Source organism: Oncorhynchus kisutch, linkage group LG2, assembly GCF_002021735.2.
Source record: "Oncorhynchus kisutch isolate 150728-3 linkage group LG2, Okis_V2, whole genome shotgun sequence".
In the NCBI taxonomy this organism is placed as follows: Eukaryota; Metazoa; Chordata; class Actinopteri; order Salmoniformes; family Salmonidae; genus Oncorhynchus; species Oncorhynchus kisutch.
Window position 1 is genome coordinate 18300003 of NC_034175.2, and position 59776 is coordinate 18359778.

Genomic DNA, 59776 nt, shown 5'->3' on the forward strand with positions numbered 1-59776 from the left:
TGATACTCCTTCCATTTCAATATTATCGCTTGCACAGTGCTCCTTGGGATGTTTAAAGCTTGGGAAATCTTTTTGTATCCAAATCCAGCTTTAAACTTCTTCCTTGTTCTTCATGATGCTCTCTGCGCTTTTAACGGACCTCTGAGACTATCACAGTGCAGGTGCATTTATACGGAGACTTGATTACACACAGGTGGATTGTATTTATCATCATTAGTCATTTAGGTCAACATTGGATCATTCAGAGATCCTCACTGAACTTCTGGAGAGAGTTTGCTGCACTGAAAGTAAAGGGGCTGAATAATTTAGCACGCCCAATTTTTCAGTTTTTGATTTGTTAAAAAAGTTTGAAATATCCAATAAATGTCGTTCCACTTCATGATTGTGTTCCACTTGTTGTTGATTCTTCACAAAAAAATACAGTTTTATATCTTTATGTTTGAAGCCTGAAATGTGGCAAAAGGTCGCAAAGTTCAAGGGGGCCGAATACTTTCGCAAGGCACTGTAATGTTTTAAACTGTAGCTACACTGCCTTCGGAAAGTATTCAGACCCCTTGACTTTTTCCACATTTTGTTACGTTACAGCCTTATTCTAAAATGTATTAAATTGTTTTTTTTCTTCTCATCAATCTACACACAATACCCCATAATGACAAAGCAAAAACAAGTTTTCAGAAATGTTTGCTAAGTCAAATTTTTTATCAAAAATGAAATATCACATTTATATACGTTTTCAGACCCTTTACTCAGTACTTTGTTGAAGCACCTTTGGCAGCGATTACAGCCTCGAGTCTGTACACACCTGTATTTAGGGATTTTCTCCCATTCTTCTACGCAGATTCTCTCAAGCTCTGTCAGGTTAGATGGGGAGTCTGGCTGGGCACTCAAGAACATTCAGAGACTTGTCCCGAAGCCCTTCCTGCATTGTCTTGGCTGTGTGCTTTGGGTTGTTCTCCTGATGGAGAACCTTTGTCCCAGTTTGAGGTCTTGAGCACTCCGGAGCAAGTTTTCATCAAAGATCTCTCTGTACTTTGCTCCGTTCATCTTTGCCTCAATCCTGACTAGTCTCCCAATCCCTGCCGCTGAAAAACATCCCCACAGCTTCCACCACCATGCAGGGATGGTGCCAGGTTTCCCCCAGACGTGACAGTTGGCATTCAGGCAAAGTGTTCCATCTTGGTTTCATCAGACCAGAGAATCTTATTTCTCATGGTCTGAGAGACTTTAGGGGCCTTTTGGCAAACTCCAAGTGGCTGTCATGTGCCTTTTACTGAGTGGCTTCCGTCTGGCCATTCTACCATAAAGGCCTGATAGGTGGAGTGCTGCAGAGATGGTTGTCCTTCTGGAAGGTTCTCCCATCTCCACAGAGGAACTCTAGATCTCTGTCAGGGTGATGATCGGCTTCTTGGTCACCTCCCTGACCAAGGCCCTTCTCCCCGATTGCTCAGTTTGGCGGGCGGCCAGCTCTAGGAAGAGTCTTAGTGGTTCCAAACTTCTTTCATTTAAGAATGATATAGGCCACTGTGTTCTTGGGGATCTTCAATGCTGCAGACATTTTTTGGTACCCCTGCCCAGATCTGTGCCTCGACACAGTCCTTTTTCAGAGCTCTACGGACAATTCCTTCGGCCTCATGGCTTGGTTTTTGCTCTGGCATGCACTGTTAACTGTGGACCATATATAGACAGTTGTGTGCCTTTCCAAATCCAAATCATGTCCAATCAATTGAATTTACCACAGGTGGAATCCAATCAAGTTGTAGAAACATCTCAAGGATGATCAATGGAAACAGGATGGACTTGAGCTCAATTTCAAGTCTCATGGCAAAGGGTCTGAATACTTATGTGAATAAGATATTTCAGTTTTAAATATCCTGAGTGTTGGTGTTAATAAGTGTGTAAGTGTGTGATTGCGTCATTTTTACTCTGTGTAGAGTAAAATACTCAAAACCATTGTCACGCCATTACCTTAGAGATCCTTATTATTCTCTATGTTTGGTTAGGTCAGGGTGTGACTCGGGTGGGAAAGTCTATGTTTTCTATTTCTTTGTGTTTGGCCGCGTGTGGTTCCCAATCAGAGGCAGCTGTCTATCGTTGTCTCTGATTGGGGACCACATATAAGTTGTCATTTTCCTTTTGGGTTTTGTGGGATCTTGTTTTCTGTTTAGTGTCTGTACCTGACAGAACTGTGCGCTTTCTTTTTCACGTTTGTTATTTTGTTTGAGTGTTTTTTGAAAATAAAAATCATGAACACTTTCCACGCTGCGCTTTGGTCCACTCTTCCTTCTACCAACGAGAGCCGTTACAACCATTCCCATCATTATCATATTTTCTAGCATGCGCTATTGCAGGTTGATTTTTAGAATTGTTTGTTTCTGTTTGTATCTGTGTTTTTGCATGTACATTGATTGATTGATTGATCTTATGCTACACAAAGATAAATAAGATACATTTTTCTAAACTAATCAAATCCGATTAGGATTTAATGCACCCATTACTGAGATGGCTGTTCCAGTTGAGATGATTTCATTAGTCTCTTTTATCAATCTCCCCTACCTTGGCAGTCATTCTGAATGCATGTTGCCGGTGATTAAAAGTTCAAATTGTTGGATATTTGCACTCTGGCTGGATTCTAATAGGAATTAGACATCACTTTGCAAGCCAGCACAATGGTCCTGTGTGGCTCAGTTGGTAGAGCATGGTACTTGAAAAACAGACTTGTGGGTTCAATACCTATGGGGGACCAGCGTGAAATGTTTTTTTTTAAGTATGAAAATGTATGCACTCGCTACTGTGAGTCTCTCTGGATAATAGCGTCTGCAAAATTACTAAAATGTAAAAAATGTAGTGATGTGGCATGTAAACCATTAGTTTCATAACACCACCGTGTTAGGGTATAATGAGTCCCTCAATGAAAAGCCTTGATATATGATATATGTAAGGTATTGTCATAAAAAGTTAAATTTGAAAGGCTAATAAGAAAGGTGGAACCGTTCATAGAGGGTTCTACCTAAAACTAACCAAGATGGCGTAGCAGTAAGACGTGTTTGTTTTAGTCCCGTGTAAATATTCATAAAAAAAAAATATATATATTTCAATCTATTTTTAAAATTTTCAGATTAAATATACCTTCCTGCAACCCGCCTCACCCAATGAGGTACAGAACGGCTATTTTTCAGACCTTATAACTGGAACCTCCATCAGAAGCTAGCCATCAGAAGCTAGACAGCAAATAGCTACTAGCTATTTAGTCATTGTTAGCCACTGTTAGCGGTCTTTACCTCTAGCTCAGACACCAGCCACTTTAGCCCGGATAATACCTGCCGGTCTGCACAGCACGATATCAGCCCTGAGCATATCGGACTGCTTTTTTCCACTACATACCAGACTACATTACCGGATTCTTGCCGCAAGCTCTGGACCATTACACCGGATCATCACAGCTAGCTAGCTGCTACTTAGTGGCTATTGTGGCTAATGCCCTTGTCCAGAAGCAAGCACCAGTTAGCCTCGAGCTAGGCCCATCTCCCGGCTAGCAAACGAAGTACACCAACTACAATACCACCCGTGCCAATTGGCCTGGACCCTTTGTTGACACGGAGCCCTGCCGATCCATCACGACTGGTCTGCTGATGTAATTCAGCCGATATGCTCTCAACCGGCCTCTGCGTCGTGGATGTCGGTGAAGATCCATCTGCTAGCCCCGGCCCTCTAGCTTTCTGAACGCCGTGTCTCCCGCTCGCCAAGCGTAGTAACAGCTACCGAACGGCTCCCTGTTTCATCTATTGCTGCTCATTGGACCCTATGATCACTCCGCTAGACAGCTGATGCCTGCTGGTCTGTTCATTATCACGGTACTTCATTTTGTTAACTGACCCTCTCTGCCCATTCATCACCTTTTACCCGTTGTTGTTGTCTTAGCTGTTTACCCGTTGTTGTCTTACCTGTTGTTGTCTTAACTCTTCCAATCAACATCTGTGTTTTATTTATGCCTCTCTCTAATGTCAATATGCCTTGTATACTGTTGTTTAGGGTAGCTCTCATTGTTTTATTTTACTGCGGAGCCCCTAGTCCCGCTCAACATGCCTCAGATAGCCCCCTTGTCCCACCCCCCACACATGCAGGGACCGCACCTAGCTTAACTGGCACCTCCAGAGATGCAATCTCTCTCATCGTCACTCAATGCCTAGGTCTACCTCCACTGTACTCGCACCCTACCATACTCTTGTCTGTACATTATGCCCTGAATCTATCCTACCACGCCCAGAAATCTGCTCCTTTTATTCTTGCACTAGAGGACCAGTTCTTATAGCCTTTAGCCGTACCCTCATCCTACTCCTCCTCTGTTCCTCTGGTGATGTAGAGGTTAACCCAGGCCCTGTGTGTCCCCAGACACTCTCATTTGTTGACTTCTGTACCCGTAAAAGCCTTGGGTTCATGCATGTTAACATCAGAAGCCTCCTTCCTAAGTCTGCTTTATTCACTGCTTTAACACTCCGCAATCCCTGATGTCCTAGCCATGTTTGAATCCTGGCTTGGGAAGGCCACCAAAAATTCTGAAATTTCCATCCCCAATTACAACATTTCCCATCAAGATAGAACTGCTAAAGGGGGCGGAGTTGCAATCTACTGTAGAGGTAGCCTGCAGAGTTCTGTCATACTATCCAGGTCTATGCCCAAACAGTTTGAGCTTCTACTTTTAAAAATCCATCTCTCCAGAAATAAGTCCATCACTGTTGCCGCTTTTTATAGACCCCCCTCAGCTCCCAGCTGTGCGCTAGACACCATATGTGAATTGATTGCCCCCATCTATTGTCAGAGTTCGTACTGTTAGGTGACCTAAACTGGGATATGCTTACCACCCCGTCCGTCCTGCAATCTAAGCTAGATTCCCTAAATCTCATACAAATGATCAAGGAACCTACCAGGTACAACCCTAAATCCGTAACCATGGGCACCCTCATAGATATCATCCTGACCAACTTGCCCTCTAAATACACCTCTGCTGTTTCCAACCCAACAAATCAGCTGGGCTAGACAATCTGGACATACTTTTCCTAAAATTATCCGCTGCCATTGTTGCAACCCCTATCAAACTCTCTTTCGTATCGTCTGAGATTCCCAAAGATTGGAAAGCGGCCGCAGTCATCCTCCTCTTCAAAGGGGGAGACACTCTAGACCCAAACTATTACAGACCTATATCCATCCTGCCCTGCCTTTCTAAAGTCTTCGAAAGCCAAGGGAACAAGCAGATCACCGACCATTTCGAATCTCACCGTACCTTCTCCGCTATGCAATCCGGTTTCCTAGCTCGTCACGAGTGCTCCTCAGCCACGCTCAAGGTCCTAAACGATATCATAACCGCCATCGATAAAAGACAGTACTGTGACAGGCTTTCGACTTTGTCAATCAACGCATTCTTATCGACAGAATCAACAGCCTTGGTTTTTCTAATAACTGCCTCGCCTGGTTCACTAACTACTTCTCAGATAGAATTCAGTGTGTCAAATTGGGGGGCCTGTTGTCCAGACATTTGGCAGTCTCTATGGGGGTGCCATAGGGTTCAATTCTCGGGCTGACTCTTCTCTCTGTATATATCAATGATGTCGCTCTTGCTGCGGGGGATTCTTTGATCCACCTCTACGCAGGCGACACCATTCTGTATACATCTGGCCCTTCTTTGGACACTGTGTTAACAAACCTCCAAACAAGCTTCAATGCCATACAACACTCCTTCTGTGGCCTCCAACTGCTCTTAAACCCTAGTAAAATTAAATGCACGCTCTTCAACCGATCACTGCACGCACCCGTCCGCCCGACTAGCATCACTACTCTTGACGGTTCTGACTTAGAATATGTGGACAACTATGCATACCTAGGCGTCTGGCTAGACTATAAACTCTCCTTCCAGACTCATATTAAGCATCTCCAATCCAAAATTAAATCTAGAATCGGCTTCCTATTTTGCAACAAAGCCTCCTTCACTCATGCTGCCAAACATACCCTCAAAAAACTGACTATCATTTACAAAATAGCCTCCAACACTCAAATTGGATGCAGTCTATCACAGTGCCATCCGTTTTGTCACCAAAGCCCCATATACTACCCACCACTGTGACCTGTATGCTCTCGTTGGCTGGTCCTCGCTACATATTCATCCTCAAACCCACTGGCTCCAGGTCATCTATAAGTCTTTGTTCAGTAAACCTCCGCCTTATCTCAGCTCACTGGTCACCATAGCAACACCCACCCATAGCACGTGCTCTAGCAGTTATATTTTACTAGTCATCCCCAAAGCCAACACCTCTTTTGGCCGCCTTTCCTTCCAGTTCTCTGCTGCCAATGAACGAATTGCAAGAATCACTGAAGTTGGAGACTTATATCTCTCTCACTAACTTTAAGCATCAGGTGTCAGAGCAGCTTACCGCTCGCTGCAGCTGTAAATAGCCCATCCAACCAACTACCTACCTCATCCCATATTTGTTTTTGTTTTTCTGTTATTTTGCCCACCAGTATTTCTACTTGCACATCCTCATCTGCACATCTATCACTCCAGTGTTAATTGCTCAATTGTAATTATGGCCTATTTATTGCCTTACCTCCTTACTTCATTTGCACACACTGTATACAGATGTTTCTATTGTGTTATTGACTGTACATTTGTTCATCCCATGTGTAACTCTGTGGTGTTGTTTTTGTCGCACTGCTTTGCTTTATCTTGGCCAGGTTGTAGTTGTAAAGGAGAACTTGTTCTCAACTGGCCTACCTGGTTAAATAAAGGTGAAATAAAAAAAACAGAGGGTTCTGTGAAGAACCCTACATAGAGGGTTATAAGTAGAACCATCTGCAAAGGGTTCTACCTAGGACCAAAAAGGGTTCCCCTCTGGGGACAAACCGAAGAACCCTAAATGGTTCTACTTAGCTCCTTTTTTTCTAAGATATGGCTTTGCCACAAAGGTTCTGTCTAGACAATATATGGGGCATACAGTCCAATCTAACCATTACAATTGACCCCATAACATGTGGCACAACTACAACTAAATTGTGGCTGAATTATTGATACAATAGTATACACAGCATTAAGAGGGGGCATGAAAGGAACCAACATGGGAATGGTCAGCTAATTTCATATGGGAGCCTGAGGGCGCATTCCACCCAGTGAAGACCAAACATATTGACATCTCTGTGTGGGGAGAGACTGTATATATATCAGGTTGGTACTGGACAAGAAAAAATAAGCAGCACCAGTCCACTTACAAACTTACAAACCACCGACAGCCCGCTTCTATGCATTCTATGTTCCCTTTTTTTGTTGTAAACATTGACATCCATAACCTACTTTGACTGACTACATGACATGCTGGAAGTAAAATAGGCCATATTGTTTTACTATATTTTTCAAAACCTAATACCATATCTGTCTGTTTATTAGCAGCCTCACACTGAATGAAACTGACACTACAATAATAATTCCCCCCCCCATATCAATAGGTAATGAAAAAATGTTGGTTTGGAGACCAGATGAATTGTGAAACAGTACAAGCCTATAGTGTATTGGTAAGGACAAGGTGCTTTTATTGAAGGTGGTTGACCATCACCAAGCTCATTGGCTAACATTTCTAGAAGTGTCCAAAAGCCTTTGTCCACTCTGCACTTCCATTTCCACCTATCTAGGAATTGTGATGACCGTGCCTCGGGGCGACAGAGACACCTTGAGGAGCGCCCACCTTTAAATCCGATGCTCCATGACTTCAACCATGACCCCTGGCTGGGGGGATCCCTCAGGCAGGATTTAAACGAGCTCCCCCAGGTCCGCTGCGGCTCCTCTCACACCATTATGTTTACAAGAGATGAATAGACTTTTATTTAGCAGTTGGTTAAATATACTCATTCGACTATAGAGAGACGATTTGGGTAAATGGCTACAAATTTGGGTGAATGCACCCTGACTGTAGGCTATGCGTAAATATTGAGACTAAAGGAAATGGGTGATTATGGAGTGGCTGTGACAGAATGTTGAGGGCTGTGCGAACATTATTCTGCCCCCGAAAACATACACATTTTTGGATAAAATGCATTTCAATGCTCGTTTTAATGTACATTAAAGCATTTCAGTTGATCATTAGAGTTTTCTAGAAATAGTATCTCTGACATTGTCCAGTTATTTGTTCTATCTTTTGCTATTATGGAGGACGGAAGGCGAGAAAAGCATACAATATTGGGATATTGATCCACGCCCATCACTGCAGAAAAAAAGTCGGTTCAGAGGGCTACACAATTCAGACTGGACACCCAATCGATAAGATACTCTATCAGCCGTTTCCATGGAAACTCGCAGAGCAAGGACAGAGACTGCCATGTATTTATTTACACCTGCCTATTTCATATACCTATGGTGATAATGAAAGTGTCCGGGAAATTAATGCAACGATGTTGGAATTGATATATATTCCACTTTTAAATAAATGATACAATGTGTAATAACTTTGAGTAGGCCGAAATAAAAAAAATAGTAATGGGACAGATATTTAACGATAGGGGTTTCATGTGGTAATAGAAAAAAACTAAAATACATGTTATTATTTCAGAAAAGCTAATAATGCACATAGTACTGTTGAAATCAGCAGTTGTTTCCTGACATTGGAGAGGGCTTCTTTCGTTGTTGACCTCAATTTGGAGGTCGAGCAAGCATGATCAATGTGCTGGCCATTAGCTCACCATGAGCAAAAATAGGCGCAAGGCCAGAGAGCAGAGAGAAATAGGATGAGAGAGAGAGGGAGTGGTTGAGGGATTGCCTACGCTTTCCTCTTGGTCAGCAGTGAAGATCAAAACGCTGCACCAGAGCCAGACAGAATGTCAAGAGAACTTGACACCAGACATACTCTTGTCTGTCTGTAGTGTGCTTTGAACTTATCACACTTTAAACAAGGGACTCATTGGCTCCTGGTGCTCCACTGGTCCGCCCTAAGTGAGGGGATGGATATCATGATCTGGCCTGTGTTGATCATGTGTTGTTGTATTGATTGGCAATCGAAGCTACTGCTGAAAATGCAGGAGGAGAAGGGAATTGGTTGTGGGGACTTGCTACAGTGGATCTGGTGTACAATGCTGCGGTCATGGACATTGAGTCGGAGGAAACAGTGGTGGAAAACCATGTACTGTATTTTGAGGGCCTTTTTTAAAAGATTTTTCCTTCAATCTAGTTTGGTTTAAGTTCATGCAGCTTTCTGTTAACGAAAATTGTATCAAATTAAATCACATGCAAATTCCTAAATGATTATGTATTTCCTGACACTATTACATGATCTATTTCAGTGAAAACAACTACAATGTAACCTTATATGCTACATTTGTATTGTACAGTGCCAGGTAGTCAAGTAGTGGGTCAGAGTGCACCATTGCATTGTATTGCTGAGATGGAAGGAGGGAGCAGGGTAGGAGAGGCTGTTCCTGTTTTGTAAGCTGTGACATGGTGGTGTTGATGGGCACGTGGCTCTGCAGAGTTGTTCAGGGGCTACTGGCCACTGCCTTGACCTTTGACCCAGGCCTTCATTGTGGGGGTCGGGTTCTCGACTCCTCGTACCTCCCATCCCAACACCTCGGTTCAGCCCCTCAAGCCTTCTCTCCTCCGCTACACCTTATTCCGATCAATGACAGTTTCATGTGGCTTCTCAGGCCTGCAGTGACGTGTGTCCTATTGATTTATCGACATTACTCCAGGCAACCAAACCCAAAAGCTTTCTCTCAGTAGGCAGCCAGGCTCCAGCTCAGTAGAGCTACCACCCCCTGTACAGGATGGGCCCATGCCAAGTCATCGAACTAGAAACAGCACTGGTCGTAAGAGCATCACATTAGCAGCAGACACATCCAAATGGAATGTGTCGCTTAGCCAATGCCTTTTCCAGAGCTCCTCCATCCATTCTGTATCATCCACCATTCTATCCTCAACTGGACATTGAACAGGGACAATGGGAGCCGCACTCTCACACAAACACATACTGTCTCACCAGTTTCCAGAGGCGTCTCCTCAGTTTTATGGTTTAAAGGTTATTTTCTCTTCTCTTGTCATGCCCATGCTTCATCCTTGTGGCTGTTGCTCTCATCTGCCTCTCCTGTGGGACCCCACCCCCTCAGGCTCTATGGTGTCCAGTGAAAGGCCGGGGAGTGGGGTGCAGCTGGACACTCCCTGTGGCCTGGCCTCTGAGGGGGAGGGGTTCACCATTAGCATGGCCCGCTGGCAGCTGGCTCAAAAGGAAGGGATTGGAGATCAGTGACCTGTCCACAGTGTCCAGCTGGGGGGTCATTTCACGGCCCACCTCCGGCCACGCGCTGGACAGCCATCTGTGTGTATGCGGCATCCTCTTATCGGGATGACCAACAAAAGTTACGAAATCTGTTTGCCTAATCTGTGGAGAACCTCCAAAAGATGGCTACTGCCACAGCTGCCTCAGTGTGTGCATCTGCAGTCTAATACAATACTTTGTTGCTTTCAGCATTATAACTATTACTGTGCTCCATCTGCACTTAATGACTGTGAATACTCTGTCCTATGAAGATTCTGTTTGTCTCACATGTATTCCACATGTGAGACATAGATATGATCAGAACCATATTAAAATGTTCAACATCGGCTGCAGTGATTTTAGGGTGAAATCTCTGAATCGTGAAATCATTTGTACAGGGATGGGAAAAATGGTGTTCCTCTTTTTAGTGTGGAAGACAATGGAGGTAAATCAACACAGATGGACTACCATATCTACTTTACTCTCCCCATTCAGTTTGATGGCTCTGATCAGGGAACAGATTAGCACTGGTTTGTTACCCCTCCTCCCTTCTCCTCCTCCTACTCCTCTGCCCTCCCCCCAACCTTTCATCATCCTCTCCTTCTCTGCCCTTCTGTCTTAAACTGTTTAAGGTGATCGAATTTTGCCCATCCTCCCAGTATGGTCGGAGGGGATCAAAGGTGACTGACCCTTGCCTGAATATAAAGGTTGGGGACCTTCATAATAAATAGGGATCCTGCAAAACAGATCTGGATTGCTAGATAGCACTAGCTACAGTATATACCTAAACCTCAGCTTCACCTTTATTTCCGAATCCAACATCCTATTAGTATTTATTCATTCTGCTTTATTGGTGTGTTCATATCAGAGAGTTGTTTAATACGATTTCATGAATCGAACAGAAAAAAAATGTGAAAAAAATTTGCTTTCTTTGTCCCTTGGATGAAGGGACAGATACATAGATAAGCATCCTCGTTGAAGGCCGTTGGCAAGCAGAGCCATTTCTTGTCCTGTAACAGGATATCCTCACAAATAGAGGTGTAGAAAAGTGAGAACTGCCTCGTCTCATTTGGCCATAATAAGGGGGGGAAGGGGATGAGCTGAGTTTGGCTGAGGAGTATCGATTAATTTCCCAATAGCCTCTGGTCCATGAGCCGCGAACCCTGGCCTCCGTTGCTAGGTGACCACACCATCCAAGATGGAGCACAAGATGATGAAGGGTGACAGCAGAGCTGAGGGTCACTGGGGCCAGTGGTCATTCTGAGCCCCTGTGGGAGGCTTCGGACATGCAGATAATGCAATGAAACAGGATTTAGGCTATATGGGCTATAGAGGTATCCTGCAAAGCATGAATATGTGTTATAAGGCGTTTAATGCCTTAGATGTGGAATCTCCCAGTGATATTCACAGCTTGCTGTACATTAGGCTCAAATCAATTGAATACGCATTGCAGTGTTTATGCAGCATAGGTTTTCCACCCTGGTCTAATACCTTTGCAGAATGGGTTAGGGTACATCAATACAACATGGACTCCCCCCTCTCAAGTAGATGCTTCCAGTTTTCTGAATCAGACATGAATGTGCAGGTTGTTTGTAAGCAAGGATATTGCATAAACATGGCTGAGGCAGGTTTGATACCTACCCATTGCCTGGATTCTGTTGATCAGCCATTTACCTGGAAACTGTTGATATAAGAACAATTCCCCAAATGTACACGCAACCAGAAGGTAGCTATTTACTGGACATTTAGTAATGTTCTCTTCAGCCTTTTAAGGTTTCAAACATGCATGTTTCAAATATAATGTAAGTGCATTTCTATCCAGACTAAACAGTGGCCACTGTTTATTAGAAATGAACGTAAAATGTATAAACATTATGGGGACATTATTATGCTTCAGTTTCCTTTGTGGTGTTTCTAAACCAATGTAATAACAATCACCCTCCATCCACATAACACCACAATCTGAAGTGGGAATTTAAAATACCTCAATTCTGTTCTAAAAAGGTCAAAAAAACGAATAAGACGAGACCCTTAGGACAGGTTATTTAATCATTTAAAACTCTCAGCTCTAAAATACATTGTACGGTATAAATATATGTTACCACAACTAAAAATATAGTTATTATCTTGACTCAATGACAATACAAATATTTACAATAGATTCAGAACACATTGTCAGTTATAATTCATACAATAGGTACCATTGCAGCCTTGTTCTTATTGATTGCACACCGTGAGAGGGTCAAATGATACGGAGGGGGGGGGGGAAAGGGAAACATTTCAACTCACAGACAGATGTAAAAGGATCTACACCATTCTGGCCTCGGCAGTGAAGTTACCAGAAGGCAAAACCACATTGGGTTAAGGTCAGAGGGAGAAGCCCATACTGTCAGCCATAAAAGGCCACCTTGTATTGTAGAGTTGCCAATGTAGCATTGCCTCCTCCCTGCATGAATCCTTTCCCTTTATCTTCTGCCATGTCTCTCATGTGAGCCTCAGTAGTTGCAGAGACATGTTTTATTTCTGTGTTTGAGTCCATATCCTGAGGACGGTTTTGGAAGTTTTTCTTTCTATTAATAATAGTGGGGGGTGGGAATGTGGTTATGCATTTGCTTTGGTACAAGGCAGGATGTTCTTTCCTCTTTTTTAAAAGCCCTGAGCTGTATGAGTAGATTTTCTCTTAAACATTTGTATCCCTTCTGAGACCAACCTTTTTCTGCCCTGAGGATTCTGTAGGCCTCCCTGCCCGAATAACTGAAACAACACTAAAGTACCAGCCTACAGAAAAAGGAAGAATATGGGCAGTTAAGAGCTCCAGTACGGACATCCAAATGTGAAGTTTACTGATAGGGAAGAGAAAAAAGAAACAGTGAGAAAGAAAAGTCAGCCTTTCACTCTGTGTAATTAGATTGATGTGACAAATTTGCCCCAAACATTTGGAAAATGATCATTTATTACAATTACCACAGAGAGCCCCTGTTGCAAGAGTGCTTGAACTCTTGTGTGTTTGTGTGTGTGTGTTTGTCTGGGGAGAGTGAGGGGGGTGTTTGAGATAGTATCAATCGCCAGGCCATTGTATGTATTGATTAGTTACCTTTCTTATTAACATGCTGATTAAAGAGAGAAGGGAGAGAACCGGTAGGCAGGAGAGAGAGACGCACATATGCAGCTGGGACACAGAAGAGCCCTGCCGCAAGCAGGGAGACAGAGCTCAGGCAGAGGATGCAGAATGGATTAAAAAAACAGGACAAGGAACGGAAAGCAGGGGATAATTTGAGGAGAGGAGAGCTCCGGAGCAGGCTGCGGCTGCGGAACGGAGGATGGGAGAGGAGGGGAAAATGGATGCAGGTGCTGACCTGACAGGCAAACAGACAAGAGAGACGCTGATGGCTTGAAACTCTAAACAGCACAGACTGGACGACACTGAGCTAACCTGCAAAGACTCATACACTCTTGGCTGTAAGAGACACAACCTCTCATGCTGACAGGCCAAGGCAAGCATCATCATGGTAGAAAATAGAACAGTACGTATGATGTTAATCTACATGTAAATGTTTCATAAGTGGTATCTCTAATGCACAGTGGCAAATGGTCATACATTGTTAAGCAGTTATGATTAGGGAATTCATAAGATGGTTATGAATGTTTCTGAGAAATGGGTTTTTATTCCAAGCGGGACTGAAAGTTGTGGAGAGCATGCAAGGAGGGAGATGATAGAACGGCAGGGTTTGTTTGTGTGAATGTGTGTGTGTGTGTGTGTGTGTGGGGGGGGGGGGGGGGGGATAGAGCATGAGAGAGAGACAGAGAGAGAAGAGAGAGGGATAGAGAGAGAAGAGAGAGGGATAGAGAGAGAAGATAAGCGAGAGAAGGAGGGGGGTCAGGAAGAAAGAGTGGGAGGGGGGGTGGTCATGTGAGTTTGCTTTGGAATCAAATCTGTTTAACTATAGGTAGAATAGAAAATAAAATAGAATATGCAAGATCCAAACGATATCGCATCATCATAGTCATAGGTATCAAAGGACAATCAAAAGGCATTAGCCGCAATACGTTGCAATAAAACGTGTGGTGTTGCGCAATCATAATATTTTCTGATATTCTATTAGATTTGTTGTAGAAGAATCATAAATAGTTGTTTTATTTGTATAATTTCAGTAGGTACCATGCATGGATTCTTTAAAACTATATTCTGGGATTTGAAAAAGAAACCAAATGGGGTCCCTGACACTTGTTTTGGTATACAGCTGAGGGATGGGGCTAGGGAAATGTAACCCCTCTCAAAATCAAACAGCCCTCAAGACACAAGAACTGTGACAGAGTGGGATTATGGGCTTTCCATGGTGATGTCATACATTGGTTTACAGACAAATAATAATAGATAATAGACAAATAAGAAAGAGAGTTCCAAACCTCTCTGCCAATAACAGCTAGTTTTCAGTTTTCCCCTCCCCACTCAGACCACTCCCAGACAGACCTAGCAAAATTCTTGCTTGAGAAATATTATTTTGCTAAAAAAGCTTTGCCCATTTTAATATATTACAGTAAGGTACTTAATTGTTAATCAGATTTTTTGAGATTGATATGAAAACGGCTGCATTGGGCCTTTAAGCTCTTTAAATGACTGGTGAACAGCTTCCCAAATCCCAGACTCTGGCTTTAAAGTTATGCAACAAAAAGATGCCTCTAAATATTTTATTGACCAGGAGGAATACGGTGAGATTGTAACCATGACCTAAAGGCAATATTTATATCACATTACCTTTGACAAGAGACATTTTTCTTCATACAACTTTGGGGTTTTAGTTACACAAGACCAATTTGACTGTGTTTAATGCTACTGCACTCATTTGTTCCTGTAGGCCTATGTTGCCAGCTGCAGAAACTGCACAAGGAAAGTCAGTTGTTGAGTAGCCTAATGCTATTGTTCAAACTTTACAGAACTCCTACAAAGTTAGTTTAAGATGTGTACCAGAGCCTATGGAGTAAAACAAACTATATCGACCCTTCTAACCCGTCGAGTAGAATGTTGCATATTAAAACGTTTTTCCCTCTTTCGGGAAGCAAACATTAGCAATAAGATAATGTCATTAACATAAAGAATGGATGCCTGTAATTATTCTAACTATAATAGCGTTGTGATTTTAAGGTCTACATTTATAAATATGCAAGACTCCTATATTGATTAGGCTAAACATCAACAAATATGCACACACGCACGAACACACACACACACGCACGCACGCACGCGCACACGCACACACACACACACACACACACACACACACACACACACACACACACACTGAACTAAGCTAAATGAACTAAGCTAAAACAACTCCAAAATGTTGTTTTATCGAAGACCCTTATGTTGATAACATTTATGCCATAACTTTAGCCAACAGCTGCACCTGGCTGCACACGTGTGTTTTAATCTGAAAATTCGATGCATCGAAAAGTCGATACTCTTCAATTGTTAGCCTAGGCTAGGGCAAAATCTATCTGCGATGTATTATAATATATTGCTTTAATTGAATTGAGACCAGTGTGAACAGAAGTACAGTAATTTAGGCTAATTGTTTATGTTATTGGGCGTTTGAATCTAAATGTTTTTTAATTGTTTGACTGGTTACAAATAGCCTACGTGCAACATATTCTATTGCCTATAGGCCGTCCAAGTGTAATATTAAACTGTCAAATAATTCAAAACTAAAGTCAAATGACTAGAAAATTGTGTAAGCCATAAAAGCATAAGTGCACAAAGTTGTTCTGACCCTGACATTTAGGATGTCATTACTTGCATTCGTAGGCTAATGACTGAATAAAGTTAATGTAAGATATGCTGCTATACTTTTAGAATAAAATACAAAATATTAGGACACAAAAAGATTCATTTCTAAATGGGGAAGTATCTTATATACGCGCTCTTTTGGCACCTAAGTGAACCCCTGGGCTACATGTTGAGCCTCTGTTGATGTCAACCTGTCATTCAACGCAGTCGATATGTCTTTTGGACCTCATCAAAATATTGGATCAAAATTGGATCGCAAATATGAGTTTGCTTTCCAAAATGACACATTTGTTAGGGTAGTATGGGTTTTATTGACACGACTTCAGCAAACATAGGCCCAATGCGCGGTTAATGACGTTTCAAACACAATGCGTTTGATTGAATTCTAAAGTATGCGTTATCCACAACTAAAAGTACATCCACAATTGATTATCAAGTTATATGACTATCGGATTTATTGGCTCGCTCATGTATTGACTCACTAAAAACACCTGTACTGTCTTAAGTTGTAAGTTACATGAATATGATCCAGACTTTTCATTGATGAATAGATCAATAGCCTAGAATTTTATTTTCTGAAGTTAGAAATCTAATCCAGTCAAATTAATTAAATTATTTATTATTCTCTTGCATCAAGCGTCATGGTAGTAATTTATTTATTGATTGGCTGATGGGTGTGTTTTCATTTTAAGAATTAATATATAGGCCTAATGAAATAAAAACAATCAAATGAAACATCATACAGTTTCGGGGAGAAAAAGACCAAGAAAATATATATTTTTTAGAGACAAATTAGTAATTTCTTAGTATTACTTTTAAAAATGTTGCTTGAGGTAGGCCTAATCATTTGATAAATAATTTGAATAGATAATTGCTTTCAAATTATTCTGCGGTTAAAAAAACACTCAGCACCATGGTTACAATGAAGGCTATTTCGTAATACCTTTTTAGTCAGCTATCTTTATTTACATTTTCTCTTGAAACTGACAAACAAATTGCACACCGATACAAATAAATATCTCCAATTTACAAGTTGGCCTGTCACCTCTATAGCCTAACATTTGTCTATTTATGGCATTAGGCGTTTATACTTTTCCAATAGGCCTATAGTCTACCATTTATAGGCCAAATGCACCACCATATGTGACCAAATATAATATCATTTATAATATAGTTGGAATAAACACATTGTGAAAGGAACAGATAGCTTACAATATGTTACGCAAATCCCAAACTCATCCCCAAATGCCATCCATACACCTCAATGTCACCGCACAATGCCTAAACAGACCAACAAACTGGCCACATTTTCTTCATTTAAAGCCAACTATTGAAACTATTTCATCTTTTGACATGCTCTGTACGCCTATTTCATGTAACAGACATGTTAATGACCTTATATAAAGTGGAAATGCTGAAGTTCGCGTAACTGGGATTGGTGTAATGAAAATGATATTTCAGTAAGAGAATAGACAAAAGGAAAAATATTGTTTTGTGCCTATCAAAATATATATCCAATGGACTGAACAATGAACGTTTAGAATAGCTTTTACAATGCAAAAATGTCAAGATCTTTCAGTATATTAGCATATGGTTTGTTAACTCATTAAAATAAAAGTTAGTGTGTCCTATGCATATGGTGAGATAGGCCGACATAAACCTATACTGACACAACGAAATTGGAAAGTAACTTCTGGTTGCAAGGTTTTGTTACAGGAGAGCAAGCTGTTACAGGAGAGCACGCTGTTACAGGAGAGCACGCTGTTACAGGAGAGCACGCTGTTACAGGAGAGCACGCTGTTACAGGAGAGCACGTGACGTTTGTATGGTTTGGTTACATTTACGAATAAACATAAAGTAGGCATGCATAAATAATGAGGAAATAAATACAGTTCATAATACAGAGTAAAACGTTAATAAATGTAATAATCTCGAATGTGTTCGTTTTTATGTTTCTCTTACAGGAATAGGCCTAACCCGAGTGTTTAGTGATCGGCAGAAGCATAGGGCAAGGTCTTGTGTTTTATTCTTGTTTTATGATTTGCCTGTAAGTTATTGGACTTAACTAATCTATTCAGTACATAAATATGGTCAATTATGTTTTCTCAATTAAGAAACAAAGGGAATCTGATAACTCTGAGACAATATGCCTACAGATCACATGTTAAGCGTTAACATATTCCACATAACATCTTCACTGTCTGTGTAGGAAACTTGAGGTTAGCTTAAAGGTAGATGTGAAAATGCAAGCCGTGTGTGTGTGTACATGTGTGTGTGTTTGTGTGTGTGAGATTTCATTTTCATGCACTTGCCTATAGCTTACTAGGAAAAGTTAGTCTGGTAAGGAGCCTTGGACTATATGCTTAATGGCTAAAGCAGAGGAAACATACATGGTCTCAAAGCCCTGTCGCTTATGGGCTAGAAGGTTAACAACCAAGGCACTGGACACGGTTTCGCTTTCAGGTTTCACGTGTTCCATCATTTGCGCAGAGAAATGCCTCTGTTTTCAAGTGAAATCATGCCGGATTTAATAATGCATGAGGGTTCTCAAGATGAAATCACCATCAAATCAGATCATAATGCTACAATCCCCAAAACTCATCTCAAACTCAGTAGGCTATTGTGTAACATATAAGTATATAGTCCTCTGCTTCAAACAATTATTTGAAAACACTTGCCGGATATGTTGACTGGCCTACATTAGGAAATAGAAATGAATATAACAGAAACTCTCCCTGGGTAGGCGTATGTCTTTTCGTGATGGCTATGCATCATATAGTCCTTACTAAAAATAACATGTAAAGCAAAAACTGATTTGTATGAAGGTCTAGAGCGATTTGAAGATAGTATTAAGATTGAAAATGAATTTACAGATATAGATTACCAAGGGAGTTGTGGCCTACTTTTCCTTCCTCGTAGATTTCATGCGTCCATTGAGGTCAACTTGAAATCTCTGATACAATGGCAATGTATAGGCTTATGATAAGAGTAAACTTTAGTTTTTTAAATTATGTATCTGTGCCTCAATATAGCCTGATTAAACTCATCAGATCTTTGCGTCAGGTATGATATTTGATATTTTAATGTTCTACAAATATAATACAGTGACATATTTTCCTCACGTTTATTCTCGTCATCATTATGGTTGTCATTGTTGGTATTATAATGGAAATAGGCATATGTAGCCGGGAATAGGCCCGTGTAGCCTACAATAGGCCTATAACATAATATATTGTCTTAGATAAATGGCTAAATGTTGTATGATTGTGTGCTATTTGAGGTGAAAGTGGCATCCAGTTTGGTAGGCCTTCAAAGCTAGAGCTCAGTCCGTGAAACCTATCGGCTTTGTGATTATTATGCTAATAAAATGTAGGTAAGGACAGTGGGTAGATTTGGATAAAAATCTATATATTAAGCATTTTATGTGAGCAGTAGCCTTTACAGACTAAAATCATTAAAGAAGATGACATTAGGCTGGTGTTTTAGTCCTATAGCAGCGTAGGTCAAAAACAAAACAATGTCCACATGACGATATATAGGCTATTGATTTGCATCTTGGCAAAGAGAGAAATAACCGGACAGTCTCTTTTTCGAGTCGAGAATAGCCTGGTGTTGTTTTGTAGTACCTTAATCAACGTGCGGATTTGACAACAATGAAAACAGTAGCCTACTGTTTGTCTTTCTGTCAATTACATATATTGTTATACGGATATGAAGCGAAGTTGAGGGCCACATACTCCAGGCCAGCGTCTGTGTGCTGAAGCTCGGGTGTCAGCATGCCTACTCGAGTTTTCCAGCCACAGAAGGTGATCTTTCACCCCGACCTCCTAAAATACCTTTTAATTTTCGTTATGTAGCTGCTGACCATTTTACCTCCAGCTACTTGCTATCCATACATGTATCTCACCATCCAGGCTTTCTCGGCGCGGATCGATAGGGCAGCATCTGCTCCAGGAAGGCATTGGTCCCACCGCACACGGAATTTTTTCAACGCCAGAATTGCTCATCTCTGAAAATTAAACTGACAGTTAGATATGATTAGTATGCCTAGTATCAACCACATCTCCTTCTCTCAACTCCCAAATCTCTCGATCTGACACACACACACACACACACACACACACGCACACGCGCGCACACACACACACGGACAGACTGACACACAGTGGACTCACCAAATATGTGCTGTGTTAAATGAAAAGCCAGAGCAATATCTGCTATAGGTCGAGTATCTTATGTAAAAAGGTCGCATTTAAACGAATGGCCTCATTGATTTTGTTTAGAACTACAGATTGAAGTGTGCAGTCTGGTGTCAATGGGCCTGCTCAACCGTGGTTTGAGTGCTGATTAAGAGGTTCCCTAAATGAATCAGCTACAAGCGTGTCACTTGACAACGTTTAGGTGTAAGAGGTTGGATTTACATTTCCCTCAAATCTCCAAAATAAGAAAAAAAGAAGCTTTAAAGCAGGAGGACATTATAATATAATTCAGATGAGCTCTATGGAGAGATACCGATTTAAGTATTCCAAAATGGGTGGTGAGAGTCTACACCGTGTAGTCAATATAAATCGTTTTTCAATAGTCAATAAGACAGTAATGCGATTCTTATAATTGCATATGCATGACTAATAACATTTGTTATTATTAATAGACCACTGTGACTAATAATAATAGTAACAGGGTAATATTATAATAATCACACAATAATAAGAATACAACCACCACTACTACTACTACTGCTACTACTACTGCTACCACCACTACTACTACTACTACTACTGCTACTTCTATTAGTAATAATAATAATACAAATAAAGGAAAATATGGACAAAAACAATTGTTTACAGTTAAATCTGCAGTCCGGCATCAGGTTAAAGATAATAATATGGTTGTGTAGCATGGATGGACACAAAAGCACAACACAGTAGGTTATCTCAGTGAGCTACAGTAGACAAACCGTTGCAGTCCAGGATCAGGTGAATTAAATAGCTGAACCATGGTCAGGATGTTCGCATAACTCATAAACTCTGCATGCTATTAGATAAAAAGGCTTAACTTTGGGGTTGTGAGAAAGGGTTCGTCTTCACCTATTTGGTAAAACCCTGTCCCCTCCCTGGAGACGTTGGCCGAAGCGAAAGGGTTAATTGGAGTTGGAATTTCATTGCACATCTGTCAGATTTTTAAGACTGTGACGTAGCCTACTGAAAGGAGCGAGTGTGAGCGGGGGAGGAAGAGAAGCGAAAGAGTTGGTGGGGCTGAAATCGATGAAGTAGCAGGCTGAGGGAAGAGGAGGAGGAAAATCTCACGAGATAATGAAAGAAAAAGAGGAGAGCTGCTAGGTAGAGAAGAGCAAGGCTACATATGGACGTTTGACTTTAAAAAAGACCAAAAGGACAGGGAAAGGACGTATACCTAACCGCCAATTGTTTGGCCTCTGTTTTATTGTATGTAGCATCCCTCGGTGCATCTGACCAATTGTGTGAATCTGCGCGGACAGGCTGGAAGACAAGAGGCAAGCGACACAATCGGAGAGATGCAGAGGACCGACAACATACACGGATGCGCTCATATAACAGAATAAGGTAGGAATAATACAATTGAGGTCACATATCTGTTAATTTTGGGTGTCGTTATATCTCAAAACAACTTAAATGCTCAGACATTTCCTAAACAGAACATATGACCACCATTCGTTGTCCGAATTGTGTTGAGAAATATGCAAGAATGACGCACGTTAATGTCCAAAGAATCGTGTGCGCGCTCATCGAGTATTTAGAACTTTGCTTGAGAGGCAATAATGTAAGAGTGGATTTGCCTGTGAAGACATCGCGATGTCATTTATTTGTGTTACACATGCATTGATCGGCTCTCGTAGGAATGAAAAAAATTACACTTAATGTTTGAAATGCTTGTGACTGTGGTTATAGTCTACAATAGCCTAGACGTCACTATTGCATGAGCAGGCTATAACTAAAATACAGACAAGTAAACATTTGATCTCCCGCAGGCAAAAGAGCGACGATTCTGCGGTGGAACACAGTTGAAGCCCAAAGAAAGGATAAGAAGAGTGTTGTAGCACAAATCCAAATAATGTGATAGTTAATCTTACTGAAGCTGCTTCACACTTGATTTCCTGGAGTTTGAAGGAGTTTAAAGAGATTACTTAAGTTGTTATCAGATAATTAATTGGACAGTATAGAAGCACATAAATCAATTCATTCAGAAATCAATAAATCCATAGTATTGTGCAACAGGAGAAGGGCCATCCAGACTGTTAGTCTACTGTTAAACAACAGCTAGGCTACTGAAACAACACCATAAAGATAGAAAAAAAGGGAAATTCACTAAATTCAAAATGGATGGAAGTCTAGGGGAGATGTCTGTCCAAATCCACTCTGAGCTCCATAGTCAGGATGGCAGAGCGATGCTGCATTCACGGGACCTTTCAGCTGCTTTCCCCAGGCCCTCCCTTGGGGGGCACTCCATGTCCCTGGAGCCTGAGCACCGACCTCCAGGTTTCGACCACTCAATGTCAGCACTGGGCTATGGAGGAGATGCTCCATCTAGCTGTGGCAGCACGTACACCACACTAACCCCCCTGCAGCCTTTCGATGACAAATTTCACCACCACCATCACCACCACCATCCCTGCCTGCCGGTCAGCAATGTCATCGGGAGCTTTACTCTCATGCGCGAGGACAGAGGCCTGGGTGGCAACTTCTACAACCCTTACGGCAAAGATCTGGGGATGACACAGAGCCTTTCACCACCTTCTACAGGCTCTGGCTTGGGGACACCCATGCATGGTTACGGGACACTGGGAAACAGCCCCAACGGCAATGGTGGCCAGATGCTTCCAAGTGGTTACGAGGTCCACGGGGGCAACATCTTCTGCAGGACGGCAGACTTCGGCAGGGAGATGTCCCCTCCAGGGCTGGGCGGCGACTCGTCGGTCAGCCATCAGCTGAACAAGATGGAGGCTCACCAACACGCGCCCAGCCACCATCCTCACATCTACAGTCAGCACTACCAACACCACCACCCCAGCCAACAGTCCTCAAAGGCCGGGGAGCTCCCCCACTCCTCGTCCTCTTTGCCCAGCAGTGAGGGCATGCTGCCCAGCTCCCAGGGTGGTGGAGGTGGAGGGGCTGGAGAGGAGATCGACACCAGGGACGTGGCCCAGAGGATCATCACTGAGCTGAAGAGGTACAGCATTCCCCAGGCCATATTTGCAGAGAGGGTGCTGTGTAGGTCACAGGGCACTCTGTCTGACCTCCTGAGAAACCCCAAGCCCTGGGGCAAGCTCAAGTCTGGCCGCGAGACCTTCAAGAGGATGTCCCGCTGGCTGCAGGAGCCCGAGTTTCAAAGGATGGCCTCACTGCGGCTGGAGGGTAAGGTTTCTTTCCATTTCTCTCCACATCTGTCTTTCTCTCCATGTTTTTCTCAAAAAATCCAACAAGATCTGTATGCTGATCAGAGGAATGAAAAACGAGTTGTACCTTTCCTATGTTCCTAAAGGATATATTTGAATGATAGGACCATAGTTTGTACGGTTACAGAGTATTCAAGGAGCAGGGTACACAATGTATTGTGATCTAGATAAACCATTAGAGTGGACATTTTTCCTTCATAAATGAACCATGGAGATCATAATTACAAGGACTATTGTTGGTGAAACCACCATAAAATACGATTTGTTTGTGCATGCCTGACGTTAAGAGTTGGGGAGATAGTTAGGAAATGTTGTTTCTTTTGTGGAAAGATACACTTGTTTTTTTTCTCCCACACTTCATATGCAATCCCCATATCTAATAAATAATATCGGTGAAATGGGAGTACAAGATAAAACAACATTATGAAAAAAATAGATTTTTAAAAGGCAGTACATGATTTGTTGGTTGACATCGGATATTCTTTAGGGATATGCACTGAAGAAGATAGCACACTATACAGTGCAGTGTTACTGCGTTGTCACTCCATAGGGACTGAGAACCCATCTGAAACACGAAGCACAGAAAGAGATCCAAGTGAACACAGTAATATGATATGGGCTGAGAGGAGTGTGCATATGTCGGCAGGGGTCTGTGAGCTGTGCAAGCAAGCACAGTTGATCACAGCTTTTCGCTATCTGTCAGCAGCACAACTGATTAAGCCCAAAAGCACAATAGGGCTCATAAGTAATGATTGTGCACTCTTGCAATCCTCTCACAACTATTGATCTTTGATTGTGTAGCTCTCTGAACACATGTGTACATCCTCAGTTCGACAACATTTTACAATTATCATACTCAACACAGTTACAGGTGATTCTCTTTTAGATTTCCAGAGTTTCTGTTATGTGACAGCTTTGTTGTCTACAGTATATATTCAATGCATCCAATCTTGACTTGAAGCAGTGTTATTGTGCAAGGAAGGAAACGTTGTTCCCCTGCCGCTGAGGTGTTGTGCCATCTGTAAACTCTAGCATTTTTTGCATTTTGAGAAAACACCACCTTTTTATCATAGATGACACAACCATTTGGATTGTCTTGCAGTATTCTTGTCATTTTACCTCAATGCTCATAGATCTTTTTTTCTTCACAACTCACTGCTCAAAATTCAAGGAGCAGATCAATTCTAGTCATAAAAAATGAAGGAGCTTACATGGGGGATGTATTGCAAGCGTACTAACATTTGACAATGCTTCTCCCCCGCACAATCTAAACTTGCATATTTAGTTATTGGCAAAGGCACAATTTGGACAGCTTTGCACTTTTCTACATAACCTACTTTCTGAGGGGGTTGTTTTTCCCTTCCCAGCCAACCCCCTTTTGTTTAATTACAAGCCTCTATTGATTTCCATGGGAAAGAGCAGCACGCCATGCCCACACACACCTCGACCGCATCAGCAGATCGAGACAGGAATTAGAATGCACAGTGCCCTGTGCTCCCTAGTCTGAAGATAGCTCAAGTGTTCTTTGCTTCACGCCTCAAGTTTTAAGATGATCCACCTTAATGCAGCACTCCCTTTAAATTACCCACCAGCTCCTTCAGCATCTCAGTGTCTCAGCCAGCTCTCCATGTTTATTGTTATCATGCCAGTTATCTTCCCTCGACATCATGTGTTATTATGCAAAGCTTTAGGATAAATGGTGGACCTGATTATGTAATGTCATCGTCTTTTAATATTCCTCTTTATGTGGAGACATTCTGAAGCGCTTACATGGAGAAGGTTATTTGACTTTCTCCTGTTTAGTGGTTATATGCTCTCTGGATTACTGCACTGCATATTAGATGCATCTTCAGGCCAACCTCAGGCTGTGGAGGAGGCAATCAGGCTTTAGTCAGAGAAGAAGGCAGGGTGTAGCTAAAGACCACGCAGTGGTGCTTGAACACTTTAAGTCGCGAGGGATCAGGGAACCTAACTTTAAAGATGATGGCTGAAGCCCTTGACTGAAGGTCTAAATGAATAAGAAAGGTCAATGCGGTTTATGTCTCAGGTCCAGTGGCTGCGCCATCCCCTAGTAATGAAAGCCATGAAGCCAATCCACTGTATGTACGCTACTATATTCAGTTCAGTTATCCTAGCTCAAAGGTCACAAGGGAAACATTTGCATATCAAAAATGAGTAACATTCCAGTATGGTTTTAACAGCCCAGTCTCCCAAACAAACAATGTTGTTTTTATTGGGTTGTTGCAGCTCCCCATTCTGGTGCTGAAGGGGTTAACTAGCCTCTATGGGTCGAGGAGTCTGAGCTGCACAGATTTAATCAATAATTTCTATCAGCCCCTGGCCCAAGAAATCAGCAGGGGGTGGGCTGGGGCTGGAGGGGGGACAGGGAGGGGGTCGGCTAGGAGGGGGTGGAGGTTCAGACGCCGGGGGGTAGGGAAAGGGCTTTCGATCACGTTTCAGCAACACGAGACAAGGGCATACATCATGATCAGGGGCTGTTCCCACGATCATAAGAAGCCTATAGGGGAATATTTATGTCTCCAGGAGTAGCCCCAGTGCCAGGGATTTATAACATGGTAATTGCAAGCCTTTTACACATGATTACAGCATAAGGAAGCATTTACTTAATGGTCGGCGTTATGATCGCCAGCCAGGGAGGGAGAAAAGGATAGGATGGAGGGGCAGAGGAAAAAAGGAGCTGTAGGACACCCTGACTCCTCCAACAACCCATAATTCCACAGTACAAGCAAGCTAACCACTACTTTCATGTCATTGCTTTCATTACCATGCGTTTCTGAACACAGGGCAGTATGGGTTCTATAGCTGCAGTCTTCGTATTGACACGGTAGGAATATATAATGCCAGTAAAACATGTAGCAGTTGGGAAAACCTATTTCTTTTAGTTGTGGTAATATTGAAATGCTTCAGGAATTTCAGGCCGTTCAGATTTTAATGAGAAATGGTTCGATATCTCTCAGAAATGTAAATGAGCTGTAGATGCCTAAAAGGTAACAGGCCCAGTAATCTCAAGTTGACAAGAGGTTAGACATCCCAGAGTCTAACATTTCCTTTGGATAATGATTCAGAGTAAATATACAGTGGGAATTACAGCACAATGTATTAAGGCACAACATTCACATTTGCTAAACTAGACCTCAGCTATAGGCTAGTACATTTGAAATGTTGTCGTTATGATGGCACAGCTAATAAATGTCCTCATGATAAAATATTTTTCAGTTGTCTTTGAGTTGCCATTTATCATTTGCACTACCGTGGGTTTACAGCAAATATCAGGCCTATCAACCCTCAGTGTGTGAGATGATTTTCAATGGGGAGATATACAGTAAGCCAATCTATCTATTGAACATCTCAGCGCCTTTCTTGTAGACTGGGGGCACAGCCTTCGCTGTGTGTATGTGGTGTGTCACTGCTTACGCTTTAAAAAGACCTTCACCATCAGCAAAAAAGAAATACAACCACACGCTGCTGATTGAGGTCTTAAAAGTGTGCATTTAGGTAATTACAAGAGTCACCCAAATATGTTTTAGTCTACATAGGGCTTCTGAACACTCGGAGCAGTGCAGACTCTGCTTGTTTCAAGCCTCTCTGACGTAACCTATTTAATAGAAAATAAATTAGTTCTCCCTAAAGTGATTATCACTCACTCTCTCCGCCTCATGTAAATGACTTTTATGAGAAACGAATGATGTTGGAGTGTCCACTAAGACGGGGAAGAGGAGGGAAAAGGAAGAAGAAGGAAGGGGGGGGGGCTGTCTTCATTTATGAAGACAACAGTGGGTGTAGTGTTTCCAGTACATACAGTATCTATTGTAGGCCTACTTGTATATGTGGTCAAATGTTTAGTTGTGGGCAGAGTAGCCCATACACCTTGTATTGTCTAATCCTCATATGGATGCACTGCAGACACAGCCCATAGCCTCTACCGTTTTCTCTCAACACTCTAATTAGGCTACATGTAAACATGGAACAATATACCATTTTAAGTGGGTCATTTCAAATGACTGAATTTTCTCTCAGAGACATGATGTTCTTTTACCTTACGAGGACTGCACTGGCTGCTCTATACTATGATCCTGGACTGCAATTGTGTGTGAATAGCCTACGGAGCATAAACACTTTTCACCCTCCTGTGAATGATGCACAGACTTGCACATAAGTAATTTACCATCCTAATGCAAAAAGCCTTTAGGGACCTTACTGCAAAAATTCCTTGCAGGCTACTTATAGTCTACATTTGGATGCTATTTGGTTGGCACGGCAAATTTTACCAACCTCAAGTTGGCTTCTCTTTTTTACCTTGGAAAACATCTGTTATTCCTCTAGAATGGTAGCCTCTGCCCCCATTGCTACATCTCCGTCCTCTGTCCTGGATAACTGTAAACAGAAAACAACCACTTGGAATTTAGTCGAACTGAAATTCCAAATGAAAGCGAGGTTAAATTGTAGCCGAGTCTTACCAGTAAATGTGTAAAAATGTTTAGGTAAAACTGTAACACTAATTATTAAACAAAACTTTGATAGTCAATAATAACAACAACATAAGCCAGAACTGCAGGTAGGCCGATTGAAGTAGCCAATGTTGTTGTGCAGGAGGTAACATTTACATTTTATTTCATGCTCTAGTCTAGCATAGGCTAATTCTGAAAACTCCCCACTTGCTCATGTACATGCTCTGTGTTAGTCTCATTTTCCCACCACACACAGGTCAGGTGTCACACAGGCGCACTGACTTGTCACAGGTCTGCACATGCCAACAGAAAACAGAGCAGACTAGCCCAGTGACGTGTACACTGCATTTGCCTTTCGTTAACTAACACTCACACTTTACTTCACCCCCGCTACTAGCACTGACTTTGCTGATAGCTACTTTATTGAGGAAAAATATACTTACTATGAGTGAGATATGTCCTTGTCCCACCTAGCTATCTGAAGATGAATGCACTAACTAATCTGGATAAGAGTGTCTGCTAAATGACTAAAATGTCATTAAAAAACTAAATGCATGCCAAGAGGAACTTGTTAATTTGTTATTTATCTGTAGCCTACTTTATGTTTTCTTTGCTGGTCTAGTTGTCTAGTCAGCATTTATCCAAATTGAGTGACCTACTTGCATGTAATAGTGTGACAGCCTAATGTCTTGATTTCTGGTGGATTAGGTTTATTTTACCAACTGTGCAGTGAAACAAGTTGCTGATTCATGTCTTTTAGCGAATCAAACTTGCTTAGCTAATCTGTTTTCCTTCAACAAATCCACTTTCTCTCAGCTAATCCATTTGTCCTAGTTAGCTAGCCCGTCTATATTAGCTAACCCATTTTTCTACTTCTTCTGCCTCCAGCTTGCAAGCGGAAGGAGGAGGAGCAGAGTAAACTGGAGCGCAACCAGGGTCCCAAGCGCACCAGACTGGTGTTCACGGACCTCCAGAGGCGTACCCTATTGGCCATCTTCCGGGAGAACCACCGGCCAGCCAAGGACCTCCAGGTCACCATCTCCCAGCAGCTGGGCCTGGAGCTCTCCACTGTCAGCAACTTCTTCATGAACGCCAGGCGCCGCAATGTCAACAAGTGGGCGGAAGAGGGCCGCCCCTCCTCCACAGGCTCCTCGGGCTCCAGCGTGTCCTCCTCCGCCGTGTCCTGCAGCACGGCCTGATGGGATAGAGGTGGGCTGGGTGGGCGTCGTGGCAGCAGAGGGCACATAGGCTGGTCTAGGTAGAGATCAGGCGTAATAATGTACTCCTCATTATCAGAGGGAGTGATGGAGTTGGCGTAGTTTAGTTTTTTATGAAGAATTATCACAGAGCATTTCAGACCAAAGTTGATCTCTCCTTGATATTGAGACAAGTTCCTATAATTTGAATGGTCGTGGGTGAATAGTTTATTTGAATTTTAAGAGGGTAACAGTGAGCATCCTTGATTTCTATAATTTTATCACATTCAATTTTAATATGGTAGGTTATGAAATCAAATCAAATTTCATTTGCCACATGCTTTGTTAACAACAGGTGTAGACTAACAGTGAAATGCTTACTTACGGGTCCTTTTCCAACAATCCAGAGTTAAAGATGAAAAGTTTTTTTTTTTAATAAAAAAAATGGCACAAGGAATAGTGTGGTTATGAGGTTATTTTGTTTGCCCTTAGGGCTAATTTCATCTCCCTTACTAGAAACAGAAATCAAGAGGCATCGCTGCATTGCATAACACCCCTAATTCAAATTTTCACCACCCGTTACATCGACAGATCTCCATCTTATGTCCTTTGTTTCTCTGAGGAGTCAAGATGAAGGTCACAGAGAATAACATGGGGATTGTGACAAAATCATAGCTCCATCACGTTTTCTAAAGAATGCGGCATGTGTTCCCATATAACATGGTTCGCAGGACTGCAGAACTCTCTGGATGATCAGGAGGTTATTTCTCTCTCCACGATTCTCCGTTTTCGATCATTACCTGTCACGAGAACCTTGACTTGTCTTTTACACTTCTTGACAATGGTTCCAGCTTGAATGAATCACAGTTTTCAAGGAGCAACCTTGGTGTGTCTCATTTTAAATCGGGACAGAATCTGTAAACAAGGGCAGAATTTCAAGGGATGCCAAGTCAGAGACTTTTTGATGCAACCCTCCAGCTTTAAGACATTGACTGACCTACCAAACAAACGCTCTGTAGCCATTTTGACTCAACCAAAACCCTTTGAACACGACGGACGCAAAGGAAGAAGTACTTGTAACACAATGTATAGTAGTAGTGTAGTATTTTTTTCCACTCATGTTTCAAAACACTTAACTGAACAAACCTCGGCTCCATTGCAAATCTTTTTTTTTTTACAGACGCCTAGAAAATGGAGGAATGTGATTCTTTTAGCCCTTTTGTACAGATTTCAAGCACATTGCTCTATTTATAGAAATCCAATGGAAGTATGAGTTGTTGTTGTTCCAGTCCTGCTACGTACACCAAGGTCATTTTAGTTCCTCGAGGGACGGTTTTAACATGCCTCTTTATAACCAGTTTCATTGGAGCAAGAATTTAAAATGCCATTGCTGAACTGATCAATGTATTTATTACTGCATTTGTGTATTTATTGTTTTTCTTTTGTTTCTCTCTATTTATTTGGTTGTTTATTTATGCTATCTATATACTGTAAGTATTTATTTAATAATGCTTTGTATGTCCGTGTGAAACTGACTTTTTTTTCTGATGGGCACTTTTAGTTGTAGAATCCCATCGTAATACCAAAGATTAAGATTGTCCTCCCTGAATGTATGGCCTAAACCCCTTTCCTCTCCCCCGACTCCCAGTGATGTTACGTATCTCTCTCTTTAAGGCCTTTTTTTAACAGAATAATGGGGATTTCTTTACTATTGGCAAATGTCTCTGTGGTCAGGTCTTATGCCGAGGCTAAGCTTGTTTGAATGTTGTGGTAATGTGACATCTCATAGGCTCACAGGTTGCTTGTAAAATTGTGTTCAAACATCATTCAGCAGAGTGTCTGGAGAGTCCAGGGTTGCACTTACAGAGCATTTCAGGCTCTTAAGTGTGAATCCTTTGAGACCCCATGGAAACATGCATGCTGTGCATCTTCCTGGGGTTTGCATAGCAGTGACTCCCCTTGCTGCAGTGCACACACTCCTGTCTATGTCCTGCTCAATGTGATTTCACCATCCTCCAGACTCATCCCTTCTGCCAGTCTTCTCAGTTCCACAGGCTCCTCTAGCATTTTCTCATTTTTGCTTTGTCGGGTAGTGGGGAGGGATAGCTTGTCCACCAACTAACGTGCGCTTCTCCTGTCTTTAACCTTGGGAGGGGCGTGTTGTCGGGGCCCCTTCACAGCGTGCACTTGAAAGACGGGCGGTCATGAAAGAGGCCATCGACTTTTGCAGACTTCAAAGGGAGCCTTTTTATCCGTCTCCTCTCTGCGTATCTGGTTTAAGGGTCCGCTCCTGGCCAGACCCGTGGGCTTAGGGGCATTCAAAGGGGGCGGGGAGATCAGAAGGGTGGCTGAATCACCCCTGAACAGGGTGCAATGTTTTGGGAGAGGGGGTGGAAGAGCACAATAGAGTAGAATTAAAGTTTAATGAGCAACAATTGTAAGCATGCTGGGACCAAGGGAGGGGGCCAGTCTGGTGCAGGGAACATGAAAACCCCTACCAGTTTTGATGTTCCTTTTTTTCAAGCTTGTCATATGGTGTTCTATCAAAGACAATAGGTCCCCATGACACCTTTATTTTTTTTTACACGGCCCATATTTTAGAATAGAGTCCGCCCTCAAATGGGGAGAGACTTTTCAGTCACTGTCTGCTCTGTCTTAACTGAGGAGAGAACTCCCCTTTGTACGGAGAGTTGATAGAGTATTGCAGGTGGTCTGTCATCAGTTTACGCCTATTGCACCCCCTAGTGGAGTGTAAAGAAATGTCTCTCTAGATTAAAGGACACCTTAGGCGAGGATGTTTAGAAGCTCTTCTGGGGCTTAAAAACACAGGTACATTATATACTAAAGTATAGCTGAATATGCATGGATACCCTCTGATATTGTTTTTTGTACTATAAGTGGGGTTATCATTCCATCTTAATTAATACACCAGAAATCCAAAGATAGTGAAGTCCAGTGAGATGTGTTAAGTAACACAGTATTTTTAGGTTCAGCATTTGAAGTTGGAACTGAGAGATTGACATGAAGTTGTGACTGTAGAGGAAGTATTTTGACTCCGTAACCCCAGTGTTCCCTTTGTCCCCCTGTGTACATGAATACTTACCCATCTACCTCAACTGTGTGAGATGTTGTATGGCAAAGAAGTTTCTTAACCAAAGATTCCATCCTTTCAGGGTGTCTGTCTATCTGTCTGTCCATCTGTCTCTCATGCTTTTTCAAAACCAAATGTGCTGGAATCAATCTGTTACAGGAGCAACCAAGCCCCATCCAGCCAAAGCGTAGTCCAGTGTACTACAGAAGTCATATTTACCAATAATCTGTATATAATAATTTTCAAGACCAAAAAAGTAGGTGACAATCCAAGCAAGGAGGATCTTGCTGTAATCAACGTTGCCTATTCCTTGTACCAAACTAGAATCATGTGACTTACTGTAACAGTTATGAAAGCCCAAGAATCAAGAGTTCAACCAAAAACAAAAGGTCAAGAGGAGACTAAAGCTATTTTTTCACATTTGTAAAACCATTATTCCTTTTCCAATATGTTAGTGTATTTGAAATACTGTTTGATCCCACTGTTGGAAGCAGGAATACATGACTCCATTCAAAAGCTTAAACGAGGCCAAATTGGGGGAAATATTGTATTTGACATGGGTTTGTGTCTGGGTTCCTGAACTAGGACACCCACCATACTTATCGTGCCATTCTCGTCCATGTGTTAGACTAACTAATGAATGCGGCTAACCAACCAAAGGCTTAAAACACAACACTTTACATGTCAATCATGGTGGGACATTTTGTAACAACAACTAAAGAGAATCCCTTTGAATACCTCATGTGAAATTGTTTGTTGTGATGTTGCACCAAAAAATTAAAATGACAAATTTGTAACCCAATTTAGTTTGTTGGTCTGCTGACTTCATTCACGCTGCATGGCAACACACAGGATGTAGGTCTACATACACTGTTACTGAGGAAATGGAAATAAACACACATTGCAATTTACAGTCACTACAGTTTGGAGGTAGAAGTATTCATTCAATTCAAATCAGTTCTTTAAAAGTTATTTTTATTTGATGACAAAATATACTTTGATTTAAATAAGTATGTAGCCTTGCACGAGCCTTGGCATGTGCGAGCCAGAACGGCTCATAGGAGCAGGAGCCTATCTCCTGTTTCTGTAGCGTGAGGCAGCTTGATGTACAAGTACACCCCCTGGATGCTAGCTACGGTGATAATGTAGATAATCACATTTGACTTATATATGATTTGTAAAAACAATTCTAAAGAAGTACTGTCTATATAGACAGAAAGTGAAATGGTAAAAACAACACTAAAACAATGGAGGAAGTAAAAATGAATTACATTAAATTAATAAAAGGGCTCAGCTTTTCCAGTTAGGCCCCTTTGATTGGCAGGAGTTACATGACAGGGTAGCACCCGTACAAGGCGATGCCACACTGGTTGTCCTTGTTGCGTGACATCCGTATATATCCCTGGTCTCCCCACTGTAAGCCCCAGCTAGACAGAAGGTGAGGAAGATTGAAACATATTTCCAATGAACATCAATACTTAATAAACCAGGGGTCTTCAAGATTTTCTTGCCCAGGCACCCACTCCCAGGCAAACCGGCGACCCAGGGACCCCTCCCAGGCAAACCGGCGACCCAAGGACCCCTCCCAGGCAAACCGGCGACCCAGGGACCCCTCCCAGGCAAACCGGCGATACAAGGGACCCCCTCCCAGGCAAACCGGCGACCCAGGGACCCCCTCCCAGGCAAACCAGCGACCCAGGGACCCCCATCATACGTTAGTTACAAAATAAATCACCTGTCTTGTCTTATCATCAGGTGAAACATAATGGAATAGATTTGGTAGATTGTTTTTCAGTATTTTGACCTCCCCACATTATAATTGTAAGAGGAAATGTAAACTCTAACATTGCCTATTAGCTAGAAAGGTAACTCTAAACACATTTTCTCTATGAGAAGCTATTTTGCTGGTTAAACAAATGTTAGCCAGCCATGTATGTCCAAGTCAAGAAAGTTTACCAGCAGCTAGCTGACTAAACTCAACTCCATGGTAAAGGAAGATTCTGCTCAACTCCACCAATGGAGTTGAGCAGAGACCAGGCTTTGTGAAATTCAGCTCCAATTACATTGATTTGCTCAAGGTCAATACTTTAAAAAAGTAAATTATGAAACGCTTACCTTGTACCTATGTTTGTCCTCTGTAGTTGCGGGACTTCCCTTTTCAATGAATGTTAATCAAATACAACCACCGACTGTTTGCTCGTTTCTGTTTCTCGAAGATGGCAACTCAGCTTGAATGTGCATGTGCCAATTGAATCTCTGATGATGTTGGCCTAGATTGTGCAATTGGATTGGAAATTAGCATTTGGAGACCTAGGCCGAATTAATCTGAGATTCAACTGGCACATGCGCATTCACGCTAAGTTGCCATCTTCGAGAAAACAGTCAGGGGTTGTATATGTGATTAACATTTACAGAATAAAATATGGATTTCATCAAACAAAGAAAGACACGCAACTACAGAGGACAAACATAGGTAAGCGTTAAAATGTTGAAGTATTGACCTTGGGCAAATAGATGTAGTCAGTGCTTAAATGTAGTCAGAGTTTACAGATGTAGTCAGAGCTTAAATTCCCCAAAGCTTGTTCTCTGCTCAACTCCGTTGGTGGTGTTAATCAGAAACCTCCACCATGGAGTTGAGTTTAGTCAGCTAACCATCAGCCAGCGGCACTTGCCGTACTGTTAGCCTATTCGCAGGAGCTTTTTCAAAGCCTATGTTCGATACTCCAGTGAGTGTAATTGGCTCCAATCAGTGTAATTTGCTCAATATTAGAAGTTAAGAGATAAAGTTGACATTATTTCATTAAACAAAAATACAAGAGAAATTGTGGTCACACCAGATACAGACGGATTTCCAAGCCCCTACTTTTTTTTTGAAGGTATCTGGTCAGATGCATATCGGCATTCCTAGTCATGTGAAATTCATAGATCAGGTCCTAAGGAATTTATTTAAATTGACTGATTTCCTTATATGAATTGTAACTCAGTAAAACCTTTTAAATTGTTGCATGTTTCGTTTTTATTTTTGTTCAGTGTAGAAATAAGATTTTCTCCTCTTTTCTACATTCGGTATGTTGTTTATTCTGTTGTTGCTAGAGAAATTCATAAAAACATTGATATTAAAATTATTATTTTGGCGGACCCCCTGCAGTAACCATAAGGGGCCGCAGACCCCCGGTTGAATAACCTCACAATAAACAATCACATTAACTCCCAAACGACCAAGGTTCATTTGTCTAAAGCCTCATTTGAGTTTTACGTTCTCTTTCCACTTCCCTTTTTACCCATCACCATGGTCCTGTTTGTTGGAATGAAACAAAGGAGCAGATGGAGGTTTGAAAAGGGGAATAAAGTTGGATACTAAGTCCACTTGGAGGATCTTTTCATCTCAGCTCTGAACAGTAGCCCTGTTTGACTAAATATCTAGATACAGAACAACAGAAGAGCAGATGGAGCTTTGAAGATGGAAACTCTGAGTGAAGTTCTAAATCCCCTTACCTGTTCTTCACCAGCCAGTAATCCTGCCCGTTCAAAGTACCGTACCCCACAGCAAGGACAGCATGGTTTATCTTCTTTGTGCAAGTTGGATCATTGTAAACTCCTACAATGATACATGGGTTGGACAATGACAAGTCAATCCTCAATATATATGCATTTTTCCACAAGACAAAGCCCAGCAGTTGACCATAAAGTGGACAATTACTCAATGAAAGCCACATTGTTTCAGATTTAGATATACATGATCAATGTCAAGACCATACATACTATCCTTAAAATATATATATTTTTAAATGACCCAAGAAGTTGAAATGAAGTTTTTCCGTACCACTGCGGTAGAAGGTAAAAGGAGGTCGGGTGGCATCAATGGCAACAGAGATGGGTCCAATGGTGGCCAGGGCTTCTTTCAGCACCCCCTCATCCCCCTTAGGTAGAAAGCTGTACCTGGAACAGTTTGCAGCACGCTGAGCAGGGTTGTAGCTGCACTGTTGTTGCTAACAGGGGATACAAGACAACAAAAGGGTCAGATAGTGCTGCACAAGGCTAATGTGGCATGGGAAATAAGCTACAACCAGTTACTTACCAAGGGCAGCTGACCCCAGCTACACACTATTAAGGCTGTTAATACTAGTTTATACTCACCACTCCCTTGTAGGGGTAGGATTTGTCAGAGTCAATGCCCTGGTTGTCGATGACATACTGGAAGGCCTGGCTCATGAAGCCACCATTGCAGCCCTTGTTGCCGTATTTGGAGGAGCAATCCACCAGGTTCTGGGAGCTGATGTCTATCAGTTTACCTGTGGTCTTCATCAGCTGGCCCTCCAGGGCTCCGACTGAGCTGAATGCCCAGCAGGAGCCACAGGAGCCCTATGGACGAGACAGAAGCAATCCCCATCTAATACCTGGATAAAGTTCATTTGAGAGTCCTATTAGTAATACCTTATTTTACAGTACTGTTTCATTATTATTGAATCTACAAGAAATGATGTGGCAGCAATGTTTGCTGAAATGTGCAATATAATCAAAAGGAAAAGGTGCAATATAATTCACAACTTGGTGTCAAATAGTGCCTCATGGTGCTTGATTCAGTTCTCACAGTACCCCAAAAGTAATTATTTTACTATGTAATACAGAAACATTTTACTGGAACAATAAAGTGTAACTGAAATGTTCATGTTATGTAGACGTGCTGTGCTTGTCATTCAGTGGTTTTAAACTTGCACACCCTAGCACTTAGGCCAACGACTACCTCACAAAAAAGGAACTGATTCAACAACTGAGAACAAGGAAGAGGCCTACAGTAGACAAACAGAGGAAGTAAGACCTGAAAAGGGACAGCGCTGTGTTGAACATCCTGATATCAGTTATTATCCTGTAGCAACAACTTTCATTAATCCCAAGGATATTTGCCAGTAGTTAAAAAGATAAAAACATATAATTTATGATATACATACAACAGTACATATGTACACAAATGTTATTTGATATATTTATTAGGATCCCAATTAGCCGACGCCAATGACGACAGCTAGTCTTACTACTGTGCAACACAGACGAAAGACTTTACAATTTTCCAGTCAAAAGTTTGGACACAGCTCCTCATTCCAGGGTTTTTCTTTATTTTTACTATTTTCCATATTGTAGAATAATAGTGAAGACATCAGAACTATGAAATAACACATATGGAATCATATAGTAACCCAAAAAGTGTTAAACAAATCTAAATATATTTTATATTTGAGATTCTTCAAAGTAGCCACCCTTTGCCTTGATGACAGCTTTCCACACTCTTGGCAATCTCTCAACCAGCTTCATGAGGTTGTTACCTGGAATGCATATAAATTAATAGGTGGAATTTATTTCCTTCTTAATGCGTTTGAGCCAATCAGTTGTGTTGTGACAAGGTACAATAGTAGTGATATACAGAAGATAGAAGAAGAAGTCCATATTATGGCAAGAACAGCTCAAATAAGCAAGGGGAAACGACAGCTCATCATTACTTTAAAACATGAAGGTCAGTCAATACGGAAAATGTCAAGAACATTTAAAGTTTCTTCAAGTGCAGTCGCAAAAACCATCAAGCGCTGTGATGAAACTGGCTCTCATGAGGACCGCCACAGGAAAGGAAGACCCAGAGATACCCTCAGAAATTGCAGCCCAAATAAATGCTTCACAGAGTTCAAGTAAGAGACACATCTCAACAGACTGTGTAAATTAGGCCTTCATAATCGAATTTCTGCAATGAAACCAGTACTAAAGAACACCAACAAGAAGAAGAGACTTGCTTGGGCCAAGAAACACGAGCAATGGACATTAGACCAGTGGAAATCTGTCCTTTGGTCTGATGAGTCCAAATTCGATATTTGTGGTTCCAACCACCATGTCTTTGTGAGACGTAGAGCATGTGCATGATCTCTGCATGCATGGTTCCCACCGTGAAGAAGGGAGTAGTAGGTGTGATGGTGTGGGAGTGCTTTGCTGGTGACACTGTCAATGATCTATTTGTAATTCAAAGCACACTTAACCAGCATGGCTACCACAGTATTCTGCAGCGATACGCCATCCCATCTGGTTTGCGCTTAGTCGGACTATCATTTGTTTTCAACAGGACAATGACCCAACACACCTCCAGGCTGTGTAAGGGCTATTTGACCAAGAAGGAGAGTGATGGAGTGCTGCATCAGATGACCTGGCCTCCACAATCACCCAACCTCAACCCAATTGAGATGGTTTGGGATGAGTTGGACTGCAGTGAAGGAAAAGCAGCCAACAAGTGCTCAGCATATGTGGGAACTCCTTAAAGACTGTTGGAAAATCATTCCAGGTAAAGCTGGTTGAGAGAACGCCAAGAGTGTGGAAAGCTGTCATCAAGGCAAAGGGTGGCTACCTTGAAGAATCTAAAAAGTAACACTTTTCTGGTTACTACATGATTAGATATGTGTTATTTCATAGTTTTGATGTCTTCAATACTATTTTACAAATGAGAAAATAGTAAAAATAAAGAAAACCTTGAATGAGTAGGTGTGTCCAAACTTTTGACTGGTACTGTATATTTAAAAACATTACCATGCAGTGTGTGTGTGTGTGTGTGTGTGTGTGTGTGTGTGTGTGTGTGTCTGCATCTATCAGTTACACATACATGTCAGTACATAAAGGAGCAGCCACAAACCGCACTGACTGCATCTGTTCACACAAACCGTAGCTGTTCGTCATTACCTGCATTTTGACTTTAGTGACGTAGCCCTTCGTTCTCCAGTCAAAGGTATCAGGTATGGGGGCACCGGAGGATCCTACAAATGCAGAGGGCTCCCTCTTGAGGTCAGCAGGAACACGCAATGAGGCATAAGACTGGGCAATCTCTTCCTGGGTCTGAAAATGGTTGACAAGAGGCAACACGTTGACCAGACTGAGCATTTAAAGAGCACTTACTGTAATCAGCATAATAAATCCATCCCATGAACCCAATGCTACATACACTGGAGGAAGATACCCATTGAATCAGGATCACAAATACATTTAAAGGCACATCCTGTAGTGCTATGGGATGATACTTTTACTTGTGTATTTACAGAAAACAAATCAGATGCGTACTCATGAAAGGGTACATCCACTTGTTATACATACTAGAGGCATAAGGAAGTATATTTGCAGTCATGCTCAGTAATCACTAAGATTAGGAATGAATGCACACACTGTCTTGTCTTCAGGAAACCAGTTTAGCAACATTTCAACACCTATTGGCCAAGAAAATGGAACGCCGGAAAAAAATGACAAAGGAACTCAACAAAATAAATAGTCCTGTAGGTCAAAATCTAAATGTCTGACTCTTCCTTCATGTATACCAGGCCTGACTGCAATACCTACTGAAAGCATACCATATTCTGCATGCCAATACCTACTGAAAGCATACCATATTCTGCATGCCAATACCTACTGAAAGCATACCATATTCTGCATGCCAATACCTACTGAAAGCATACCATATTCTGCATGCCAATACCTACTGAAAGCATACCATATTCTGCATGCCAATACCTACTGAAAGCATACCATATTCTGCATGCCAATACCTACTGAAAGCATACCATATTCTGCATGCCTTTTTTGGTATCATATTCCATACACACACTATCAAACTTTTATGGAATCAGGCCAAGGTAGGTACTAAGTTTACCTACAATTTCAGATATCAGAGTTCCAAACTGGCCCTTGGCATTGTCAGTGACCTGAGGCCCTCACCATGTCCCCCATGTGATTCATGCCCAGGTCATAGGTGTGCATGTCCATGGACGCCTCCAGGTTGTGGAGGCTGATCAGCTGAAGATTCCTCTCCCAGACCTCCCTTCGGCCCAAGTCCTCAACCTACACAGTATCCACACACACAGGGGTAGAAAAATCTCAGTCAATGACTTGTAAAACAATACACGTTCAAATATGCAAACCACACAGGTTGAATCACAATGCATTCAGTGTTAGCTAGTTAGATGTAAGAAATGGTGTGGCAGGTAGCCTAGTGGTTAGCATGTTGGACTAGTAACCGAAAGGTTGTAAGATTGAATCCCCGAGCTGACAAGGTACAAATCTGTCATTCTATCCCTGAACAAGGCAGTTAACCCTGTTCCTGGGCTGTCATTGAAAATAAGAATTTGCTCTTAACTGACTTGACAAGTTAAATAAAGGTTAAAACACTTTAAAAAAAATGTATGTGGGAAAGGTGGTGGTGGTACTTTCAACCTATACAGCAAACATAATCTGTCTAAATGCCACTATAGTAGCAGCTTTGCCTTATCCTAGCCAAAACATATTGTAGTGATTCTGGTTCATCTCACCTCAGTCTGGTAGTTCTTGCCATGTGTCTTCTTCCACATCTGCCAGTGCCGTTCCAGCATTGGGTCAAACCGGGAAACTGCTGTGCCACATAGTGCAGCGAGCAGCAGGCTCCACAACATCATGCCTGCACAGAAAATAGACAAGTATTATTCAACCAGGAGGCAATTCTATTGTACTGTTTCATTGTGTATCCAAATAAGGAAGTACTAGTGTGTGACTCAATTAAGTTTAAGTTGCGCAAATAAGTTTACTGCGACAGGAACTACTGTTACCTATACACAATGAGTCAGTTTGTCACAAGACCAACCATCAACGGGTATTGAAACTGTTGCGCAAACAAACTGTTGACCAAGAGTCTTTAACACTGATCAAATAAATAATTACATCACTCAGATTCTACAAAAACGTTGTATATAGAAAAATGTTTATGGCCTATTCAATTGGAAGCTTCAGTGTTCAAGATTAGGCTATCGGACGTACCGGTGTTAACCCATCTCTACTGCGAAAAAGAAAGCCCCAAAACGGGTAAAATTATATAAATTCATAGAAATTAAGCAAATTGTGTCGTTGTGTAGGTTTATTTTTTAGTTAAATAAGTATCTCAGTAGGTTTGCCACTAGGCTAGCAGTAGAAATAACTTAGTTTATGAAACTGTACAATTAATTAATGTTGATGTTGTACAAAAGTTACAAAAAAGGTTGTAATGAAAAGAGGAATTCGACAATTTCACAGAAGGAAGAAAACATAAATATATGAATGGTTATAAGCAAATAATGTTGCACTGACATATTAAAAACGAAAGTAAAATGAATGCTTTATGAAAATGTTTTTAAATAAGGTCAAGTTAAAACCAAATTCCTAATTAAACGAGTCTAGCTAACTACATTATGAACTGGAAATAGCCTATCTGCCTCGACTGAAAACGGAGAAAGGTTTTACCTTGTAAAACTCGGAGTGCACCTGATGATGACTTCAGAGGAGAGCAAGGCGCGTCAATTGATTTCAGTGGGATCTGTTTTCCTGCTTTATATTTATTTGTGAAGGTCATGTGGTAGAACTTCCTCATTGACCATTTCTATTGTGTCATCTATAAATGTCTATGTTCACCATGCTAAAATACTATTTCTCATTGCATTTCAAAACAATGCTATAGACCCCTTCATTGAAATGTATATGACTTCTTGAAGGATAGGGGGGAAATATAAAAATATATATAGCCAGATACTGACTAGTAGCCAGCCCACTGTTCTTAAATATGTGTTAAAATATAAACAATTAGGGTTAAGTGACTTGCACATCTACAGATGTTTCACCTAGTTGGCTTAGGGATTCAAACCAGCAACCTTTTGGTTACTGGCCCATTGCTCTTAACAGTAGGCTACCTACCAATCTCTTTTTTAAACATTGCAATCAGTGTATTTATAAACATTACATTCAATCAACACTACATTAACTATACAAGAGCTTTCATTTGATTTTTAAGACTAGATCACAGGAAGTCTGTTGTTTGAGGGGGTGAGTCTGAGGCAGGAAGAGGCGTTACTGGTATGAAACTGGTATGTGACATTTTCACCTGTTTATTCTCTCATTGTCTCTCTATCTCAGGACCTCAAGAAGGCTTCTAATCTATACTGTATTCATCATCATCAGATTTAACAGTCAACACAAATACATGTATAATTCTTACATATTGTTGTGTATGTATACATACAGCACTGCAATAGGGTATACTGAGTGGTAGTTGATTTGAGATACTTAATATAGCTGAAGAACCTCAGGAACCTTAATCTTCCTTTTTCAGTTTGTCTTTCTTTCTTTCACTTCTCTTTCCTTCAATGGGGAAATGTACAGGCACACACACACTCACATTTCAAATGAATCAACTTTTATTCCATTTAATAGAAAACAATGTTACAATTCAATCAACAGAATTTGGTGTAAAAGTGCTGAACAATCAAATAAAAGTCAACATCATCAAAAAACCCACCAGGAGCAATCTTGATCAACAAGCCATTTTTGCATTGACAGGAAAGTGAGACAAAACTCCCATTGCACAGCAATGTTACCTGACCTGACACACTGAATACAACCTATGTAAAGTGCTGTGCACTACACACAATCTTCATCACAATCATAGTTGTTCCACTGTAGATCAGACTACAATTGAAGTCTGGCAGTTTGAAGATATAACAGTAAGACTTGATGTAGGGCTTTTAAAAGTGCTTGCAAAAGAACTCTGGGATACTCAAACCTCCAGACTATATGAATGTGCTATTCCAGAAACATAGTGTTATTTTCTGTATTGGGTGTAGTCATTGATATGTGGTTTAGCTTCCCTGCTTCCATGGTGCCCTCTGCCACTTGGTGTTCACATGATGGGGTAACTGGCCAGGTTGGCAATGCCACACGCATTCCCGCGGTTACGTGCCATCATGATGTAGCCCTGTTTGCCCCAGCTCTCGCTCCAGCTGTTAGAGAGGGGGGAGAGCAAGAGAGAGAGAGGATAAAGAGAATGAATCGTGATTTAGAAAAAATACATTTCAAGTCAACAGTGTGAAACGTGTTACCTGATGCCATTGAATAAGCCCAGTGCATTGTGACCCACCTGTTCTTGACGATCCAGAATTTCTCGCCCTTGGCAGTTTGTCCATAGCCCACTGCAAGCACGGCGTGGTTGATGTCATCCTTGTTGCAGTTGGGATCGTAGTACACACCTGAGTAAATGACAGTGTAAAGGAATGAGCTTCAATAAGCTTTAAGAGAAGCGCTTTAGGAGTCTACCTGGCATGTGTCGTGTGTTAAACCACTACAAGTGGTTGATTCTTCTATCCATGGTTCTTGGAGGCAGAATGTCACTCACCTCGCTGGTAGAATTGGAAGGTGGAGAGGGTGGCATCGATGCCCACAGCCACAGGCCCTACTTTGGCTACAGCCTTGGTCAGTGCCTGCTCGTCTCCCTCAGGGATCTCCTTGAACCCGCGACACTGAGCACCCATGCCAGATGCGTTGTAGGCACACTGCTCATCCTGTAGACAGAGTGGTAGACATGGATTGGTTTATTTATGATTCAGATTCTGATTGTTTAACAGTCACATGTACAGGTTGCAGGTGTGGTTGCAAGGTAAAGTGAAAATCTTAGGCTGTGAGCTCCAACATGCAGGACTAGTGAAATAAAATAATGAAAATGGTAATAAAAGCATTAGAAATAACACTATATACATAATAACAACCATGGCAGTGATGAAGAAATAAATGTCCATTGGGGTGGAGGCAGAGTAAAGACTTGGGGGGGGGGGGGGGGGGGGGGGTAGAATGACCACAGTGGGAGCAGCATCATGATCATTGGGGGAAATGAAAACCCAAAAGTTATAATATACATATTAACAACTGCAACAGTGATGAATGTCGTTGGGGTGGGGGCAGAGTAAAATCCGTTAGGGGGGGGCAGCAGGAGGGTGTGGGGGGGATGTCCATGGGGGGAGTAGCAGGTAAGGTAAGTGAGAGCTGAGGGTGTGGGGGGGGATGTCCATGGGGGGAGTAACAGGGGGGAGGGAGCAGGTAGCTGACTAGTAGTGGTGGCTATTCAGCAGCCTGATGCTATTGGCCAGTCTTTCAGTTTTTGCCATGATGCGTCTTGAGTGATTGAAGCGGGGAGAACAGGGCATGGCTTGGATGGCTGGGGTCCCTGATGATCTTCTCGGGCCTTCCTGAGACACCTGGTGTTGTAGGGGTCCTGTAGGGCAGGCAGTGTGCACCCAGTGGTGTGTTTGGCTGCACGTATCACCCTCTGAAGAGCCTCGTGGTCCAGGGTGGTGGAGTTGCCATACCAGGCTGTGATGCAGCCCGACAGTATGCTCTCGATGGTGCTTCTGTAGAACACTGTGAAGAGCCTTGTGGTCCGGGTGGTGGAGTTGTCATACCAGGCTGTGATGCAGCCCGACAGTATGCTTTCGATGGTGCTTCTGTAGAACACTGTGAAGAGCCTTGTGGTCCGGGTGGTGGAGTTGTCATACCAGGCTGTGATGCAGCCCGACAGTATGCTTTCGATGGTGCTTCTGTAGAACACTGTGAAGAGCCTTGTGGTCCGGGTGGTGGAGTTGTCATACCAGGCTGTGATGCAGCCCGACAGTATGCTCTCGATGGTGCTTCTGTAGAACACTGTGAAGAGCCTTGTGGTCCGGGTGGTGGAGTTTCCATACCAGGCTGTGATGCAGCCCGACAGTATGCTCTCGATGGTGCTTCTGTAGAACACTGTGAAGTTCTTCGGTATCCTGAGGTTGAAGAGTCGCTGCCTTCTTCACTACGGTGTTTGTGTGGTTAGACCATTTCAGGTTCTCTGAGATGACCGTCGCCACGGCGGCCCTGTAATGGGGATGGTGGTGTGTCCAGCCTGGTTTATCTTGAAGTCCACAATCAGCTCCTTTGTTTTGCTAACGTTGAGAGAGAGGTTGTTTAAATGGCACCACGCCGTAAGAATACCTACATCCTCCCTGTAGGCTGTCTCGTTGTTGTTGGTGATCAGGCCTACTGACTTTCCACTATGGCTGGTCTTGGTGCTATGTTACTAGTGTACATTGCTAGAATATGACAAATGACTTTCATAGCACCTTGGTAGTGGTGTGTTCTATATATCACAGGAAAATGTGGACAACTACAGAAGTGGTAAAGAAAGAATTGGCTGAGTGTTGTGTTTTTTACATGCAAGCAAATTACAAAAAAATATGGAAGTGAGTATTTGTGTTGTTTGTAGTTAGGCCATTGGAGAATACATAAGACCATGGACGTCACCACTTCCCGGAATTGGTCCAAAAAATACATTTTAGCACTTTATGGTTAACCGCATGTGATTATTAGCTTGTTTTGTTTAAAGAGCATGTGATGTGATAGCTCAATCAGAAAATGCAAACGTCATCCAGCATATTCCAACTCACCTGACGTGTTGTAAGAAAACGTTGACTGAAAATGTAATTTCAACAAACTAAAACAGCTGTTTGGCGAACAACTAAAATGACAGTCACATTCTTTTTCAATGTCAGCCAAACCATGCCCCTACCTGGCCAAGGTAAGGGTAAGCCTCCTCTGTGTCGATGCCTCCGTTTTCCTCTACGTATTCGAAGGCGTTGGTCATGTAGCCTCCACCACAGCCATTGTTCTCAGTAACACAGTCCACCAGGTTCTGGGGGCTGAGGTCTATCAGTTTGCCTGTGGTCTTTGCCAGCTGGCCCTCCAGGGCCCCAGCAGAGCTGAAGGCCCAGCAGGAGCCACAGGAGAGCTGAGAAAGAGAGGACATAAAACATTTACAGAGCTGTCTTCTCCAATTTGTAGATAAGGTGGTACACTTTGACAGAGAGTCAAAGGCCCTGATTGAAAAAAAGCTTTGAGGGTTTGAGCAATTTTTTTCTTCCGTCTGGCCTCAGAACTTCTGTAGTTATCTTATTCACCACTAGAGGGTAGACATACTGCACTTACGCCTCACTATCTATCACATCCCCCTGAACCTGACAGCTCTTTGGTGATACCACAGACTATTAGTGCTCATGTAAAGTGACCTAATGTTCATTAGATTAATGGTATAAATCTAGGGCTAATCTCCTAGTGTTCCCTGGTAGCAAAGTGTACTCCACATTTCAGCCGGGGTACTTAATGTACAACTTAACTAAATTCCATGTTTACATAAATAATAAATAATGCCTTAGTGTCCAATTAGATCATAATGAGTAATTACCTTTCATAATCAAACATTCTTTACTTGTCTAAGTCAATTAGACAAACCATGGGTTTTTATTGTCCTAGACAGGTTACGTGACTGTACTGTAACTGTGATCATTTTCTACCTCACTGAAAGCAAAGAGGAATATGAAATCTGTTCTTTATAACCCCGTGTTTCCCCTAAAAATGTTCAGATGGCACCCTGCCTAGATTGTTGCTCTCTACCTAAAACCATTATTTTGGCCTCAATTAAGCTTGATTGAACATTTTGGTGCAACAAATCTAGGAAATAAGAAATACATCTAGGGGAAACACTGGACTTGAGTGACAGCTCTTTGTTGTTCGCATCCTCTAACCTGGTTCTTGACTGGGGTCACCATGCCCTTCTTGCGGTAGTCGATGGACCTGGGGAGGTTCACCACATTGTTGCCAGGGATCCAGGTGTTGCTACGGTCCCTGTTCATGGGCACCTGAAGGCCAGTCAGCTTTGCAACTATCTCCTCTGACGTCTGGGGAGAGGAGAGGGATGAGGATGAGGGAATTATGCATGCATAGCAATAGACTATGAACCATTTACCCACTATAAGTAGAGATAAATGTTTCCATGTTTATAGTCCAGCAGTTATCACATATAGATAGATCAATGGCTTATTAATCCCATTGGAGATCATGAAATACATATATATTTTTTTTAAACAGACACATTTGACATAATTCTAAACCCACCATGCCCTGACACGAGTACGAGTGCTGAAACATGTTAGGTTCCTGCTAGTCTCTGTAAAACTGGAAGTACTATACATCCTTCTTTTATTTACAGCGTATCTCAAAATAGAAGTGAAACTGACATTCAGATGAACAGATCTCTGGGTCCTCCGATGGATAATAAATGGACAAAGCATTAATGAGTGGCATAGAAGCCAAGCAGTAAAAGCCAAGCAGCTATATATCAGGTTGCTTTTCCCTACCATTTTAATCTACAGCCCGTTCAAGTTCAAGTCTCCCGCTAACACAGTCATCACTCATGACCAGACCTGACATGCATGTCACAGCTAGGGGTAGATTTAATGGTCACTAACCTAACACCATCCCTTTTAATCAGTAGGCCATTGCACGAGTAAAAACACAGATGACTGTGCTCTATCTGCATCAGATAAAAGTCACTACTCTGTCCTGTGCTTGATTTTGTTTGTGAATTAAAACTCTAAATAAAACCTTTGGGACATTCTCCTATTTGAAACACATACCCAAAATGATAAGTTGTGGACAGTAGGGAGACACTGATTAGAAAGTATAACCGAGGACAGCAAACACAAAATAGTTTCCCTCTGACATATCATTCCAGACGTATGTTTCCACATGGAGTTACTTAGACCCTTTTTAGACCCTCCCTTTTTGGTGTGCTTTTTCTCCATGTACGCAACAACAACAAAAAACACCCATAGAGGATGTGGCTCACTAACTCACCATGTCTCCCAGGTGGTTCATGCCCAGCTCGTACGAGTGAATGCCCAGAGCGGCCTCCTCATTGTGGGCTTCGATCAGACGCATGTTCTTCTCCCAGATGGTTCTACGGATCGCCTCCTCCCCCTACCATGAAAACATCAACAAAACACAACTGTCAATCATACAGCTGGCCATTTGTGTGTTCTTTGGTCCCTATGCTCACAGTCTCCACAGTGCAACTGAACTGGTTCATATAGACACAAAATGGTGGAGGTGAAAGGTAGTTAGGAAAATATTTATTGTCAACTCTTTACAGAGCCTTCGATCAGTCATTACAGTGTGTGGGGAATGATGCTTCAAAGCTGGATGTAGTAGGGGAAAAAGTGCTGTTCTGTGTTTTCGGCTGACTGCTGAGGAATGTGCTGACTGCAAATTGTGGGACACACACATCCTGAAGCAGTGAGGCCCAAACATAGTCTTATAAAATCAAGTTATCTTATAGCACTGAAATACTTGAGTTTCTAACAGCTTGGCTGATAACTCTTTACTGTAAAAACAAGGAAGTTGAAATTCTGAACGGAGGATTGGTTCTCATGTTTCCTGCTTTTCTTGCTTGCAAGGTATCATAACGAAACATTTCAAGGGAGAACAACACATACAGAAGTTTTCCACAATAGTTTGTAAAGTATTGACTTAAAGATCACATTGTTCTTATACGTATAAGTGACACACTATATTATAACTAATTTCATAATGATGAATGGCTTTGATATTCAAAAGCATTTTTCACCATCAAAGCAAGTAAGAAACATCATGAATATTTGCTATCCAAGGTTGAGGTAATCGTTCTGTAATTGCTAACCTTAGGAGGAGGAACGGGCAGAACTTAAACAAAAAGCACTGCATAAATGTGAGTAGTTAGCCAGGCAGCCAGAAAGACAGACAGACACTCACCAGGCCGTTGTACTCTCTCAGGTGGGTGGTCTTCCAGGAGTCCCACTGTGTGTCCAGTGACATCTCATCCAGAGGATGGGCTAGGACTGAGCCCAAGAGCAACAGTACACAACCACACAGCAGCATTCTGGGAAAAGACATAAGGGCTGCTTTCGTCATTGATGTATAATACATATGACATTGATAAAGAAAATTTGATAATTGCATTATATTTCTACATTTACATATTGCGGCAGCACCTAATTGTCTAGACCAGGGGTTCTTAAACTTTTTCGGCCTGAGACCCAAATGTGTTTTCCTGGGACCCAAGCTTAGGAAAATATGCAACTATACATAAATATTGGTACATTTCATTGAAATTATGCCTAAAACAAATGCAATATGGACAAAAACAAATATCAATGGAATTATATATCCATATAAATATATATTCATGTTTATTTTCCTCCATTAAAAACACTCTTACATATCTGTCTAGGTTGGAACTGTTACTGCTAAAATACAATAAATCATTTGAATTCTAACTGGAATAAACTGATTGACCACATCACACAGATGTATAACAGAACACACACACACACAGGCTCAGTTTTTGATAGTGCAACCCTAAGTAACAGTACAGATGAAAAATAATCTGGCCTACTGTACATTTTAGTGTAGAAATTATTGTTGAAAGAAAGTCTGGGTTGGAACTGTTGCTGTTAAAATACAATACATATTGTCGCGACACACCATTAACAGGTCCGCGACCCACTTCGGGTCACGACCAATACTTTAAGAAAGGCTGGTCTAGGCAATCGCAAAGATGGACACGAATTACAGTACAAATACAGAAATGGATGTTGACTTTAATACTGACAACATAACATCCATAAGAGAGCTGAATGAAATACATTGAGTTTCAGTTCATATTTTTCTGGCTCCGCCTCATTATTAAGTGGTAACATAACAAAAGACAATACCTCTATGTTTTATGGGAAATTCCTCAGATCATTCATAGGGAACTTCATGTTACTGTATAAACCTTTGCCGCACAGTAATAATGCTAGCAACTTCTGGTTTACTCAATGTCTAATATTCCCATTGTTTCATGGTGCTATAAATTAATGTAGGCTATACAGGCTATAAAGGTTTCATAATTAACTTGAGAACAGTTTCATTTTTATGATAACTGTTTGGCTACACCATGACCAAAGTGCATTCTTTGTTGCAAACAGCATATATTAAGTACACTTATAATCACATCCCTGCTCTGCAATGTTTTCCCTATAAAACAAACGAATCCTACTATTTGTCAAAACGCAATCCTTCGATTTGGTAAATTGTTTTATGGAAACATAAAATCCCAAGTGAAACTGAAAGTTCTAATGAACACAGTTCAACAAAATGACAGTGTAAAAAAAATCATATAGGCATAAAGGCAACATCAAAAGTTTGCCGATTTAAGAAATAGAAAAAATGGGGAGTTGGTAAATTCTACCTTGGTTGTAGACTTGGAGAGAAGATGTCGGATGAATTACTTTAACCAGTTGTTTCCCTGCGATGAAGTAGGTCACTGTGTGAGTAGTTATATAGTCTGGAGTTTGAGGAAGTGCGACGCGAGCACGGAGTTTAGGAGGGGGAAAAGTTTCCGTAAAGGGGAATTCCATCTGGAATCGCTCATCTAAAGGGGCCAGCCAGATGATGTCAGGTGTCACATTTCAGGAGCGTCTCTAACTTCAAAGTCAATATTTAACATTGCAATAGGCCTTTATTCATTGTGCACATTCATCTCAGTCGCATATGTTTATAACAAGCGTATGACGATTATTTGAATTAAAAGATGTAGGCAAGCAGTATCCTCTTACTGTTTATTTAGAAGATTCAGAAAATAAAGAAAAGTAATGATTGTATATCAAGCAACAACTTATTTCAGAATGAGCCTACGTTGTAAATTACTCAATGGAGTAATGCAAAATAATTCTAGGCATGCTGTAAATCAGAGGTAAAATTGAGGGTATGTGGTGAGTGGGGTGGTGTTGTTTGGTGGTGGGGGGGATATGCCATTTGGACCTTCACTTTGGACCTTCACTTTGGATAGCTGAAACAAAGTTGAATTTTTCCATGCGACTCAAATCAGGGTTATGTATAATACATATAAAAGGTTCACGGTGGCCTCTCTATATAGAATATTAAATACTGTCTGTGGCAAATCCCAACAATTCTATGCTATGGTCCCCCCTTCTGCATATGATCACGATTGCTCTGTTTTTGGAGTGGATCCTTCCCTGTGTTAGTCAACCCCCTATGGTCCTGAGCCAATGTGTCAGGACTGTGTATATATGAAGACTGTCTCATGATGTTTAGGTACATGCAGTCAGACATGACTCTACATGCTTAAATCACCCCTTAAAAAAGAATGCATCTCGTGACATACACTCAACAATGATAACAACCCACTAAACTGCATGTTGATTACTCACACTTTTTCATGTAAAATGGGGCCCTATTCAACCCAAACTATTCTTCCTGTGCTGAATTCATGTTTGAGTGGATTTTCTGTCACGACTTCCGCCGAAGTTGGTGCCTCTCCTTGTTCGGGCAGCATTAGGCGGTCGAAGTCACCGACCGCCTAGATGTTTAGTTCTCTCTGTTTCAAAAGTAGAAGTGTGATGTTTAAGGTCAAACCATGTGGAGTCTCGAGTATGAGAGTCATTCATGTGCAAGGGAGCTAGTCTGGCACTCATCAATGACCATTTGTAATCTGTCTGATCTCTGTCATAGACTGGGGCACCTGGAGCATATGCCCATGGCCCTCCGGAGCTCACTGGCCAGCAGAATGAGACTTAAGCTCCTTTAAGACTCTTTCAGGTACTGTTTGATTGGGCCAGCCACTCTAGATAATGAGACCAAGACTGTCTCCATTGATCAACCAGCAGTTCCCCTCTCAGACCGAGAACATGTCATGGTGATGTGGGGATGTGTATGTGCTTGCATGTGTATGTGTGTGTGTGTGTGTGTGTGTGTGTGTGTGTGTGTGTGTGGGCGTGCATGTGCATGTTGGTGTGTTTGTGGAGTGGGTGGCGTTGGTCTTTTACTAGGTATTTTCTGATTTACCATGTTAATGTGACAGCATCAATACTTGAATTAACTGGAATTCCAATGGAGTGTTCATATTGAACGAAGACCTGCCCAGTTTATATCGAAATTGCTAAGCAAACAAATTAGATGTGAGAAATATAGCATTCTTTCTAACAAAGATATCTACATACAGTGGGGCAAAAAAGTATTCAGTCAGCCACCAACAGTGCAAGTTCTCCCACTTAAAAAGATGAGAGAGGCCTGTAGTTTTCATCATAGGTAAACTTCAACTATGACAGACAAAATGAGAGAGAAAAACCCCCAGAAAATCCCATTGTAGGATTTTTTATTAATTTATTTGCAAATTATGGTGGAAAATAAGTATTTGGTCAATGACAAAAGTTTATCTCAATACTTTGTTATATACCCCTTGTTGGCAATGACAGAGGTCAAACGTTTTCTGTAAGTCTTCACAAGGTTTTCACACACTGTTGCTGGTATTTTGGTCCATTCCTCCATGCAGATCTCCTCTAGAGCAGTGATGTTTTCAACACCCTTTCAACTCCCTCCAAATATTTTCTATGGGGTTGAGATCTGGAGACTGCCTAGGCCACTCCAGGACCTTGAAATGCTTCTTACGAAGCCACTCCTTCGTTGCCCGGGCGGTGTGTTTGGGATCATTGTCATGCTGAAAGACCCAGCCACGTTTCATCTTCAATGCCCTTGCTGATGGAAGGAGGTTTTCACTCAAAATCTCACGATACATGGCCCCATTCATTCTTTCCTTTACACGGATCAGTCGTCCTGGTCCCTTTGCAGAAAAACAGCCCCAAAGCATGATGTTTCCACCCCCATGCTTCACAGTAGGTATGGTGTTCTTTGGATGCAACTCAGCATTCATTATCCTCCAAACACGACGAGTTGTGTTTTTACCAAAAAGTTATATTTTGGTTTCATCTGACCATATGACATTCTCCCAATCTTCTTCTGGATCATCCAAATGCTCTCTAGCAAACTTCAGACGGGCCTGGACATGTACTGGCTTAAGCAGGGGGACACGCCTGGCACTGCAGGATTTGAGTCCCTGGCGGCGTAGTGTGTTACTGATGGTAGGCTTTGTTACTTTGGGCCCAGCTCTCTGCAGGTCATTCACTAGGTCCCACCGTGTGGTTCTGGGATTTTTGCTCAATGTTCTTGTGATCATTTTGACCCCACAGGGTGAGATCTTGCATGGAGCCCCAGATCGAGGGAGATTATCAGTGGTCTTGTATGTCTTCCATTTCCTAATAATTGCTCCCACAGTTGATTTCTTCAAACCAAGCTGCTTACCTATTGCAGATTCAGTCTTCCCAGCCTGGTGCAGGTCTACAATTTTGTTTCTGGTGTCCTTTGACAGCTCTTTGGTCTTGGCCATAGTGGAGTTTGGAGTGTGACTGTTTGAGGTTGTGGACAGGTGTCTTTTATATTGATAACAAGTTCAAACAGGTGCCATTAATACAGGTAACGAGTGGAGGACAGAGGAGTCTCTTAAAAAAGAAGTTACAGGTCTGTGAGAGCCAGAAATCTTGCTTGTTTGTAGGTGACCAAATATTTATTTTCCACCATAATTAGCAAATTAATTAATTAAAAATCCTACAATGTGATTTTCTGGATTTTTTTCCCCATTTTGTCTGTCATAGTTGAAGTGTACCTATGATGAAAATTACAGGCCTCTCTCATCTTTTTAAGTGGGAGAACTTGCACAATTGGTGGCTGACTAAATACTTTTTTTGCCCCACTGTATATACACATATACTGTACCAGTCACACCTACTCAGTTTGAACCCACCTACTCATTCAAGGGTTTCTCTTTCTGTTTACTATTTTCTGCATTGTAGAATAATAGTGAATACATCAAAACTATGAACTAACACATATGGAATCATGTAGTAACCAAAAAAGTGGTGTTGAACAAATCAAAATATATTTTATATTTGAGATTCTTCAAAGTAGCCACCCTTTGTCTTGATGACAGCTTTGCACACTCATGGCAGCCTCTCCAACATTATCCAGGTAGACTCAGGAATTCCTCAGGGCAGCTGTCTAGGCCACTTACTTTTTTCAACCTTTACTAACAACATGCTACTGGCTTTGAGTAAAGCCAGTGTGTCTATGTATGCAGATTACTCAACACTATACACGTCAGCTACTACAGCGACTGACATGACTGCATTACTTAACAAAGAGCTGCAGTTAGTTTCAGAAAGGGAGGCAAGGAATAAGTTAGTCCTAAATATTTCTAAAACTAAAAGCATTGTATTTTGGGACAAATCATTCACTAAACCCTAAACCTCAAACTAAATCTTGGAATGAATAATGTGGAAATTAAGCAAGTTGAGATGACTAAACTGTGTGGAGTAACCATAGATTGTAAACTCATATTGATACAATAGTAGCTAAGATGGGGAGAAGCCTGTCCATAATAAAGTGCAGCTCTGCCTTAAAACGTCTTTGGGACAGGGGGGCAGTATTGAGTAGCTTGGATAAAAAGGTGCCCAGAGTAAACTGCCTGCTACTCAGTCCTAAAAGTTAGAATATGCATATAATTAGTAGATTTGGATAGAAAACACTCTGAAGTTTCTAAAACTGATTGAATGATGTCTGTGAGTATAACAGAACTCATATGGCAGGCAAACCCTGAGAAAAAATCCAACCAGGAAGTGGGAAATCTGAGGTTTGTATGTTTTCAACTCTTTGCCTAGCCAAGATACAGTGGAAATGGGGTCACGCTGCACTTCCTACGGCTTCCACTAGATGTCAACAGTCTTTAGAACTTAATTTGATGCTTATACTGTGAAGTGCGGCCGAATGAGAGGGGAATGAGTCAGAGGTCTGGCAGAGAGACACAAACTGATGATGCGAGGTCATGAGAGAGGTAACTCCAGTTCCATTGCTTTTCTACAGAGAAAGCAATTCTCTGGTTGGAACATTATTGAAGATTTATGTTTAAAACATCCTAAAGATTGATTCTATACTTCATTTGACTTGTTTATACAAACTGTAATGGAAGTTTTTGGACTTTTCGTCCGACCTTTCGGCTGGACACGCGCGTTTGGATTTGTTTACCAAACACCATAACAAAAGAAGGTATTTGGACATAAATGATGGACTTTATGGAACAAATCAAACATTTATTGTGGAACGGGGATTCCTGGGAGTGCATTCTGTTGACTTTGTTGACTCCACAACATGGCGGATATCTGTTTGGCTTGCTTGGGCTCTGAGCGCTGTACTCTGATTATTGAATGGTGTGCTTTTTCGGTAAATCTTTTTTGAAATCTGACACAGCGGTTGCATTAAGGAGAAGTTTATCTAAAGTTCCATGCATAACACTTGTATTTTCATCAACATTTATGATGACTGTTTCTGTAAATTGATGTGGCTCTCTGCAAACTCACCGGATGTTTTGGAAGCTAAACATTACTGAACGTAACACGTCAATGTAAACTGAGATTTTTGGATATAAATATGAACTTTATCGAACAAACCATACATGTATTGTGTGATATTAAGTCCTATGAGTGTCATCTGATGAAGATCATCAAAGGTTAGTGATTAATTGTATCTTTATTTATGCTTTTTGTGACTCCTCTCTTTAGCTGGACAAATGGCTGTGCTTTTCTGTGACCATATATTGACCTAACATAATCGTTTGGTGTGCTTTCGTCGTAAAGCCTTTTTGAAATCTGGTGTATTGCATCTGTGATTTAATGAAAGTTTAATTTTTATTGTAATTTATTTGAATTTGGCGCTCTGCATTTTCACTGGATGTTGGCCATGCGGGACGCTAGCGTCCCACATATCCCAGAGAGGTTATTAACAACACTTTCAACAAGGTTCTACAGGTCCTACAGGCCCTAGTTTTGTCGCACCTGGACTACTGTTCAGTTGTGTGTTCAGGCGCCACAAAGAGAAAATTGCAATCGGCTCAGAACAGGGCAGCAAGGCTGGCCCTTAGATGTACACAGACAGCTAACATGAATAATTTGGATGTCAATCTCCCCTGGCTCAAAGTGGAGGAGAGATTGACTTCATCACTACTTGCATTTGTGAGAGGTATTGACATGTTGAATGCACCGAGTTGTCTGTTTGAACTACGGGCACACAGCTCGGACACCCATGCATACCCCACAAAACATGCCACCAGAGGTCTCTTCACAGTCCCCAAGTCCAGAACAGACTATGGGAGGCGCACAGTATCACATAGAGCCATGATACATGGAATTCTATTCCCCAACAAGTAATTGATGCAAGCAATAGAATCAGATTTACAAAACAGATAAAAAATACACCTTATGGAACAGCGGGGACTGTGAAGAGACACAAACACAGGCACAGACACATGCATACACACACACAATAACATACGCACTGTACACACACGTACAGATGGATTTTGTGTTGTAGATATGTGGTAATAGAGTAGTGGCCCGAGGTCACACACTTAATGTGTTGTGAAATCTGTTGTGAATGTATTGTAATGTTTAAAAATGGTATGTAACTGCCTTGGCAGCAGGTAATGGGGATCCATAATAAATACAAATACAAACTCAGCTGAGGAAGGAATTTTTCATAATTTGAACTTGACTAATCACACAAATGCGAGGTGTCTTCAAAAGGGGGCAGGAAATGTCTGGGACAGGGATGTTGTTTCAATGTCGAAATTCGTAGGCAAGTTCTCAGCATCTGAGGCTACTAAGCCCATGAAACTGGTCTGCAAGATTCTTGATTTGTTTAGCAAGCTCAGACTCATGTCAGACAAGACCTTGTGTGCCCCTGCTACTCTATCATAGCCTCTCTTTCGCACAGGTACATGTTCATTTCCTTTTTTGCCTATATAACTCTTAAGTGTAATTTGGTCCATTTGTTCATCCCTTGCTGTAGCTTGAATAGACTTCTTCCTTTCTCTCACTTCCTTGGCTGCTCTTTCAAGAACTTCAAGACCCTTGCTTTTTTAAAACGTTTGTATACATGGGACATGATTTTCTGCTCTGTAACAATAAAAATGCACGTTGAGTTCATAATGCATGACAATACTATGTGTATTATGCATAAAACCAAATGGTGCAATTTACCCCAAAGCAACCATTTTGACTATGTTAGCCCACACAGCTGAGTATGAGCTTTCATGCCATGTTTAGGACCTCATATTGTAGCTTATAGAGACCCCAACTGATGTATAAAACTGTCTTAAAACAATCTACTTTGGTTTAGATTACAAGCATCATGAAACCTATAACACAATACATCTATTTGACTTTGTGAAAATCATTTTTTTGGAGCTACCAATTTTTCCATGTTGTTTCTTCCTTCACAGATTCCATGAAAAGATGACCTATTCCCAAATATTTGCTTACATGATTCACTTTGTGTATGGTATCCTAGCAACAAGGTGTGGCTCAACTAACCCTTTGGCATGACTTACTCCACTCTCACCTACAGTTCCTTAAATGGTATGGTCATTGTGTTACTAGAGAGCTTTCTGTTCTGTCCAAAATCCTGGTACCGTTACATTAAACAGATTTCATGTTCTATTTACTTGAATTCACGTGCAATATTCAGTGAGACCTGAGAGAGCTGTTGGAGAGGAGGCCACATCTGTTTCCTGTTTCTGTGCATACCATTGAGCCCACCACAAAACTGGAAACAGAGCACCTCCCAGGATCCTCTGCTCTGATCATATGACCAATCCCGTGACTGAGTCATGGGATGGGATCTCCAGCTTGACTAAGCTGGTCTGGTACTATAATAATAAGTAATCTGACATCATTGTGTTGTTCTATAAGAGCAACAAAGTGATCATAAACAACCATATATAGAGCAAGTTTATATATACTCATCATAAGACCCCTCCTATACCATATTTTGTAACAGAATTTACAGCAATTCCACAGTAGAAGCTTTGGAATTTACAACCAATCCATATATTTTGTTAGGAGAATTATACATATTTTTTGTTTATTCCCTGTCCAGTATCAGTATGTGGAGTAACATTCATTCAGATTTTTTCCAATCTACTGAAATATGTGTATGCGTGGGTTTGAATTCAGATGTGAAATGGTTGCACTTGTCACTGACCAATTCAGACAAATGCATTTAAACTGGAGGGTTTCAAAATATGTTTGACAACAAATTCAAGTATAGTCTATATTTCATTCAATTCCAGTACATTGCTTTTTAAATTGAATGTTTATTCTGTATCGTCTCTTAATGTAATAAATCCATGATAAACCAGGAGGGGAGGCAGGATTGTTTGATTTGAATGTCCCGCAACTCTGGAACATCCAGATGTGTTGAAAATAACCACTTGTCCCATTATAGCTCGGCATTCTTTCACCATTTGAAAGGGTTAGAGAATCAGACTAGATAATGAATAACTGCAGTTTTGTAGATTGTTCATTCAGGTGGAGCATGGGGTTGCAGGTTCCCACATGGGTTACATGTACCAATAGGCCTACTGTATGTGTTGACTTGAAGTCGCTCTAGATAAAAGCATCTGGTGAATGGCTGAGCCTGTCCTGAATCAGTCAATCAGTGTTCAGAGAATTAGCAACACATTGTATTACAACAAAGATTTGAAGCTCTGGATGGGAAATCTATCATTGCTTAGAATGCATCCAACCACATTCTGATCTTAGTGCTGGTAGACCTTAGTATGTACTGAAATACCATCAGTGACATTGGCACAAAATCCACGTGACAGTTGTTAGTTTTGGGGTAACTAGTTCAACCATAAGGTCACTTAGGGGCTTCCTTCTTTGGCTTTCCACATGAGGAGGAATGGCGCTGCAATGTATAATTTTGTGCGTTCTTTTGCGCTGATCTTAAATTATGATTTTTTTACATATTGTTTGTGATATCATTTCCTATGACCCGGAAAGAGCTTCTTGGACATCAGAACAGCGATAACTAACCTTGATTTGGAGGTGGATTTCTACTCCAACGAGTCGGAGGTGCTGGACACACTGCTCAGCCTGGACCAGGCCCTAATCCTCGACACTCGGGAAAGAAAGAGACTTGATAAAGAGGCCGACGTGCAGGCACCCTGATGAAACTATGGCGGCAAGTAAATAGACCGCTTCTACCCTCTGTTCTATTGGTGAATGTACAATCACTGGAGAACAAACTGGACGAGCGCTGTTCGAGACTATCCTATCAATGGGACCTGAAGAACTATAATATTCTATGCTTCTCGGAGTTGTGACTGAAGAAGTACATGAATAATATACATCTAGCTGTTTTTTCTATGCATCAGAAGGACACAATTTCAGTGTCGGGTAAGCTCAAGGGGTGTGTGTCTCTTTGTTAACAACAGCTGGTCCGCAATCTCTAATATTAAGAAAGTCTCAAAGTTCGGCTCGCCTGAGTTAGAATACTTCACGATAAGCTGTAGACCATACTATTTACCAAAATAGTTTTTATCTATATTATTTGTGGCTATGCTGGCACTAAGACCCCACTCAATGAGCTGTATAGGGCCATAAGCAAACAAGAAAATGCTCATACAGAGGCGTCGCTCCTAGTGGCAAGTGATTTTAATGCAGGAAAAGTGAAATCTGTTTTACCTCATTTCTACCAGCATGTCCTGTGCACCACCTGTGCAAAACTCTGGATCACCTTTACTCCACACACAGAGACGCCCTCCATTTGGCAAATCTGACCATAACTCTATCCTCCTGATTCCCGCTTATTACAAGCAAAAACTCAAACAGGAAGTACCAGTGATGTGCTCAATACAGAAGTGGTCCGATGAAGCAGATGTTAAGCTACAGGACTGTTTCGCTAGCACAGACTGGAATATGTTCTGGGATTCATCCGAGGGCATTGAGGATTTTACCACATCAGTCACCGGATTCATTAATAAGTTCGTCGACGAAGTTGTCCCACAAGTAACCGTACAATGGATTACAGACAACATCCTCACTGAGCTAAAGGCTAGAGCTGCTGGTGGACCCTTGTAAGAAATCCTGAAAAACCATCAAACAGGCAA

At 41.6% G+C, this 59776-nt stretch overlaps 3 protein-coding genes across 3 annotated transcripts; 1 reads left to right on the forward strand and 2 right to left on the reverse strand.

Annotated features, from left to right (window-relative positions):
- Positions 1-22076: 22076 nt before the first annotated feature.
- Positions 22077-33049, forward strand: LOC109908560 (hepatocyte nuclear factor 6). Its single transcript, XM_020507229.2, has 2 exons — positions 22077-23456; positions 28855-33049. The coding sequence occupies exons 1-2, from the start codon at positions 22421-22423 to the stop codon at positions 29163-29165; spliced, it is 1347 nt and encodes a 448-aa protein (XP_020362818.1). The 5' UTR covers positions 22077-22420; the 3' UTR covers positions 29166-33049.
- Positions 33050-33211: 162 nt separating this feature from the next.
- On the reverse strand, positions 33212-41636 carry LOC109908571 (cathepsin S). The gene is made up of 8 exons (XM_020507240.2): positions 41518-41636; positions 40578-40702; positions 39988-40110; positions 38965-39117; positions 36391-36615; positions 36077-36242; positions 35749-35851; positions 33212-33680 (listed from the first exon to the last, which is right to left on the reverse strand). Exons 1-8 carry the CDS (start codon positions 41624-41626, stop codon positions 33581-33583), a joined length of 1104 nt encoding a protein of 367 aa, XP_020362829.2. The 5' UTR covers positions 41627-41636; the 3' UTR covers positions 33212-33580.
- An 805-nt stretch (positions 41637-42441) lies between these two features.
- On the reverse strand, positions 42442-50338 carry LOC109908581 (cathepsin K). The gene is made up of 8 exons (XM_020507251.2): positions 50168-50338; positions 48688-48814; positions 47755-47877; positions 46644-46796; positions 45632-45850; positions 43439-43604; positions 43184-43292; positions 42442-43046 (listed from the first exon to the last, which is right to left on the reverse strand). The coding sequence occupies exons 2-8, from the start codon at positions 48811-48813 to the stop codon at positions 42947-42949; spliced, it is 996 nt and encodes a 331-aa protein (XP_020362840.1). The 5' UTR covers position 48814; positions 50168-50338; the 3' UTR covers positions 42442-42946.
- Between the last annotated feature and the right edge of the window lie 9438 nt (positions 50339-59776).

Coding starts and splice junctions, on each gene's coding strand:
- LOC109908560 (XM_020507229.2), top strand. CDS start 22,421: ATGGATGGAAGTCTAGGGGAGATGTCTGTCCAAATCCACTCTGAGCTC. Junction 23,457..28,854: donor GGCCTCACTGCGGCTGGAGG/GTAAGGTTTCTT, acceptor TTCTGCCTCCAG/CTTGCAAGCGGAAGGAGGAG.
- LOC109908571 (XM_020507240.2), bottom strand. CDS start 41,626: ATGACCTTCACAAATAAATATAAAGCAGGAAAACAGATCCCACTGAAA. Junction 36,243..36,390: donor CCTACCCCTACAAGGGAGTG/GTGAGTATAAAC, acceptor ATCCCCTGTTAG/CAACAACAGTGCAGCTACAA. Junction 33,681..35,748: donor TACTGGCTGGTGAAGAACAG/GTAAGGGGATTT, acceptor CCTTCTGTCTAG/CTGGGGCTTACAGTGGGGAG.
- LOC109908581 (XM_020507251.2), bottom strand. CDS start 48,813: ATGCTGCTGTGTGGTTGTGTACTGTTGCTCTTGGGCTCAGTCCTAGCC. Junction 43,293..43,438: donor CTTCCAATTCTACCAGCGAG/GTGAGTGACATT, acceptor TCATTTACTCAG/GTGTGTACTACGATCCCAAC. Junction 43,047..43,183: donor TTCTGGATCGTCAAGAACAG/GTGGGTCACAAT, acceptor CCTCTCTAACAG/CTGGAGCGAGAGCTGGGGCA.